At 45.5% G+C, this 72,089-nt stretch overlaps 1 protein-coding gene and 1 pseudogene across 1 annotated transcript; both read right to left on the bottom strand.

The window, feature by feature from the left end:
• Nucleotides 1–6,139: 6,139 nt before the first annotated feature.
• LOC103206040 lies at nt 6,140–12,861 on the bottom strand (annotated as a pseudogene).
• A 23,148-nt stretch (nt 12,862–36,009) lies between these two features.
• Nucleotides 36,010–64,716, bottom strand: GABBR1 (gamma-aminobutyric acid type B receptor subunit 1). The gene is made up of 22 exons (XM_007951432.2): nt 64,626–64,716; nt 63,703–63,906; nt 62,757–62,942; nt 61,346–61,366; nt 59,700–59,860; nt 56,090–56,224; nt 55,516–55,686; nt 54,167–54,268; nt 53,798–53,863; nt 53,178–53,369; nt 46,709–46,951; nt 46,004–46,067; nt 43,605–43,682; nt 41,911–42,061; nt 41,077–41,209; nt 39,800–39,916; nt 39,582–39,689; nt 39,079–39,172; nt 38,153–38,280; nt 37,289–37,417; nt 36,917–37,060; nt 36,010–36,183 (listed from the first exon to the last, which is right to left on the bottom strand). Exons 1-22 carry the CDS (start codon nt 64,714–64,716, stop codon nt 36,010–36,012), a joined length of 2,892 nt encoding a protein of 963 aa, XP_007949623.1.
• Between the last annotated feature and the right edge of the window lie 7,373 nt (nt 64,717–72,089).

The raw sequence follows: 72,089 nt of genomic DNA, 5'->3' as shown, positions 1-72,089 counted from the left end.
CACTATGCACTGTTAGAGAACAAGCATGAATCTGTGAAACATCTCATAACACGGATGAACTTAGAGCCCATTATGCTGAGTGAAATTAAAATATTGTATGAGACCACTATAATAAAAAGCCAAAAAAAGCATCTCATAAAAAAAAAAAAAAAAAGAACTATTCTTTGATGGTCACCAGAGTGGGGAAGGGAGGGTCAACACTAAAGGGTGGATCAACACTAACTAGAAAGTACACACATATTAACTTGGATGAAGGCAAAATAAAAAGGAGAAAAAAGAAAATTATAAAAGCTAAGGAAGCAGAAAAAAACAAATATTAAAATGACTAAAATTACTATTAAAATTAAAATTAAATGACTAAAAATTATTTAATTATTATTATTAAACAAAATATAATAAAGCTCTATAGCAACAAATTTGAAAACTCAAATAAACATTGGAAAAGACATAAAACTACCTCTGCGCAGATGATATGACTGTAAAAAAATTTTAAAAAAATAAAATTACAGCCAGAACGCTCTCTAGAACAAAGATGGCCTTCTTCATCTCACACTTTGGTCATATTATCAGGAAGAACCAGTCCCTGGAGAAGGACATTATGCTTAGTAAAGTAGAGGGTCAGTGAAAAAAAAAGAAGGCGCTCAATGAGAAAGATTGATAAAGTGGCTGTAATCTTTAAGGAACAGCAAACACAGCAACATTTGTGAGGATGGTGCAATGTTTCACTCTGTTGTACACAGGGGTCACTATGAGTCAGAATTGACTCAAAAGCACGTAACAACAAATGATCTTCGATTATCTGGGTGGCCTCAATGATGTAATCACAAGGATCTTTATAATAGGGAGCCAGGAAGGCCAAACTTAGAGAGAGAAGATGTAAGGATAGAATCAGTTGTCAGAAAGAGGATTCTAAGCTGATGGCTTTGAAGTTGGAAGAAGGAGCCAACAGCCAAGAAAAGTGGGCAGGTTCTGGAAGATGGAAAAAGAAAGAAAACAGATTCTCCTCTAGAGTCTCCAAATGAAACACAGCCCAGCAAGCCCAGTTAAATGGGATTGTAAAATGGTACAACCATTGTGGCAAACGGTATGGCGTTCCCTTAAAAAAACTGAAAATAGAAATACCCTTTGAGCCAGCAATTCCATTACTAGGAATATATCCTAAAGAGGTGAGAGGCAGCGCATGAACAGCATATGCACACCTATGTTCATCCCTGCCCAATTCACTATAGCAAAGAGGTGGAAACAACCTAAATGTCCTTCAACGGATGAATGGATAACCAAATTATGGTACATTCACACAATGGAATACTATGCTACATTAAAGAACAATGAGGGATACACGAACCATTTCACATCATGGATGACCCTGGAGGACATTATGCTGAGTGAAATAAGTCAATCACAGAAGGACAAATATTGTATGAGCCCATTACTATAAAAAGACAAAGAAGGGTTTGCTTGAGAAAGGGAACTCACTTTGTAGATTATCAGGGTGGCAGGGGAAGGGGAGGGATTAATTTCAGGCTAGTTCAGGGCCACACGCTGATGTGGGTAGGGGAAGGATGGTATAGAAAGAGTCTGTGACCACCATGATAGCATTATGAAAAGGGAGGACACTGAATTGTGCACATAAGATATAGACGACATATGCTAATACAAACCAGTGTGCCCACAATACTGCATTACCTTTAACACCAAATACCAGGCTATAGATAAACACATAAACATCTGAGAAGATCAGATGGGGATCAGTGAATAAGAGTATACTCTAGACCAAGGATAGATTCAGCGGAGGCTAATCTTGCACAGATACCAGTGATACCCACAATCCTTACAGAAACAACAGAAGACAGACATAGAGACACTGTGGGAGCCAGACAGCGAGACACTGTGAGAGAGAGATCCAGTGGATCTACCAACTCAGGCCCATAGTACTGGGGGACACCAGACTCAATTGGCACAAAAAAATACATAAAAGTCTTGTTCCTCATCCTACATTGGTGAGTAGTGTCTGGGGTCTTAAAAGCTTTCAAGCAGCCATCTAAGATGCAGCTAATGGTCTCCTATCATTAGAAGAGAAGAAGAGTGAAAAAAGAAAAAAGAAAAAAAGGCATTGGGAAGCAATCAGCCCTAGGACACGATGGCCCTCGAGACCAGAAGAACTAGACAGTGCCTGGCTACCAATGCTAACCACTCAGGAAAGAATCCAATCTGGAGATTCTGCTTGGAATGGAAGGACAAATGTGGAACAAAATCCAAAACCTCAATAAGGACCAGAATTACTGGTCAGATAGAGTCTGGTGAGACCCCCAATACTATGGCCCTGGGATACATTCTGGGCCTGGAATAAAACGCACTGCCAAGGGCTGGCTCTCAGTCCAATAGTAAACAAGACATAAATGCAGACCACTCAACCCAGGGTGATGCACCCACATACTCTATGGAGATACATCCTTTGGAGCAATTGACCACTGGGCCAGAGGGACAACATTCTTGCAGGGAGGAAATGCAGGACACACAGGAGTGCATAACCATGAGGGGCAGGAGGGGGGGCCTGGGTGGTTACTGGGCAGGGAGGGGAGGAGACTGGGTTATGGTTGGGGATGGTAAATGGGGAGTGAAACTAAATGTACAGGTAATGTTGAATGTAAAACAAACTCTGCTCTGTAAACTTGCACCTAAAGCACAATTTAAAAAAATAATAACAAAGTCAATAGTGATGGGAAATCTTCCTAATGAAAATACAAAAAAAAAAAACTTCTGACCTCCAGAACTATAAAAGAATAAATTTGTGTTATATTTAAGTCACTAAATTTGTGGTGATCTTTTACACCAGCAAGGAAATTAATACACTAGGCTTACAGTCTATAGTCTATCTCTGCTCAAACATATGCTTTGCAGGTCTGCAATTTTTATCTCTTTTTCATTTTTTCTGGTGTTTCACAGATGCAGAAATAGTATATCATACAGCCAGCACTCAACAATTGTTAATAGAATGAATGATCAGTGTAGTATAGACCACTTCTCAATTCTAGAAACAGTGTCTTTATTTAATGTATCCTCAGACCAGTTGCTGTTTTTGTGGTAGCTACAGCACAACATCCAGTCACATTGACATTAATGCTGCCTGGACTTTTCTCACAAGGGCTGTTGTCTCTTCCCTCCCTCTAGCCCATCCTCCTACATCCACCCTCTGGCACATTCCAGCACACAATGTCATTTCCATCTTCATGAGACAACTATTCTTGGCTGATGGGTACTATTTTACAACCAACTGTGAATTTAAAATAGTCTCTGCTTTACCAGTCCATGTGTTTGCATTAGAGCTACCACTAGGATTATAGAGCCAAGAGCTGGGACAGAGAGGGGGTGGGTGAGCTGAAAAGGATGGAAACATAACAGAAATGTGTCTAAGATCAATAACTATTTGATTCCTCCTCTCTAAACAAGATTAGAGAGAAGATGAAAAGACTTAATCCACTGAAAAGGCCTAGAAAGAGGGCAGGATCAGCGCAAGTCTGAAAATTCATCTCTCGTTACCACAGAGAATCCTGTGTGCAGGACCTGCACTGGGCCTTATGGGGACAATGACAGGCAAAATGATTCCTGCCGCTGTCAGAGATGGGTGACACCCAGAGCAATTAAGAACAGAATTCATACATAAAGAACAAGAACAGGCATAATCCTCTATAAAAACAAACTTACATAAAATAATCATACAAATGTGGGGACCAAGGGCCAAATTTAGGCCTGAGCCAAGGCTGATGCAGCCACATGAAGCCCTCACTTCCCACAGCTCTGGAGACAGGACAAGGCCCAGGCAATATCTGAGTCCCTGTGATCACAGGTCCTTGTAACACAAAGTTCTACTGAAGGAACAAGGACAATGGAGATGCAAGATGACCTAGCCAAGGAGTGATCGTATTAATGCCTACACAGAACTGTCCTGAGCACCAACTGGGTACAGGCCCTGTCCATGCTCAGATCCTCTATCACCTTCTCTTGTCGCTACTTGGGACAGACCCATCATAGTAAACACATGAATTCTGGAACATTCTCAGGTTTTCATTTATTTGCTCTCTTAAATTTTCAGAATTTTCCTATTTTAGTAAATCCATTGCCTTAGGCTGGGTTCTCTAGAGAAGCAAAACCAGTGAAGCATGTACACACACACACATATACACATATATATCTGCCCTTGAGAGAGAGAGAGAGAGAGAGAGAGAGATAGATAATATGAATGAATGAAATGGCTCACAGAGTTGTAGAGGCTGGCAAGTCCCAAATCCATGGGTCAGATGTTACACTGGAGGTTTCTGCTGACTCATGTAGCTGCAGGGGCTAAGATCGGCAGGCAGTACAGCAAGGTGCTGGCTTCAGAAGCTGACAAATCCCAAATTGGCAGGTAAGATGACAGGCTGTTGGCTCACAGGCTGAGAAGGCAACAATTCCAAACTCAGCAGGCAATACAGCAGACCACTGGTTCATCCAGGAACTGGGAGTCAGATTATGATGAGGCAGATGCAGGATCCAGGTGGAGCAAAAAGCTAGAGATCTTTGCCATGACATCCATATATATTGGAAGCAAACCACACCTCTGAGGAAACTCCCTTTCAATTGACCGACTGCTCATAGCAGACCTCATCACAGAAGTGATTGCATTATATCAGATCTCATTATGGGAAATGACTACATCATAACTGCTAAACCAATGAGAATCATGGTCTAGCCAAGTTGACATATAATCTTAACTATCACACTCATCAACTCCATCTCATGGCAAAAATTTAAATAATTAAATTCATTCTCAAGTTCTCATTTTCAATACTGAAGTGAGGAACTGCAGCTCAGAGCAACCAGAAGTCAGGGATGGAGACATTTCAGACCCACCTGTGCTGGACTGGACAACCTGGATCAAGGAAAGGACACAAGTCAGTGTGAGGAAGGCAGGGCTAGGATAGTCTCCCAATGCCTTCACATTATGCTGACAGGAACCCAGACACATTGAGACACCTGTTGCAGAAAGAGAAATTGTTCTTGAATCACCAAGTAGGGTGTGAACAAACTTTGTATCACTCAGTCCCACACAAGTCAGTTTCACACTACAGAAGAAAAGAATCATGAACAAATTCAGGTCAGTCACTGTAAATGGTGACACTATGAACAGTCCACCACAATCTCAGAATGCCCAAATCCACATAACTAGTTGTGCCCCTCTGCCTCAACCCCTCCTCCATGCCAGGTCTCCAGCTTCTCACCTTTAGAAGCCATGAAAGACACATCAGAGCCCTCTGCCTAGAGAAGAACAAAAACAGGATCTGGTTAGAGCCACAGGAGATGAGATTAGGAGAATGGGAATTTGGGGCTGACGGGGCTCTGCCGTGGCTCATGTCTACACTATCCCAAGGGTATCAGGATCAGCCTCTCTCCCTCCATTCTTACTTTCAGCTTGAGTGTAGCTCCCTTGTTTTCCACGTACAGGAACAAAGTATTCTGTGAGAGACTGAGGAGGAGGCAGGACCATGAAGTCATAGAAGAGCTGGCAAGTCTTGGAACCCAGGAAAGTGTCCAGAATTGTGTCTGCAAACCCAGGGCTAGATAAGGAAACACAAGGAAAGATGTGCAGAGATTGAATCAACCACACACCTTTAAGTTTGTCCTCAGTGGGAACCTTCCCCTGTGACCTGAGACTATTGGGAATCAGGTCTCTATTATCAACAGACCCTTAAAATGAAAGACTTTCCCTTCATTTTCACATGTGCTTTACAAAAGAGTAATTATCAGTACATGGGGCTGCAGACTGAGTCTGCACATGTGAGAACATGGCAGAAGGTGGCAAATCTCCTACCAGGGACTTGAAACCCCATGGTGGGACATGAAAACTTAGGCCCCACTCTCATATCTACCTGAGTTCTTTTTCCTCTGATCACAGCCACTACAGCTCAAATGACCACAGCTCCAAGGAGAACCAAGCCAGCATCAATTCTCTTGATGGAGGTGGTAGGCAGATCTGGAAAGACAAGAGAGGTGAAGAGCCCTGACTCCTTGGAGGTCTCCAGAAGGGCTTCTGCTTTCACTGAGAATAGGTTCTGCCTCCATCCCTAAGAAGCTCCACCATCAACCCTCTTCTTACCTCATCTCACAGCAGCGCCACCTGCTGCACAGGGCATGTATACCTCTGCTCCTCTCCAAAGGGCACCACAACAGCCACTCACTTCTGAAAGGTCCCATCTCTTGCAGGCCTAGTCTCCACAAGCCCCATGTCCTGGGTCTGGTCCTCCCTGGCCCGCTGCCAGTCAAGGTGATCTCCACTGGGTAGAAGCCCAGGGCCCAGCACCTCAACATGACATTTTATGGTCAGAGATGGGATGGTGTCTCCTTGAGGACTAAGGTGCCCTGACACAAGCCATGATATTTCCAATTGCCTCATATGCATGTGAGAGCTGGACAATGAATAAGGAAAACCAAAGAAGATTTGATGCAGGTGTGAGTCAATCTGAAGCCAGAATTCTAGCAGCCTCCAGGAAAATCTTTAACCAGAAACCTTTTAGTGTCAGTAGTGCTAACAGAACTTTTGTAATTCTAAACACTCCTTAGGGCCTTTATCTGCCCTCCAGTCTCAGCAGGTATCAAGGAACTTCCTCCGAACTCAGCACGCATCACAAAAGCCATCCGGATTCAGCACGTATCAGAGATTTGCGGGACTCCTAAAAGTCTCCCCCATATCTGAGCCGCATCCTCCCTAGATAATATTTTCCTGAGTGAACTTTGGAGCTGGGGGGAGTTTCTTTACGTCCCCCAACATCTTAGATCACTGCCCTGAATCCCTTAGCAACAACCAATCACCTGTACCCCCTCGCCCTGGTGCTGCCCCTCCCCATATTGTTCCATAAATTGGAGAAGGAAACGGGGTACGGGGTCTTTTGCTTAAGCCACTGACCTGGTAAGGGCAAAGACCCTGACTTAAGTTAGCTAATAAACTGTCCTATTGCATTTGCATTGGCGTGGGTTGGCGTCTTCTTCTCTTCCGAAATTCTCCTTTACAGCCTGGGCACAACACCGGCAAAGAATGCTGAAAGTACCATGGACTGCTAAAAGAACTAACAGATCTGTCCTGGAGGAAGTGCACCTGAAATGCTCCTTGGAAGAAAGAATGACCAGACTTCGTCTCACCTACTTTGGTCATGTTGTCAGAAGGGACCACTCCCTGGAGAAGGATATCATGCTTGGTAGGGTGGAAGGTCGATGAAAGAGGGGAGGCCTTCAACGAGATGGATTGACGCAGTGGCTGCGATGATGGGCTCAAGTATAGCAGGGATCATGGAACTGGCGTGGGATCGGGCAGTGTTTCGTTCTGCCGTGCATGGGGTCTCTATGAGTCGGAAACGACTCTACGGCACCTAACAACAACAATGGGATGGTGAGTCACATGTGTCTGTGGGGAGTATGAATGAATGAGCCAGAAAATTCAAGAACTGTCCATTACCTTCCATGGGCCACTTGAGCAGGGCTCATGTGACCATACTGAGAATGGACAGGTCAGTTGGGGTTGGGAGGAGGAGTGCAAAACTCAAACAACCTGGACCATGTGAAAGAATCTCCCATGCCTTGGAAATTTCTAACATCAAGGTGAGACATCTGAGGGTAGGTGGCTCCAGGCATCTAAAAGGGAAGAACAATGCTTTCTGGTCCTGATATGGGTAGGGACTGAAAAACACAGAAAAGCTGGAGTCAGACACTGCCCCACCCCCAAGACATTAGGTATGCAGCCAAGGCCAAAGCCCAGGAGACAAAGTTCCGGGTGGGTCCCAAGGTCTAAATGGATCAAAGGGAACTTCTGATCAGTCAGGAATCATCTCCCCCACTGTCCCCAGAGAGAGTGGATCCCTTAACGATCTCTGAGAGAAAGGAGGGTTCCTCTGGCAAGTCACTCTCTAGTACAGGATCTAGAAATCTGAGCTAACTCCTCACTCTCCACACTCATGGGAGGGGTATCCTGGCACTATCCATTTTTCTCCCCTCCTTTTAAAAGAGAGAGAGGCCAGCAGGGTGAACACTGTCCCAACTAAAGGGAGTTCTGGGAAGCACCCCATAACTCCTAGGACCTGCGCGCTGCAGAGTCTCCTGTGTGTTCTCCAGTTGTCGACAGAACCACTGCACCATGCCCTCCAGACAGACCCTCAGGTGGTGTGCCTCACCAGCTTCCTTCCACTTGGGCTGGGTAATCTGAATGGCGGTGTCCGCCACGTACCAGGAGCATAAACCCTTTTTCAGAGAGATGGAATCTGCACCCTCCTAGGTGTACTAAGGGTATCCGCGGAAGAGGCGCCAGTCGGGCCCCAAGTCGCAGCCATAAGGACTCTATATGGTGTGAGACTCTGCTCCCCGGTTCCTGGCGACCCTGCCGTCAGCCCCGAGCCCGCCCCCCCACCCGCCCTAACCTGACGGGCGGTGATTGGTCAGAGCCAATTTGGTTCCAAAGTAGAAACAAAACCAGAGCGAATCCCCGCGGCTCTGCCCGGATGGAAGGGCCGGGCGGGTCCTGCCTCCTCTGAGTAAGGTTCGAGCCCAAGACTGGGAGGGATCTGTTCACGTGGACGAGGGAGGGGATTCGTGACCTACCACCTGGCCCGGGCGTCACTCACCCGCCGGGCTCTGGTTATAGCAGCCGCGCAGGTTCCTCGGTAAATTGGCGGGTGTCCTTGAAGATCCATGTCTGCTCGTCCCTCAAAACTCCTGCCCCTCGCGCTCCATCCACGGCGCCGGCGGATCCATTCTCGGATTCGCTGTATCGCTGTGGAACCTCATGAACTGCGTGTAGTCCATGCAGATGACAGCGATGTACCAGGGCTCCCCGCAGCCGGGCGGGGAGTGGGAGCCTGGGGGCGAGGAGAAGCTAAGACTACCGACACCACATGCGCGGCGCCCGGGGTCCAAGGTCGAAGTGGCTGGTGGACACGGGCGGCGGAAGGAGCTGTGCTGGGACGCAGGGGTGTGTGGGGGGGTGAGAGATGGAGAAGGGTCAGGACCGAGAGGGCAGAGGTGGGGCTTGGCCTGGATCTGCTGGGACTAGAGGACTCAGCTTCGCTAGGAGTCCTACGCCCCCACAGGCGGTCCCCTGGCTCCTCCCTCCGCAGAGACGGTTTCCCTCGCAACCCCGCACTCACCCACCCGGGTCTGGGTCAGGGCCGGAGCCCCCGAGAGCAGCAGGAAGAGGCGCCGGGGTGTCGTGACCCGGGTACTGTTATTCTAAGGAGAATCTATGTCAGACTGGTCCAAGCATACCTTATAACCGGCAACGGTGGTGACCGTGATTGAATGGTCTAGAAATTGGAGACCCAATTGGAGTGAGAACTGAGGCCGTGTCATGTGTCTCCAGGCAGGAGCTGACACAGATGAGACAAACCGAAAACCAAACCCACTGCCGGGGAGTCGGATCCAACTCATAGCGACCCACTTGGGTTTCCGAAGCGGTATCACTATGGAAGTAGATTGCCCAACCTTCCTGCCGAGGAGTGGCTGGTGGATTTGAACCTCCAGCCTTCTGGTTAGCAGTCAAATGCCATAAAACTTGGGGAACAAGGAAAGCCCAGCGCTAGGCCTCTGCACCCCTGACACCGCCTTCGGGACCTGAGAGCCAAGCTCGAGTACTGGGACTTTGCCCTGACCCCTCTCCTCCTGCACCGAACCTTCTTGGCTACACTGTGTCTGTGAGTCCTGGGCCAGGGGCTGCTTCAGTCGGAGATTCTTGTTAGTTTCAGAACCTCTATGTTGTTGTATGCCTGGGAGTCAATTCATAGCAGCCCTTTGGACATAGTAGAACTGTCCCATAGAGTTTCCTAGGCAGCAATCTTTAAAGGAACAGATTGCCAGGTCTTTCCTCCTGCGGTGAGTTCAAACCGCTGACCTTTCACTACCGCTAACCTAACAGCTTAACCATTGTGCCACCAGGGCACCTTAAAATTTCAACTCACTCTTAAAAATTAATGAGGAACCCAAAGAGATTTTGTTTATATGAGTTATATGTGCCGATATTAATCATATGAGAAATTGAAACAATTAAAAATTTTAATTAATTTTAAATAATATTAATAACCCCTTAAATGTTAACAGATAATAGGTTTTCATGAAAAATATTTCCCAAAATACAACAATGTAATGAGAAGAGTGGATCATTTTACATTTTTGCACATCTCTTTCTTATCTGTGTCGATAAAAGACTTCTAGATTTTCTTATCTGCTTCTGCATTCAATTTGTTATTTTGGTTGAGGTTTTATTTAAAAAAAAAAAAAATCCAGTATCACACAAATTGTTGTTGTTGTTGTTGTTATGTGCCGTTGAGTCGGACCCAACTCATAGTGACCCCTCCTTGGGTTTCCGAGGCAGTATCACTACGGAAGTAGATTGCCCCATTTTCCTTCCGGGGAGTGGCTGGTGGGCTTGAACCGCCAGGCTTCTGGTTAGCAGTCAAGTGCCTTAGGCACTATGCTACCAGAGATCCATCACACACATCACACAAATATGAAGTTGGAAAATAACCTTTCCAAGTAATTGTGAATGTTCATCTTTGATATTTCACTAAAGTTACACAAGTGGTGGTTTCTTAAAGGTTAGTTGCAACCGGAAATCCTGTTATTGAATATTTCATTTCTGTTCATTAAAATCTATAGGTCCATCTTGCACATTGAATGACTCTTGTACTAATGCATGAGTTTTTTTTTTAATTGAAGCATTAGTTCACTGAGTATGCAGATCATCCAATGTTGACACATTTCATTCAAAATATCACAAAGTCCTATTTGTTAGTATAACCACTGATCCTAGCAGAAAAATGTAAATTTTGGAAAGCTGTCAAATTTGTGGTGCATACACATTTTCCAGTACTCTAATCTCTTGAGAGGTTACATTTCATCATTGGCAACAACACTGTCACTTGGTTACCTTGAAATGACAGGCTTACAAGTTGTTCGTTTTTTAAAATGCCAAATATCCAAGACAGTTTCTGTCAGTCCTTCTTTCAAGTGAAAATGACATTTCATAAATAAGCAGTTAGTTCGGCTAACACAAATTATTTTCCTTGGAACAAACATCATACTTTGGAATGAAAGTGAAATGCTTTTTAAATATTTCCAACTTCATCTCATAAGATACTAAAAGATGCAGATTCAAGGAGGCTGATTTAATAAAGTTAATAACTCTTAATACTTCAATCAGTTCATCTTTAAGTGAAGCTGGTTTTATTTTTCATTTTTCCTGCAAGTAGGTGATTGTGGGAAATACGATTACTATCGCACTTTGATGACACAGCCTTGATTCTTGCTAACTACCCAGCTGATTTACCTCAGTGCGAGAATCAACACAGTGAGAAAGACTAATACTTTCTTGGTAATGTTATGAAACTAGTTTTGACTTCATAGACCTTGTGAAAGGACCTAAGTGACTCCAGGAGTTGCACAGATCACACTTGGAGAACTGCTGCTTTGAGTAAACCAGGAGAGTCCCCTAACTGGCCCCAGCCTCTTTGCCTCCTCTTCACATCCCAGAATCCCTCTCCCTGAGCTGGACTCTGCCTCTCAAAGCTTAGCTTAGGTTTCTTCCATACGCTCTTCTAGAAGAGAACTTACCCCCTGGAAATTTAGTGCCAGAGAGTGTCCTCAGTCACAAAACTGAGGCAGAGAAGTTTCCCTTTTGGAACCGGGAACAGATAGAGATACACTCATGATATGTTTTGGTTTTGTCACATACCAGCTTAATGTATATACATATCCCAGGCAGCTGGAAATCTAATACAATCAGATTGTGTGAGAAACAATAAGGACCCTTTCATTATAAATAATAGCATAGTTGGTAAGGCATTTGGCTGCTAACCAGCAGGTCAGTGGTTCAAACCCACCAGCTGCTCCACAGAAGGAACATGGGGCAATCTACTTCCATAAAGATTTGCAGCTTTAGAAACCCAATGGGAGTCACTATAAGTCAGAATCAACTTGATGGCAGTGAGTATGTTTTTTTAGTCTTTATAAATGGATCTAAGGCACCTGACTTGAGGTCCATAAACCAGCAAGAACAGTGCTGTCAATAGAATTTTCTGTGATGTCAAAATTGTATATCTATGCTGTTCAATAAAGTAGCCACTAGCCCTGTGTGGCTATTGAGCACTTGAAATGTGGCCAATGCAACTGAACAGTTGAATTTTTTTTTTTTTTTTTTTTTTTTTTTTTTACTTTATTAATTCAACTAGCCAAACCTGGTTAGTAGCTACCATATTTGGCAATACATATCTAGCGTGTGTTGAATTTTCAATCTCTTCCCCCAAAGACACAGTGTCATATATGGATTGAGGTATATTAAAATTATCTTTATTTAAAAGCCATGGATTTGTCTATGTGGTTCTTAAACATATTCTTAAAATACAGTGTGCCCATGAAAGTTTAATTAATAGGTGTTTAACAACTAGAGTGTACAGACATTAACCAAGATGTGATTTATCACCTCAAGATTACAAATATTCAAAATGTCCATGACCAGTGCCAATCTTGTTTGCATTTCGTTGAGACTCTTGCTGTTACTGTTTTCTTTAATCTTAGGAAAAAATAAGTCTTCACTTATTCACAGGAAGGAAAGTTGGGCAATCTATTTCTGTAGTGATACCGCCTCAGAAACCCAAGGAGGGGTCGCTATGAGTCAGGTCTGACTCGATGGCACATAACAACAACAATAATATTCACAGGAAAGTGCTTATTGATACCAACATATCAAATGCCTACTAGGTCTTGCAGATATGTTTTTAAAATTATGAAATTAGAAATTCAAAGCTTAGAATTACAATACATTAGAATTATTTACCTGTCACCCTCCATTGTCCAAAATTCAAATAATTTTATTTTCCTTGAGTCTAAGATCCCTCTCTCTTCATCATCTGTACTTAGATGAAAATATCCATGAAAATTTTCTATTTCTGAAGAGAAGCGTTCTTGAAGCATGACCCAAGACAGAAAACCATAAAAATTGATGAATTGATGGAAATTTTATCTATATGTAAATTTGAAACTTCTTGCAGTACCTACAAACTCACAGATATAGAAATGCTTTACCACAATTATACCAAAGACACATTAGAATTATGAAATGAGAACAAACTTATATACAATTATATGCAATTAGAGAACAAGATATAGCTGTTGGAAATTAACATATGATCAGAAGGATGACCAATCAATACTGAACTGAACTGGGTGATAAAATACTGAACTGGGTCTTCTCCAATCTGCCACATTCTTCATATAGTCCAGCTTTTTGGATTATTTATAGCACACAAACTAAGTAAGTATGGTGAAAGGCTACAACTCTGACACATACCACTCCTGCTTTTATATCATGCAGTGGTGGCGTGTTGTTGTTGTTGTTGTTATGTGCCATAGATTCGGCCCCAACTCATAGCAACCCGTCCTTGGGTTGTCAAGGCAGTATCACTACGGAAGTAGATTGCCCAACCTTCCTTCTGAGGAGGGGCTGGTGAGTTTGAACCGCCAGCCTTCTGGTTAGCAGTCAAGTGCCTTGGGCACTATGCTACCAGAGCTCCTAGTGGTGGTGTAGTAAGGCATTTTACTGCTAACCAGAAGGCTGTTGTTCAAACTCACCAGCCACTCCTTGAAAGGAAGACTGGGCAATCTACTTCCATAGAAATACCTCCTAGGAAACCTAAGGAAAGGTCGCTATGAGTTAGAGCCAACTCGATGGCAATGAATTTGGTTTTGGTATCCCCTTGTTTTGTTCAAACAATTGCTCTTTGTTCTATGTACAGGTTCCTTATGAGCACAGTTATATGTTCTGGAATTCCCATTCTTTGCAATGTTATCCATAATTTGTTACAATCCACACAGTCAAATGTTTTTGTATAGTGTATGAGAGCTTAAATTCTAAAGCACTTGGAGTTGTGGAAGGCTATGGTCTGCAGTGGGAGCTCTAACTTCATTCTGAGGCTTGACATAAGTTTCAGACGCCATTTGGGTTCTTTCTGACCATAAACCAGCATTGTGGCATGCACAGACAAGTTCTAGGACAAACCTAGGGAAGGGTAGTTGGCCTTCCAGAGGAGTATGGTTGAAAGTATAATCATACTCTCACAAAGAATTAGGGAACTTGTCTGAGAGTGTCCTTTTCTAATTTAAATTAAGCTCGGGGTCTTGGTGTTGTTTAGGAGCCACCTTGTGGCTAAGACTCAGGCTGCAGGTCATGAGTCACAGCCTATCCAGACCACCACCTAGCCAGGTAGTCCACGCCCAGAACCAATCCTGTGACACTTTTCCCTCTTAAGTTATGCATGTATCCCAATCATGGTCTTTTCTCTGCTTCTGTAGTCCCGCTGACTACAGAATAGTGACAAATCTATCTACTACCAATCATGATTTTGTGATGATTTAAAATCATGCATAATTAGCCACATGGCCATGACTCAATGGACTCCATTCAGCTTTATCATGCTGATGGTTTCCCTCATCCTGGATAATTGTTTTTGTTTTGTCTTTGTCCTGTCCAAGGCTTAATAAAAGTGTCTCTATTGAACCTGTTTTAATTTGGGGTCTCTTTTCCCCTAATACAACAGTCAATAAAACACAGGTAAACATCTTTCTGGTATTCCTTACTTTTAGCCAAGATCCATCTGACATCAACAATGATATCGCTTATTCCATGTTTTCTTCTGAATCCAACTTGAATTTCTGTCAGTTCCCTGTCAATGTACTGCTGCAAAGATTTTTTAATTGTTTTCAGCAAAATTTTACTTGTGTGTGATATTCATGGTATTATTCAACAATTCCCACATTCTGTTGGATCAGAATGGGCACAAATATGGATCTCTTCTAGTCAGTAGGCCAGGTAGCTGTCTTCCAAATTCCTTGGCGTACATGAGTGACTTCTTCCAGCATTGCATCTGTTTCTTGAAACATCTCAATGGGTATTACATCAATTCCTGGAGGCTTTTTTTTTTTTTTTTCACCATTGCCTTCAGTGCAGCTTGGACTTCTTTCTTCAGTACCATCGGTTCTTGATCATATGCTACCTCCTGAAATGGTTGAACATCGACAAATTCTTTTTGGTACAAAATAAATGCTAGGTTAGCCTAAAGATATTATCAGATGGTTAGGACTTTAACATTTTACTTTCCATGTCCCCTTCCTTAGGATGCTACTAGAAGAAATAGGAACCAAAAAAGTGATAGGATCCAGGGAACAAGGACCCAGCACTATAGAGAGACAAAGGATGCCCAGGATGAGTTAAAGTTGATCCAGGGTGTCAACCTGTCTCAGGTGACAGGCAGTGATTCCACATGTGGCAGGACTAAAGGCTGTGAGGCAGGTGTCTTAAAAAGATGAATTTGGTAGAATATCTGATGTGCTGTGATATAGTCACAGGAGATTCAGATTCTTTGGGGGGAGGGGTTGGGGAATGATTTAGTGAAGTTTATAGCAGAAACTTTAATCCCTCCCTTGCTAAGTGATAGGTGGGTGGTTCAAATCCACCAAACACACCACAGAAGAAATAAGTGGCAATCTTTTTTCATAAAGATTTATAGCCTTGGAAACATACTGAGCAGTACTACTGTACTACTTGGTCTTATAGAGTCACTGTAAGTCAGAATCAATTCAATGGCAATGGGTTTGATTTTTTGGTTTATAACAGAAACTAAGCAAAGGAAGGAACAAGATGTTTAATTCCAAAGAAAAGAAAAAGTTGATTCAAGAAAGGAAAAGTAATGATAATCTACTAATGAATAGTATTTACATGGTCATAAACAGCAGCTCTGATGGCACAGTGGTTAAGTGCTCAACTACTGACCAAGAGGTCTACAATTTGAACCGACCAACAGATCTGCAGGAGAAGGATGTGGCAATATGCTTCTGTAATGATTCCAGCCTTGGAAACCTTATGGGGCAGTTCTATTTGGTTGGAATCAACCGAACAACAACAAAAACAACAACGTAAACACAGAACACAGATATTATATAACATAACTATGTTTGTAGGACAGGGGTGTATGAAAGAGCACACAATGACAACAATGTAAACACTGAAGAACAAGCTAACAAAAAGTATAACATAAGTATGTTGTGAGGATGAGGTTGTGAGGAGAGATAATCCACAATAGATGATACATAAAACTGAAAAACAAAGAATGATTAGTGTTATTTACAAAACCAAACCAAACACACTCCCATCGAGGCAAACCTGACTCATAGGGACCCCTGCTTGCATTTCCAAGGTGGTACCACTATGGAAGTAGATTGTCCAACCCTCCTTCTGAGGAGTGGCGGGTGAGTTTGAACCACCACCCTTCTGGTTAGCAGTCAAATGCCTTAGGCACTAAGACATAGAACTAACACTAAGAGAATCAACTAAAAGAGTTAAAAATGGTTCCCTCTGGAGTTCAGGAAATGGAAGCATGGAAGGTCGAGGACAGCAATCTTCAAAACAAGCCTTGTAGAAGTATTTGGCTTTTTAAACTATGTGTGTATATTCATATGATAAAAATAAAAACTCAACAGTTTTAGAAGACAATGTGGTAGGTGAAAGAATAGACTCAGAACTGTTCTATAAAGAGTATAATAGAAATGGGGCAGTAACTGGAAGGAGACATGAGATCAGGTAATGAATTTTTATAGGAGTTTGCTTTATTTAGTTTACTTTTGTTTGTTTTAATGGCAGAGTTTACAGCATGGGTGTATGCAGGAATGAATGAGGCAGTAAAGTGGGAAATTGATGATGCATGGGAAGGATATGACCAGGTCTGTGTGATTCCAAAGCTCAGGCCATTTAACATCAGAACATTTTGTCTTCAGAAGGAAAGGAACAGTCACTGTACATCTGCCATATTCCAAACCCAGCACTCAGAGCTTCACACTCATGATCTCATATCACCCTTCCACAGCCCAGCCCACACCCACAGTGGAAGATCATACATACAGCATCAGTGCCTTCCCATTCTGGACCACCCAAGTGAATGAACGTGGGCTGCAAACCCTTGTGAGACCCCGTTTTCATCAGGTTCATCCATACCTAGAGAGTGCATGTTAGGGGGAGAATAGCATAATGTTGGGAAGAACTCTGATTAGATTCTTCATTTAGAGCTGGGGACTCTTGGCTGGTCAGGAACACACTCACATTCCAGACGGTGGTTTAGACATCCCTGTACTATTATTCCCTGCCTTTAACTGACAGGAGTGTTGAATGCACCTCTTATGGGCATCCAGGTGTCCTCTCTCCCTTAGTCTCCATCCTTTTTTCCTCACTGACCTCTAACCCCAAATTTATTCTGCTACTCAACACAGTACTTCCACAAAAAAAAAAAAAAAAAACTCATTGCCATTGAGTCTATTTGACTCATAGCAATCCCTCCTTGGGTTTCCGAGGTGGTATCTCTACGGAAGCATATTGCCCAATCTTCCTTCTGAGGAGTGGCTGGTGGGTTTGAATGACCAGCCTTCTGGTTAGCAGTCAAATGCCTTAAGGGGATGGCAAATCCCATCTGCCCACATCTTCATGTTCCTCAGAGCCACTCGCTTCAGGACAAAGAGTCCTCTCAGGGGCTGATATGGATGGTTACTCACAGCACAAAACAGACTGATTTTGTACAGAAAGCCCCATCGCTACTGAGTGATTGGCAGGGGTTAAAAGGGGCAATGAACACCACCCTGTCACAACCTAACAATCTCATAAATTGGAGATTATTATCCTCAGTTTATAGATCAAAACAACAAGTCTTGTTAGGCACCATTGAGCTGATTCTGACTCACAGTGACTTTATGTACAACAGAACGAAATGTTCCCTGGTCCCGTGCCATTCTCACACATAATGCTATGTTTGAGCCCATTGTCGCAGCCACCATGTCAATCCATCTCTGTCTCAATGTGGATCAGTAATTCTAAATTTGCCTCCAAATACAGAGGGGGCCGAGAGACCAAAGAATGAAGATGGCAGCTCCAGGCTTCAGATATGGGAGCTTATTAAGGGGACTTAATTAAAGTTTGGTCTCTGAGAAGCAGCAGAAACGGTTCATTTCTCCATGCCCTCCCGGAAGGAGACAGGAACTTTTATGGCCTTGGTGAGCAAAGGAAGCTCCACCTAGACTCCAAACCTCCAAGGCCATCTTAGCAGTGTTACATAAGAGTGATTTAGCAAGCAAGCAGCAGTGCTAGTGGAAAGCAAGAGTGTGACCAGATACAGCCTAGCAAAGCCTGTCTCCTCTACAGTCTACTCCTCAAGGCCAGCTCTTACAATGTGATATGCCTCCCTCTTTGCAAGGTCCCTGAGAGCCCCAAGGTGAGGTGTTATAACTATGTAGATAAGGACAGGCAGCGTTGCTGTAGCTGGAGGCACAGACCACAACAGTAATACAACCAAACACAGCAAAACAACTCTATATCCAGCAAAAGACCAAAACCCAGCAAGAACCTTCAACAGCTAGAGGGAAAGGAGAAAAACCAGGCAGCCACAGCAGACCAGCCACCAGGTGTATCCAAGGCCTCTATCTGCTTCTTCATGTGGCCTAATCAGTGATGTTCTGGTGGTAGTCTGGTATATAGGTACAACATTTTGTCTTCACTACAGCACATGTCCTGCCTTGAGCAGCTGTTAGAATGTAGAACCAGTCTGTTCAGGAGGACTACCTTCTTCATCTAGGTAGTTTTGACAGCTAATAGCTTCAGGTTTTTCTCCTGTCACTCAGTCTGTTTCATAAAATTTTTCAGAGCTTCAATTTCTCCCATCACTTCAAGGAGCCAAAGGGAGAAACAATAACATTTAAAACGTAATCATGCTACAAAAAGGGCATGAGGGTATCAGCATCTGACTTCTAATTTTGCAAGGGGGAAGGAAGATCCAAAACAATCCCAACAGCCCAAGACTGATTCCTATGAGGCAGAGGTCAGACATACCACCAAGCTCCAACTCAACCTTTTTGCCAATTCTGACACAAACCATCCTTCCTGGAGCACTCTTTACTTCTCTGCTGTGTTCAATAATTCGTTGTGATGGCCACAGAGAATGTACAATACTCACGATTAAAAGGTTTATTAGGAAAGTCCAAGCCAAAAAACCAAACTCACTGCTGTGGAGTTGGATCCAACTCACAGCGACCCCTTCTTGGTTTCCGAGGCAGTATCACTACAGAGGTAGATTGCCCAATCTTCCTTCCGAGGAGTGGCTGGTGGGTTTGAACCGCCAGCCTTCTGGTTTGCAGACAAGTGCCTTAGGCACTATGCCACCAGAGCTCCTATTAGGGAAGTAACAGGTTACAATTCAGGATGAGAAATAACTCAGGATACAGTTCTTTGATAGGACAGCTTCTTCTTAGCCATGCACACTTCTCTCAGGCCTCAGCCTCTGCCCTACTCAGGCCAGTGTTACAAAACCAGGAAGCCTCCTGCCCTAAGGCACTTAGCCTTCTTGCTCCACAGGCTGGAATCCCAGCACTCCATCTCAGTCCTTTGGTTCTGCTGGCTCTGCTACCACAGTGTCTCTGCCATCTCAGTGCAGGAAACTTGGGTCCAAGGATGTGTTCCACTCCCAGGTTTTCTCTCTTGATGGCAGTGACAGCCCCCTTTCTGCCTCTGGGATGGCTCATTTTAAGTTTAGGAAGATGCTAAAACTGACTAATCCCCACATTAGGGTTCCATTCACCTTATTTGCACTGTGTCACTCCCACAAGGGTGCTATGTACTTTAGTTACATAATCAGCAAGCTACACAATCCCTTTGGTGGGCCACAGGCACCTCACATTTACATAGTTCTACCCAGTCACCTGATGAGAGTCACAAAGACTATGGTTAGAAGGGCCATATCGAGTAATTCACTGTACCACACATACCAAAACATTATATTTGGTCCACCTGGCTTTAACCATGGGGTAATTCAGAGGTTTTTGGTATAAACTCCCTGTGGTCTCTGCAACATAGGGCAACCCTAAGGTGCCTATCCAATTATATGGCAACCAGGGCCACAAGTAAAAGCCCCACACTCATCAGGTGCCAGTAGGGACAAGGTATGATCCTACAGTTACATAGGATTTATGCTGCAACCAATCAGTGGCATTTGGCACTACCACCCATTGGCAGTGGGACACAGGAGTTCAGGGGGACTTGGAGGAAGACAAGAGAACCCACAAGTGTTTACTTGGTTCAAAACAGACAGTAGAGGGTTTCTCCAGCACCTCCTTTTTGGGTACCAACCAACCTAAAGCATCCCAAAACTGAAAAAACAAACCCACTGCCATTGAGTCTATTCCGACTCTTAGCAACCTCCAATGGTTTAAAGTAGATTATCTTTCTCCCACGGAGTGGCTGGTGGGTATCCCAGAGTGGTAAACACCTTCCTGTGGCCACAACCTGGAGGTACTGTGTTCTCTTACTAGGACACAACAGTCTGGGCCTCTAAAAAGGTGAAGTTGTGAAGAAGAAAGTCCAAATAAATAAATAAAAATGAAAAGGTGAAGTTGTACTAGCCCTTTCCTATTATCCCCTATTTAGTCACAGAGGCTCAGACAGGCTCCTGTATGTCTCCCACAGCTACCCAATCATTTCTGGCCAGAAGCTCCAAATTTCAAGTCATGCTTTAGAGCCTGAGAAGAGGAATTATCCACAGACCCAAGAGTTGGTTTGCAGTAGACTACAGTGAAGCTGTGAACCCACTCTACAAAGACATTAGAAGCCCTGAAGGGAAGAAAGCCAAGTAGGACATACCTATGATCAGAAAGACAGGTATTTAATAGGTACCAGGAGGGGTAACTCCTCCTTCTATTAGGATCACACTCATAGTTTTCTTTCCCTCAGGTGGTGAGAACAACGGCTACCTTAGGCATTTTCCCTGGCTGAGTGTACCATACATGCTGCCCCAGGGAGGTCACCTGAAGGGCTGTAAGTAAAGTCACCCATTTTGCTGTACGCCAGAAAAGGAGACGCACTTCTGTCCCTCATGCTATTGCCATCATCCCAGTCCACATGAAGCATGACCATTGAGGCACTCAGTCCAGCAGGATGGTGGGTTCCCACATTAGGCTGGTTAGTTCCTCCAGCTTCAGAAGAGTGAAGTAACCAATCCAGCCCAGTGGGATAACCCACGACAAATGACAATAGATGGTGCCACTTTCCAGTACCAGGTCCTGAGGCATTCAGGGGACCATGCTACTTCGGTCTGGCAACAACCGGGACAGATATGCTTCCAGGGTCTGTGACATCACTTATATCATGGCTAGTGGGTCACTCGGGGCTCCCAGTCTGGTATATGGGGCTAAAGCCCTAGTGTTGACCAAATTTATCAACCTCAAAGCCTCAGGCAGCACTCTGCTCTGCCCTGCCAGAGAAGCCTTGCCTGGAAGGGTGTCTATCTGTTGTTTTAGGACATCATTCTTTCTTTCCACGAGGCCCACAGTCTGGGGGTTATAAGGCAGATGGTAGTTCCATTGTACCTCATTCTCAGACACTCATTTGTGCACATAATGACCTGTAAAGAGTGTACCTTGGTCACTATCAATCCTTTGGAGTATTCCATATATAACACTTGATTTTTGTAATCCCTTCATTGTAGCAGTCTAGTTTGCTCATTGGGAGCTCTGGTGGTGTAGTGCCTAAGGCATCTGACTGCTAATCAGAAGGCTGTCGATTCAAACCCACCAGCCACTCCTTGGAAAGAACACTGGGCAATCTACTTTGGTAGTGATACCGCCTCGGAAACCCAAGAGGGGGTCACATGAGTCACATCCGACTCAACGGCAGTGTTTGGTTTTTGGTTTTGGGGCAGAGGTCTTATATAATCTACCTGTGAGTCTATTGCTAGCTGTGTTCCCTTATGTATGTGTCCAGGATCATGGGGCAGACATCTTGAGCATTGGGGTAACCACAGGGTGCAATTTTGTACTGTTGCTGTTAAGTGCCGTCGGTTCGTTTCCAACTCATAGCGACCCCATGCACAGCAGAACGAAACACTGCCCGATCCCGTGCCAGCCCCACAATCACTGCTATACTTGAGCCCATCATCGCAGCCACCATATCAATCCATCTCCTTGAAGGCCTCCCCCTCTTTCGTCGACCCTCCACCCTACCAAGCATGACATCCTTCTCCAGGGAATGGTCCCTTCTTACAACATGACCAAAATAGGTGAGACGAAGTCTGGCCATTCTTGCTTCCAAGGAGCATTCTGGCTGCACTTCCTCCAGGACAGATCTGTTAGTTCTTTTAGCAGTCCACGGTACTTTCAGCATTCTTCGCCAGCACCACAACTCAAAAGCATCAACTCTTCTTCGGTCTTCCTTATTCATTGTCCAGCTCTCACATGCATAAATCACTATACTTTACTGCTATGTCTGCCTCATTGGCTATTTTCTAACTAACACAGGCACTGTGATGTCTGCTCTTCTGGTAAATTCAGTGGGCAGCTTCCCCTTCTGGATGTACTGTTCTAACTCATGCTATAGCATCTTGCTTCTTGGATCCCTGGTAGAGAGAAAAATGAATATGCTGCGACATGAAAAACAGGTTAGGTTCCAAGGTTTGGAGCTGGACCAGATGTACTGCCACAGGACTTTCCCACACAGAACCATGCCCATTACTGTCCAATGCTCCTTGTGCCATTGGCTGATCCACACAGTTAATTCACAGGCTCAACTGTCTGTACAAAGGGTTAAGGACCAGGGCTCATGGGTGATGACCACACATGCAGCTCTTAATTTGGCCCATTGACTGCTTTGTCCAGAGCCAATTTCAAACCAGATGGTATCAGTGGAGCTTGCACAGCAATCACTATCCACAGTGATGCCTCAGCTACAGCCATTCATGTACCAGGTGGCTACTGCAATGGGCCTTCTCTGCTAAAGTAGGTCCAGAGATGTGCTAGCCTGTGCTGAGGGGTCATCTTGATACATCACTGGACCAAGAACAGCTTGTATCTCTTGGGACTATAGGTTGGTAGAAAGGGTGCTATGCTGTCACATGTATGCATGCCATTAGCTGTCTGGGAAATAGCTGGTGATGGCTTGGAAAACAGCACACTGATACATCTATTAATGGGCAAAGCTGTGCAAAGGGTTACCATTCCCTCCTCTGTTAGTGGTTCCACTTGGTGGAGAGTGTTATAGGACTCCAATAATTGTTTCTCTATGAGATTGTACCAATTTTCTGTCCCTTTCCACAACTGTGATTTTTTAAAAAATTAAAAATGTAAAAAAACATGGGGGACTTTAGTTCCATCTTGATTTTGCCACAAAGCCCAACCAAAGCTATCCTCAGTGCTGCCTATGTCTAACCTGAAGGGCAAACCAAACCCACTGCCATTGAGTCGATTCCAACTCATAGTGGCCCCCATTACATTTCCAAGGCTGTAAATCTTTACAAAAGTAGATTACCCCCTTTCCTTCTGTGGACCAGCTGGTGGTTTGAACTACTGACCTTCTGTTAGCAGCCAAGTGCCTTATGCACTTAGCCACCAGAGCCCCTCTGAAGGGCAAGCCTTCCCATATCATACCCAGTGCTTTCACTTGCACAACCAACACTTTTGCTCTCTCAAAAGCTTGTTGCTATTCTTTGCCCCTTTTTTTTACCTGTCCATAGACTGATCTCAAGCACTGGGTCAAGTTGGGTTTAAATACCCTCCAATAACCCCAAAAGACCCATAAAGGCCTGCATTTCTTTTGGTGTCCTAAGGGTGGGATAAGTTTGCATCTTATTGATTATGGCTTCAGGCAACACATAGGTTTTACCTGACCAGAAAACCCCTAGGAATTTTACAAATGTCCCTGGCCTCTGCACCTTTTAGGGGTTCACAGTCCATACTCTGTAGGTGGGTGATTAGGGCATCTAGACAATCCTGTAACAGAGAAACATCTTCAGTAGTTAACATGATGTCATCAATGCAATGAAACCAATACATAGTGACAGGGAAAGAAAAAGGCAGGTTCTTAGCAACCATATCATGGCAAATGAGATTGTATAGATATCTCTGAGGCAGCACTGCTGCCCCTCCCAGGTGAAGACAAACTGGTTCTGAATACACAGAGCTAGAGGGATGCTAAAGAACCCATTAGCCAGGCCTAACACACCATGATATGTTGCCCAGGTCTTTACTAAGGGTTGCTAACAGGGATGTTAGGTTCGGGACTGCAGCATGGATGGGGGAATCACCTTATTCAGTTCCCTAAAACCAAACCAAAAAACCAAATTCACTGTCATCGAGTTGATTCTGACTCATAGCGACCCCTCCTTGGGTTTCCGAGGAACTATCACTACGGAAGTAGATTACCCAACCTTCCTTCGAAGAAGTGGCTGGTGGGTTTGAACCACCAGCCTTCTGGTTAGCAGTCAAATGCCTTAGGCACTATACCACCAGAGCTCCCATATGTTGTTGTTATGTGGCGTGGCGACCCCTCCTTGGGTTGCCGAGGCAGTATCACTACGGAAGTAGATTGCCCAACCTTCCTTCCGAGGAGTGGCTGGTGGGTTTGAACCACCAGCCTCCTGGTTAGCAGTCAAGTGCCTTAGGCACTATGCTACCAGAGCTCCTGAGCTCCCATATAGTCCACGGTTATACGCCAGGACCCATCTGGTTTCTTCATTGGTCACACAGGGCTATTAAAAGCACTAGGAGCTTCCTGGAGGATCCCAACCTTTTCAGTTTTAAAACGGTATCACTGATTTTCTTATGTCCTCTGGGCAATTTGTATTGCCTGGTGTTTTATCACTCTTCACGGTGGGGATAGGGTCACTGCATTCCCCCTCAGGATTGCTTTCATCACCTGTACCCGCAGGCAGAATTCTCCAACAGATGTGGTCAATATCAGTCTCATTAGGGTATCCACCCCTAGAATGTCAATTGCCAAGGACAGGCCTTGAAACTGCTCAGTTTCCAAAGATAAGAGTACATTCTGATCCTGTATTAACCAGACACAGTACTTGTCTGTCTTTGACTAATGTATTGTGACCTCTACGTGTAGCCTCTGGTCCCCCTACAAGGCTCTGACCTGCAGGTGACCTTGGACCCACTCTTAGTTCCTAGGGACTGGCAGGGTCCACATGGAGGCAAGGGGTACTCTCTCTTTTGGCAGTAGGACCCACAGGGCAATACTGTTGCTCCAGGTTCAGATTTTTCCACAGGTTGACTAAAACAACAGCCCATTGTTTGTCTGTCTTTTCTTCTGTTGTCCCTGCCATCACTAAATCCATCTGCATTTACTTTCAGGTTACTTTTAAGGTGCCTCTGGACAGTCATCCAGCAGGGCACAGTCATGCACATGGCTCCCAGTCCTTTCTCGCTAGCCCTCTCAGTTTCACCTAACTCAGCTATAATCTGTCCCACTACTGGTCCGCGACTGGGCTGATTATTACCACAGCATGCCACACAAAGAGGAGAGGGCCGCTTGTAAGATCTTTGCTTTGCTCCCTGAAGTAAAGAATTCATTGTCTGGCCCCCCAAAATACTCAGCATAAATGGTGTGGCACAGGCCTAGCTCCTCTATTAGTTCCTGTAACTCCTCTATGGAAGACCACTTCCCAGCCTTGCCAGGAAGGTCCCCTTCATTTGGCCACACATTTCTGCAACAATAGATGATCCAATCCGTGAGGGTGTGTATACCTGTGTTTTAAGCAACATGGAGACACTGCCACAGAGTGGGGTGGGTAGTAACACTGCTTATTTTCTCTGCCTTAGCCCCTTTCAAAGAGACATCATCACCTCCAATGCCCTGAGCCTTAGCAGCCAAATGCAATGGTCTCCTTTTCTTTCTGCTCAGTGGGGGCGCATTCCCACATTATCATAGAACTGGCAGGTCAAATCTCCTGCCTGAGGTCATCTGGATTGTGGGTCGCTTTCATCTTATGGGTAATAAGCAGTAGCACCCTAGGGGGTTGCTCCACAAAGCCAGGCTCTTCTACAATTACTTCAGCCTCTGAGTCACTTTTGAACTCGCTTTCCCAAGGATTCCATGTTTTTGCATTCCAATCACATCTTATTGGCACTCCCCTAACCTTTGCCTTTGGTACTTTCCTCCCCCCAAGTTTTTGCCAACCTGCAGGCAGGCATCTCTTGCTGCTCATCCTGCTCTCTGAAGTGGCTATTTTAAACATCAGCTGTAGCTACACACGACTGCTGCATGTCCCTTCCTAATTACAATTCCTCTTGCAGTGCTGTCACATGCCCTTCTGTGGCTAATTGGGCATCGGTGGCCAGCCAAACTGCCCACAGCAGCAGCCATCCCATGGCTGCTACCACTCTTCTAGCCTTTTTGCCACACATATGAAGGTGTACACTGTGGTATGCTTCTTGGTGTTTTCAGGGTGACCCTATACTCACACGGCAGTCTGCTCACATCAAGCATACTAGCCAGACATCCCCACGTAGAGGTTGCTGACCAACCCAAAATTTCCCCCGTGGATGCCTCTTCACCACTAGCCATGTCTTCAGTCTGGCTTGTCAACTGTCTGAACATGGACCAGTAACTCTAAATTTGTCTCCAAATATAGAGGGGGACAAGAGACCAATGAATAAGACTTGCATCTCCAGGATTACAACATAGGAGTTTATTAAGCAGACTTACTGACAAGGCTCATCTCTGGGTGGTGGCAGGATCAGTTCATCTTTCCACACCCTCCAGAGAGTGAAGCAGGGGCTTCTATGGCTTTGGTGAACAAAGGTAGCTCCATGCCACAGCTCCAGACCCCTAAGGTCACCCCAGCAGGTGTTACATTAAGGGTGCTTTAGCAAGAAGTGAGCTAGCAGAAAGTAAGAGTGTAGCCATATTCATCTTCATAAAGCCTGTTTCCCCTACAATCTCACTAAGAGTCTCCCTCTTCTTCACTGACCATCTACTTTACCAAGTATTTACCAAGTCTTTCTCATGACCAGTCCCTCCTGGTGATGTGTCCAAAGTAAGTCACCAAAATCTCTCCATTCTCACTTCTAACGAGCATTCTTGCTATACTTCCTCAGAGACTGATTTGTTTGTTCTTTTGGCAGTCCGTGGTACATTCAATATTCTTTGCCAACATCACAATTCAAATGTGTCGATTCTTCCTTGGTCTCCCTGTCACATTGTCCAGCTTTTGCATGCATATGAGGCAACTGAACATACCATAGCTTGAGTCATGGACACCTCAGAAATCAAAATGATAGCTTTGCTTTTTAAGAAATTTTAAAATATCTCATTTCGTTTTTGTTGTTGAGAATTGTAAAGAGGTCTTTTCCCACAAATTTCACCAGTGCAACATGACATTTGATTTCTTGATTGTTGCTTCCATGGTCCCTGATTGTTCATTCAAATAGAGTGAACTCCTTGGCAAATTCAGTGTCTTCACCATTTATCATGATGCTGTTTATGTTGTGAAGATTTAAATTTCCTTCGTGTTCAGATGTAATCCATGCTGAAAGCTGTTAGTCTTTTACCTTCATTAGTAAGCACTTTGAGTCATTTTCAACAAGCAAAATTGTGTCATCTACATATCACAGGTGGTTAATGAGTCTTCCTCCAACTCTGATGTTGCATTTTTCTTCATGTAGTCCAGCATAGTGCCTAAGGCACTTGACTGCTAACCAGAAGGCTGGCAGTTCAAACCCACCAGCCACTCTTCGGAAGGAAGGTTGGGCAATCTACTTCCATAGTGATATTTGCTTTGGAAACCCAAGGAGGGGTTGCTATGAGTCAGGTCTGACTCGAAGGCACATAACAACAATAGTCCAGCTTCCCAGATTGTTTGTTCCATATAGAGATTGAATAAGTAAGGTAAAAGGATATAACACTGCTATAAACCATGTAGTATCCCTTGTTCAGGAGCTCTGGTGGCATAGTGCCTAAGGCATTTGACTGCTAACCAGAAGGCTGGCAGTTCAAACCCAGCAGCCACTCCTCGGAAGGAAGGTTGGGCAATATACTTCCATAGAGATACTGCCTCAGAAACCCAAGGAGGGGTCTCTATGAGTTGGACACGACTCGATGGCAGTGAGTTTGGTTTTTTTTTTTCATCCCTTGTTCTGTTCCAACAAGTCTGTTGATCCATCTATGTTTTTTTTTTTTTTTTAAATTTTTGGCGGCAATCTATACAACCATACATCCATTCATGATTTCTACACATACAGTTCAGTGACATTGGCTACATACGTTAGTTTGTTACTATTCTATCTTTACTCATGCTGTTACATCACCATGTAGACTCTGCACCTTAGAGTTCTCATGTGTGCTTTAGATTTAACTGTTCAGTGTGAAGTCATATAGGTAATTCTTTATAAGGTCACAATGCTCAAGGAAAACAATTTTTATTGAGCTAAATGTGTCAATGCTGATTAAACTGGGAGAAAGATTAAAAGCATAAATTTTTGGTAGTGTAGTGAGATCCTTCCCCAAGGGGACCTGTCATCTCCTTCATTCAAGGGGTTGTGGTTCAGGTCTGGGAATTGATTGAGGGGCTGTGACTCTCTATTCTATTCTGGTGATTCAAGATAAGACTGCCATTCACTTAACCTAGGATTCTTCCACTTGTACAGATCAAGTAAATATTTAGTAGATTTCTCATCTGTTTCACTCCTAGGGACATCATCACTAAGTAGCCAACACCTTAAATCCATACAAGTCACACTATTCTGAATCCTGCTTTGACTTTTTTGTCTATTCAGGTAACAATGGCCACCTTGTCTTCGGCAAATAAGTGTCACCACTTGGCCCCTACACCCAAGATCCAGTCAGCTCCATTATAGTTAGGTGAACTCAGGGCAGTTCTCCTCGTCAAATATGACCTACATAAAATAGCAATCATAGTTGTCTGCAAGGATGCTGGGGCTCCTTTGTTACTCACCATTGTAAAAGGTGTGTCTTCTGACACTCCATGGGTGGGCCTGTCGGCCCATCTCGACAAATCCACTCTAACATGCCAATTTCCCAAAGCCTTTGGACACCTTCTTTTATAGTATACTAAGACAGTCCTGGCATTTCGACTTGATTTAGTGTAGGTCACTACTTAATCCATGCTTCAGTGAACCAAGTGAATAGACTATTAGACCTTTACCTAACCTTTCTAGCTGAAACACTGAATGAACAATCTGTGCTTAGTGGGCCCATGACAATAAACTGACACTGATCTAACTTCATGTTCCTTGCACCATTATCTCATACCTTTAATAGTCATTTCCACACATATTCCCCAAACTTTTGTTTGTATATATATTAGAAAAATCAAACAGTTCTTTTGGAGTGTAGTGCGCCTCATACTTTGTACATTACCTCTTGGGGCTTGCTGAGACTTAGGTCTTGTTATAGCTTTAGAAGCAAAAATAGGTGGGGATGAGTCCTGGGGACATTAAGAAATGTCTTATAAGGTATCTGCTTCAGATAATAATGCAGACAAAGACACTAGCTTAGACACAGCTGAGTTAGTATCAGATAGGGGTGGAAGGGATAATGGTTTTACTGGGGAAGGTGGCTTAGCAGATAAAGATGGAATAACCTCTTCAGATGGGAGTAAGAGGGCTGATTCTGTTGGAAAGAGTGATTCAATGGAATTTAGGGACTCATAGTCACTTATATGCCCATGTCACATCCCAAGTTTCAGGATCCCATTTCTTCCCAATCAATGCCCTCACTTTAATTTCTGAAACCATTTGAGGTTGGAAATTCAATTGGCATTGTAATTCAGCCACTCTTAAGTAAGACTCTGAGTTTAGTTTTTAGCAATATCAGCTCTGTTATTACAAGAAATAAGGCTTTCTTTCAGGGCACAAGTAGCAACTTTCAGATCTTGTATGTGGGACAACTGTGACTCTGAAGCTCTGAGCTCACCCCTTTCACCACTTTTTCTAGTGAAAATAGGACAAACCAAGCATCTTCCTTATACTTCTCATTCTGACAAAATTGTAGAGAAGTATCAAATACACAATCAGAGCTTTGCTTCTCACAAATACGTGATCCACTGGTGGTGATATTTTACAATTTCCATTGCCACCTCATGCCACAGAGTAGCAGCATGCTCTTTTCTATTGGAGACGGAGTCAGCAGCAGCAGCACTTTAAGACTAGCCAGACTTGAGAACCAATTCAGAAAACCCATCCTTATGATTTTTGTTCCTCCAGAGCCACACTTAGTACCAAATGCCTAAGCTGGGTTCTCTAGAGAAGCAAAACCAGTGGAGTGAATATAAAAATATATTTCAAGGAAATAATTCATGCACTTGTGAAGGCTAGCAAGTTCCAAATCTATGGGTCAGACATCAGGCTGGGGGCTTCCCCTGACTCATATGGTTGGAGGAGCTGGTGAATCCCAAAATTTGCAGGTAAGGCAGCAGGTTACTGGCTCATGTCCCAAAAAACAGAAGTCAGAGGATGATGATTTGGATGCAAGATTAAGAAAGAACTTTGCCAGACCATCCATATATACTGGATACGGGCCACACACCCAAGGAAACTCTCCTTTCATCTGATTTGTAACTCGGTCAGATCACAAAATGGAAGATGATTACATAGTATCTGCCAAGTCACTAAGTAATCTATGGCCTAACCATAACCATCACAGTTGTCTTCAACAGTTCAGGCAGAAAGGGCAGGTGTGGAACTACAAGTGGCCTTGAAACACCCAGAAGAAACCAAAAGCCTCCTAAGAGGCTGAACGCCAATGAATAGACCGGGGTGATCTCCGAGGATTTGGAACAGACATATGAGACCTGGCAGACTGTTTTTTCCCAAAAAGGCTGCAAACAGCATATTCATCTCATCTCATTCATCCCATCAAAAGGTGGGGTCTATGTTCCCACCCTTTGAAAGTAGGCAGGGCTCTGTGACCACTCCAACAAATGGAGCATGGCAGATGTGATGCTAGGTGACTTGCAAAGCTGTCAGAAAAAAACATACAGCTTCTTTCTTGCTGGCTCTCTCCCCTCAATCTCTGGGGACCCTCATCTTTGGAACTCAATCACCCTGTCATGAGTAATCCCAAACCATGTGTATGTATTCCAGCAGATAGCCCCAAATGAAGTCTCAACTGCCAGCCAGTATCCACCTTTAGACATGAGTGAAGGACCTTAAACTCCGTAAGTAGAATGCTGACTCCAGCTCTGACTTCAAATCTTCCAGATATTGTGGAGGAGGGATAAACTGTTCTCCAAAAAAACAAAACTCACTGCCATCAAGCCAGTTCCAACTAATAATGACTCCCACTGGGTTTCCAAGGCAGTAAATCTTTACAGAAGCAGATTGTCCCATCTTTCCTTCATGGAGCAGCTAGTGGGTTTGAACAGCCAACCTTCTGGTTAACAGTCAAATGCCTTAGGCACTGCACCACCAGAGCTCCTTAAACTGTTCTCACAGCACCCTATATGAATTCCTGACCTACAAAAACCATGAGATAATGATTACTGTCATTTTAAGCCAGTAAGTGTTAGAGTAATAGATTATACAACAGATGACTAATAACACCCAGTTTGAATGCTGGCTATATTCCTTATTAGCTGTGTGACACTGGACAAGATTAATCCTCTCCCTAAGCCACAATCTCTTTGCCAGATAATGAGCATGCAACACCTTTTCCTTGCAGGGCTGTCTTGAGCATCACAGCTAATGACTGTAAGATGCTGTGATGGTTAATCTTATGTGTCAATGTGGCTAAGCTATAGTGCCTATTTAATCAAGCATGAATCTAGATGTTATGGATGTGGTTAACATCTACAATCAGCTGACTTTAAATAGATAACCCTCCACAATGTGGGTGGGCCTCATCAAATCAGCTGAAGGCTTTAATAGCAAAAACTGAGGTTTCCCAGAGAAGAAATTCTGAGTTTCCAGTCTGGCAGCCTGTCCTAATCAATCTTTCTGTATCTATCTATCATCTGTCTATCTAGAGTGTGCATACACACACACACACACACACAATTGGTTCTCTACCTCTGGAGAACCTTAATACACAACTCTCCTGATTGCTCTCTAAAGCTATCTTATTTATCTCTTTACTGATCCATCTTCCTATCTTGAGAACACACGTCTTATGAAAGCCTACCTTGCTCACTGCTGTAACCCTAGTGTCTAGAAGAGTTAACTGCCATATACCAAGTGCTTAATCAACATTTTGTTGATTGATTGAAGATGTAACAAAACCAACATGGAGCCAAGTACTCACTAAATGCTCTGTATTGGCAAGTGAGACTAGGACAGGGAGGCAAGAGGCCAAGCTAGAGGTGAGTGGGAACATCAAGGTCTGGCAGGCAGTCTGAAGTCCACAATGTGAGTAAGGACAGCCATTTCCTCAGAACAGATCACCTCTGATGCGCCCTGTTTTAAGATGCCTACTGGGCAGTAAGCAATCAGTCAGAAAGACATCTGAAGCCTAAAGTTGGATCACCCTGGCAGGAATGGAGAGAGCAAAGTCAGCCTCACAGGTGGTAAGGGAAGCAACTCCTTCCAGCCCTCTGGGGTGGTCTCCCACCTGGCAACATATCCTGTGGCATCAGAGGTCTCTCCATCCCTGCCATCTGACTTGGTTCCTGCATTCCCTAACAGCAGACTGTCTGGATCACTCTCAGTCACAGTAGAAATTCTGACCCTCTGCTTATCATTTAAGGCATAGTGCCTAAGGCACTGACTGCTAACCAGAAGGCTGGTGGTTCAAACCCACCATCTACTCCTCGGAAGGAAGGGTGGGCAATCTACTTCCATAGTGATACTGCCTCGGAAACCCAAGGAGGGGTTGCCGAGTTGGACTTGGTTCAATGGCAGTTGATTGTTTTTGTTTTAGTGGCAAAGAAAGTTTGAGGTTATTATTTTGGTCTTTAAAGTTCTATCCAGGAGCTCTGGTAGCATAGTGCCTAAGGCACTTGACAGCTAACCAGAAGGCTGGTGGTTCAAACCCACCAGCCACTCCTTGGAAGGAAGGTTGGGCTATCCTACTTCTGTAGTGATACTTCCTCGGAAACCCAAGGAGGGGTCATTATGAGTCGGGGCCGACTTGACGGCACATAACAACAAAGTTCTATCCAGGGTGGTTCTATAGCTCCTGCTGCTGCTTCTGAAGTCAACTACTCACTTTCCACACTGCAGGTTTATCTACTTCATAGGCCTCTTGCCCCTTCTTTGAGGATATTCCACTGTGGAAAGAGGGGAAACTCAAATTCAATTGGTCCAAGGTGGATAATCACAATGGAATGTTTTTCAAGTACTGGTCTAATAGAACTTCAGAAATTGGCTTTTAAACAAGATGATGAAATGATAAGGCCCATCCAACCCTTACAGCTAGCTCTCTTGCAAAAAAAAAAAAAAAAAGGTGAGTCACTTAAAAATCAGTGCCAAAGGAAAAAAGTTTTTTTTTTTTTTTTTTAAAAAAAAACACTTCTTCAAGAAGATAAAGAATTATAAAATACCTCAGTGTTTTCTCCTTTGGTCATTCAATACTTACTTTCATTCTGCTAGACAATTCTTTCCAAGATGCCCAAAGCATGTAGGCAAAGACTTTAAAGGTTGGAATGACTCTTATTTTTTTTTCAGTTCCTAGAAAGGAGAATCCTCACATCTGCTCAGCCTCATGCTCTTGGCTCCCAACATGTACCTATCCTTATCAGTGAATTCTTATTAAAATAGTAGTGACAGCAGACAATATTCACCCAACGTATATTACAGGCTAAGCACTGGTCTAAACATCTGAATGTATGTTTAATCTAATCCTTACATGCATTCTATAGAAGGTGCTGCTGCTCTTATTATTATTAGCATTATTACCACATCTGTACAGATGTTATTGTTGTGTGCCGTCGAGTCGAACCCGATTCACAGCGACCCCTCCTTGTGTTTCTGAGGCGGTATCAATACAGAAGTAGATTGCCCAACCTTCCTTCCGAGAAGTGGCTAGAGGGTTTGAACCGCCAGCTTTCTGGTTAGCAGTCAAGTGCCTTAGACTTGCTATCTCTTATGCTACCAGAGCTCCTACAGATGTTATTAGCTGCCATTAATTCTGACTCATAATGAACCAATGTGTGCAGAGTAGAACTGCTCCACAATTTTCAAGGCTGTGACCTTTCAAAAGTAGATCACCAGCAGGCATATGAGCTGAACATTTACATTAGGTAAATACACTCCTTTCAGAGATCAATCATGGGAGATTAAAAGGGCTGTGTACGCACAAGGAGACAGCTCAGGCGCAGAAGTACATAAAAGGGAAGGACACAGGGAAGAGGTAACTGTGGGGAGGAAGTGGGAGGGTAGCTGTTTGATTGTGGGAAACTTCAGTCAATGTCATGAGTCGAAGTATATGTGAGCTGCTATATGGAAAGTGAATTTGCTCTGTAAACTTTCACCCAAAACACAATAAAAAATTAAAAAAAAAAAAAAATCACCAGGCCTGTCTTCCAAGGTGCCTCTGTGTAAGTTTGAACCATCAACCTTTCAGCCAGTAGTCGAGAGCTTGTTTCTACCACCCAGGGACCACCACACAGATGAGGACAAGAGATACAGAGATTTGGGAACTTTTTGTATCTGATGGAGTCTGACACCCTGTCAGTCTGACTCCAGAGTCCACACTTTTAACCACTAATGTCCCACTCCCTATTCATAGTCCTAATTGTGTCATACTTTGCCTCGCTATACCCTCAATGGATCAATAAAACACCTGCTTCCACCCCTCCACTTCAATGCCTTTTCATTAACTTGGAGCCCTCCATTCCTCCCTCCTTGGATTGAAGCCTGCTCTGTTTGCAGTGAGGGAAGACAAGGTGCTGAGTCACACTGTTCACCGGTTTATTGAGGATTTTGGGAAATCCTTTGCCAAAAAAACACCACAGTGTGAAAGAGACACTACCCCCTTCTCCACAGGTCTGTCCATCCCAGCAGTCAGGGGTGCCTTCCTTTGGTCAGAATTCTCATCAACTATCCACTGGAAGCAGTTCCTCAAATCTGCCCCCATACCTTCCTCAATGCCCCCAAAAACCACACAACCAAAGGGAGCAATTTTAGGAGAGAATGACTGTGAGTATGGACTAAGAGTGGTACACGGGTTCAAAAAAGTGAGAAAAGTTTGAGCAGAAGCTGAATGTGATGAGAAGAGGGTGTGGACAGCCTCACCAAACAACAATTGGGGAAAAGTGCATAACAAGGTGCAGAGCAGGTGCCTAGGGCTCTGTTGGAAAGACACAATGATTTTAAGGTGCTGAGGAAGTAAGGTACATAAGTACCATGAGGGTACATAGGGAAATACATAGATACACATGGATGAGTGCAGGTAGGGAAGATATGACTAAGCATGTTAGAGAAATTGCACACGTCTACCCAAATACACACGAAGGAATACCTGTGACCACACAAGAAGCACACATAGCTATGACTGGAAGGTTTGCAGGGAGTTCATGTGACTGCAGGCAGCATATGTGAAAAGCACATGTGCACGTGAGTATGTCTGGTGGGAACAAAGAGGAGAAGAATGCATGTGTGTTGGGAGTGCAAGCATGCAAAGAGCAGAGGGAAGGAGCATGTGAGCCTTGGCACAAAGAATGAATCCCCAGAAGATACAAAAGTCAGGGGGACAAACTTAGGGAATGTGCAGAGGGGCAAGTAGGATGGAAGGTGATGGTGATGGTGATAGACAGGTGAGGGCCCTGTTGGGGTGAAAGAGCACTTGTGGGAAGACCCCTGCTGGATGGAAGCAGAGCACAAAGGCAAAGGTTGCTTTGGGAGATGCCATGGTAACTAGACAGGAGTGCTATATGAGAAGAGAACGATGTAGTGAGGTTGCTGAGAAGTCAGTGAGTGAGCAGCTTTAGCAAGGTACAAAGTAAATTATGAAGCAGTGATAGAAAATTACATTAATGACTAAGGGAGAAAAGGTCTGTTTCCCAGAGTACTGGAGACATAGGTAACCCCAGGGCTCACACAGGATTATGTATTTACAAGTGATGAGATTGGATAGCATGTCTTTCCTCACTGGGGATAAGGATCCCCTGCTCCTCCTGAGTCCCTCACCCCTCCCCTCATCCCTCGCCCACCCCCACTGGCCTGTCCTCCTTCACACCTCCCTCACTTGTAAAGCAAATGAACCCGACTCCCATCACAGCTAAGCCGGTCAGGGGGCTCAGAAGGGCCCCTGGGAAGGCTCCCAGAGGGGTCCGGAGGTGTTGGCGGGTGGCGTCGGGAGCGGAGCTGCTGCCGAGACTGGAGCTGATGGCGCAGTTCAGAGACTCGCTCCTCTTTCTGGAGGAAGAAAAACAATTGAGAGAGTGGGAGGATGGGAGTGATAAGGGGGCAGGGAGGAGGGAGAGTGGAAATGGCATGGGAGAATGTGTGAGCAAGATACAGGAGTAGATGGACAGAAAAAATTAAAAGGAGGAATTAGGAAAGGTTCAAGGAAAGCCAAAAGAACAGAATGGGGGAACCAGTAGAAAAAATGAGATTGGAAAAATATGATGGAAGAAAACAAGAGGAGAAAATGAGAGAAGGGAGAAAAGTTCTAATAAATCATACACTTCTTTGCAAAGCCAACTGACCCCTAACTACAGTCTTTGTGCTGTGGACATGGGGATGCTCACCCAGATTCCCTTTGCAGGGCAATGGACTCACCATCCACCTCCAGGGAGTGTTGGCTGCTTTGCTAATGGCTCACAACTGCCCCCCAAGCCTGTTTAAGGCTGGCGTCCTTCCTCAAAGGGTCGTCAGCAGTTGAGTCATGCTCTAGAGCTCCTACCCAGGCACGAGGTCAGGCTAACACTAGATTTTACCTGAGACTGAATCCTCATTGGACCCCTCCCCTTCCCTATCCTGGTCCACTCCCCTACTTGCAGGTTTGCTCTTGAGTTCCTAAAACCTTCCCTGCACAATAAGTCATGAGCAATCTCAAGCTATCTCAAGCTCTGCTTCAGAAAACCCCAACATACAAGATGGGCCCTCCTGGGCCCTCCACCACTTCACCCTCCCGGCACACGCATACCTCAGCAATGATCTTTTCCAGTTCACGGTTCTCCTTCTCCAAGAGCCGGGACTTCTCCTCCTCATTGTTGTTAGTTGATGATCCTGTCTTCATGGTGTCCTGTGCTTCAGACTGCCATTCCCCTCGAGTGATCAATCTGCGCATCTGGGGCAATTGTTTGGGGCATGGGGCGGCCAAACAGTGATGGAGTCAAAAATTAGCAGGCAATGGGTTAGAATTTGAGGGGATGAAAATTAGGAGGGGTAAATCAGGTCTACAACAAAGGAAGATATGGAAAGAAGGGGCAGGGAAGGGCAGAGGAACAGAAACTAGGGAAGAAGGGACAGAGCAGATAAGGAACCGGAGAGGGTGAGAGCTAACCCAGAGCCTCACCTTGGGCACAAAGAGCACAACCAGAGTAATATAGGAAGAGAAGACGATGGCAAGAGAGGCGAAGGCAAAGGCTGCATCCTGCTGGCTGGAGAGAATCATGGTGACGGGGGCGGTGATGAGGCACAGGACCTGGAGGGACAGAGTGTTTGTGGAGGCTCAGGTCTACAGGTTTAGACAAGATCCCGGGATCTCTTTACCCAATAGAGGGGCTCTGAGGACAGTTTTCTGGTGGTCAATTCATTTGAAAAGGAAACAAGTTCAAGATCATCCTCAATTCAGATTGTCCCAAATCAATTTCTAGCTCTAGGTCAATCCCTCCCTCAAGGCAAGAACTCTAAGGCTCTCTATATACACAGTCACTAGAGATACCTGAGCAGAATGGAATAAATAGGCCAAAAACCTCCATTCAGACTCCAGATCTCAGCGTGTGGACCATGGACAAGCAATCTAACTTCAGTGTTTGTTTCCTCATCTACAAAACGGGTATACTAATATCAACCTCATTAGGTGGCACTTGACTGCTAACCAGAAAGCTAGCAGTTCAAACCCACCAGCAGCTCCTCAGAAGGAAGGTTGGGCAATCTAATTCTGTAGTGATACCATGTTGGAAACCCCAGGAGGGGTTGCTGTGAGTCAGGTTCTACTCAACGGCACATAACAACAACAACAGGTGGTTACATGAAGATTAATGAAACATTGCTTGTAATGTGCTTTATGAACCATAAAGTGCTTTACAAATCTGAGGCATTAACAACTTTTTAATGCATGCAGCTGATCCCAGACCTCCTGATTCTCCCCAGCTTAGCACATGTGGCTGCTACAGTCAGTCAATGAGGTCAAAAGCCAGGTGTTTGGGCAGCTCACCGCCACATTGTAGATGGCCATGCCCACTGCCCGGTGGTCATTGATCTTCTCGGTGGACACACTCTTGGTCTCATAAGCAAGGAAGATTCCCAGCAGCAGCAGCAGCCCCTTGTAACCATAGAAAATACCTAAGAAGGCAAGAAAGGGGCACATGGGCAATAGGATCTCATCAGCTCCTTCACTCAGTCCCTATCCTCTCTTTGCTCTTTATCTTTGCAGGTTTGCTGTTGAGTTCCTAAAACTCTCCCTGCACAATAAGTCATGAGCAATCTCAAGCCACTGACACTCCTTGTTATAGCTCCACCATGGAAAAGGGGACTTCCTCTCCAATCTAACCCCTCTGACCTAGCATACCCCTCTCTGCATTCCTTGTGCCCTGCCTCCAACCTAACATTCACTCAACCTACCCAGCCCTCACCACTTCCTCCACAGATAAGGAGCCAACTTTCACAGAGGAAGATGATGGCCATGAGCAGCTATAAGCCAGGCAAAGACCTGTTGAACAGCTGGGAATGGGTCACCCTGAGCCACACACAATGTCTCACCCATTTACCCTCCAGGTGGAAAGATGGCTGAGCATAGGGTTGCTATGGATGAAAACAAAGAGGGCCCAAATCCTAGTCTTTCTCTAAGGAGCTGACCAGATAGATGGTCAGGTCAAGGGACAGGGGTGGGGATCATTCCCATAGTCCCTCTGATGAATGCAGGTTCTGCTTCATCCCTGATTTGGACCTCACAGCAAACAACCAACTCTCCCCTATTCTCATAAAAGACTCATGCTATGGCAAAGAGGACGACTTCAAACCGGGTTGGCATGAGCTCTCTTCCTGCTTTCCCAAAGACCCCTCTCCCTCCAAACCTACTGTCCTTGCCCACCCTCATGCGTTTGCTGCATTGTTCCCTTCCATCCGCCACATCTCACACACCAAGCCAAGTGTTCATCTTCTTGGAGCTGCAGTGCTCAAGTTGGGGCAGGATAGAAACATCAATGTCTTCCTTTGGCTCTTCCTTAGCGAAAGTCTAAGGGAGAAATAGGGCCACAGGAAAGATAGCTGTCATCCTCTCCCACTCTCCCCAACTCTCTCTCTCCTTCCTATTAGACCCTCAGTACTGATGGCAAGTCTCACCCTAGGCCTGGAGCATTTTATGAAACACACTAAAGTGCTTGTTCTCCACTTTCCAGGATGCCTAGGAATTCTACACAGCTTTACCAGAATTCTACCACATCTTCCCTTTCTTCACATGAATCCAGAGGCCTCTAGGCCCCTTCTAGAAGGAAAGAGGGGAAGAGCTGCTGATATACAGAAGGTTAGGAAGCACTCTCTCATGGAGCAGCTTTATTCCTCAAGACCACATGCAGTTCCCACACCCTGACTACCAGTGAGCTCTGCTCAGCCTCTGGACCCCAGCACCTCTGTTCAAGTAGTACCTCAATGGTTCGGTGCAAAGGATCCACAATCTGCCAGATGGCAAGAGTGAGGACGTCCATGCCCACCAGCAGGCCAACTGTGGCGTACAACTTCCAGGGTTCCAGGGTCTTGGCAAACACATGGAGTACAGACAGGCATGTCAGAAGAAAACCCTCTGAGCACAGAAAACCTAAGTTATTCCCCAGAGGTGGGGACTGAGGAATGAGAAGAAGCTCACCTTCCTCCACTCCTTCTTTTCCTCCTTCTTTGTAAAGACCGTGTGGACCCACCAGATCTTGGTGAACATGGAGCCATAGCCCAGACTGAAGCCCAGGCCCAGGAGCCAGAGGCGTGCCTAGAAAAGGAGAGAGGGCATGGGCAGAACAGGGCAGGGCTATAGTGGGAAGTGTGAGCAGGGAACAGATGACATACCCTACAGGGGGAAATTAGGAGGCTAGTCTCTCTACTGTCAACAATTCCTCCCACCCATCTTCTATCATATGATCTTGTTAAAATCTCCTGGTTCTACTGGTCAAACACCTCTGATTGCTCCTCAGTGCCTACATGGTCCCAACTACCTTTCCAGGTTCCTCTCCCAGTCACCCCCACCTGCCCCCGTGCTCCAGCCATGCTCAAGTCTCTTGTGTTTCTGTTTCTCCAGCTGACAAAATCCCATGCACCCTCTGAGATTCTAATGCCACCTCCTTTGTGAGGGCTGCCCAACCACTGACTGGGAGCTGTTTTCTCTTCTTTGCTCCCCCAGCACTTAGTGCAGGTCCTATGCTGGGATCTCTCAGAGTGAACTGTAGATCTGCCTCTCCCACTACATTCAGATTTGTGTCTGTTTGGGAACAGGTAACTCCTGCTGATATGCATGTGTGTGCAAAGGCCATGTGCATGATGAGGACAAGCACAGGTCAGAGGAAAGAGAGGCAGTGAGGAAGGGTACAAATAGGGGAGAGGGTACGTGTTTCCCACAAGCATAATAGAGAACCACACAAATATCACACTGCTGTGCAAAACGCCAGCCTTTTCCCACACCCCAGAACCTTCCATGTCCTAAGCATCCCAGAGGCCCTCTTCCCTGTGTGTCAGTGGTCCCTTCTGTGCAACTCCCACAGCTGTCGGTTTAGTTCTCTGCCTCCATCCTTCCAAACCCCAGCTCCCACAGGAAGTCTGCAGTGCTGGTTCTGTGCCCCCACACCACAGACAAGCCACCATTGTTCAGAAGTTCTTTGATCACACCCCCTTCCTTCATCTTCAATACCTCCCTCCTCTTCTCTGGAAGGCATGTCATGGCAACCCTGGAACAGACAACTGAACCACAGAATGAACAAGGTTTGGAGGCACAGAAAAAAGGGACAGAGCCAGACAGAGACCAGCTAGAAGGAAGGAATGGGGACAATAGTGAGGAAATGTAAAGAAGGAAGGGAAGGGAACCATAAATCATGAAAGATGTTCCTGAGGGGGGACTGAAGAGCCACATTTTGCAAAGCTTGCCCACCTCTTTCTCACCTGGCAGACAAAGGGGAAATGGTTTCTCCCGATGTGGTAACCATCCAGCCCAAGGGGGAAGACAGCAGCTAACGCCAGTGAGCAGCCCACAGCAGTCAGATTGTTCAGGTTGGGCTGTGAGTTCTGGATATAACTAAGGTAGAGGTGGGAGGGTGGGAGAGGGGGAAAGAGCAAAGTTATCTCTCTTCTCCTGGAAAGCTCAGCTCTCCAAATGCTGTACAATGGCCTAACCCCAACCTCAGGGCTACAGGACTAAAGGAAGACAGGCTTGGAGCAGGAGCAGAGTCTTGAGATCAGCTCTGGGAGGAGGTTAGAGGTAGAGCTCCAAAAGGCTTGCCAGCAACACAGGAACCCCTCTGGCATGCACTCTACTCAGAGCCCATGACTTCCATGTTGTTGTCAGGTGCCACTGAGTTGATCTCAATGCATGACAACCCCATGTGTGCAGAATAAAACTACACTCCATACAATTTTCAAGGCTGTGACCATTTGGAAGCAGATTGCCAGGTCTTACTTCCAAGGCCCCTCTGGATGGGTTTGAACCAACAACCTTTCAGTGATGGTTAGCCACTGGTTAGTCCAGTGCTTAACCCCAAAGGAATTTTTTTTCCAGTTAGCTATTTGGTGGCAGGGACAGGAGTAATATCTCATTTCCCCCTACCCCTCTATCCTCAGTGGTCACAGGAAAAGCACTAAGTCAGAATGAAAAACTTCATGAGACATAGCCTTAGGAGGGACTCTAGTGTTCGCTCACTTCTTTCTCTACTTCTGAAGGGAACTTCAAGGGGCATGGTCATTATCTCAGGGAGGCAGACAGGACAGAAGAAAACTTACCGGACATGGGAGTTGTAGATGTTAAAGGACAGACAGACAACAGCTAGGACAATGCCCAGGCTGGAGAGAACTGAGACGGAGATAAAGAGTTTCTGTGACAGGAAGCGGAATGTCTTGATGACCAAGGTCTGGTCAGCTGGGGGGGACCCTCCTGCATGACACAGAGGAGAGTAGGGGAAGGGAAGGAGAAAAGGAGGAGGAAAAACGAATGAAGGCGGGGTAGGAGAAAAGGATGAAGTACAAGGGAGCTAACAGACATTCTCATCCTTGCCTCTGAGGACATGAGATCTAGTGCCACTGAACAGGGGCTGTTGTAGATGGAATGCTTACTGACATGGAGGCTTTTATGAAGCAATCAGAAATGAGATAGCGAAACACAGCAAATGTTCTACCCAGAGGGTGGGAAATGCTGAAGTGTATCACCAAAGTTGTAGAGGCTTTTTTTTTTTTATTATTCTGTGTCCTTTTTATTATTCTGTCTTTATTTTAGCAAAGGGAGGGAGAAGAAGGAGATAGCTGAGGGACTAATTTTATGTAGTCTCTTATATCCCAAATCAAAAGCTGCAGAATACAGTTATAGAATCATAAAGCTAAAGGATCTTAAAGTAGTTCAAGTATCGAGTCTGGCCTCCTAACCTTGGGCCAAAAAAAATTTAAAAATCTAATCTGTGATTTGAACCCTGAAAGGGTGACAGTTGCAAAGGTGTTTTCAATTGTATGAAGAGAAAGCACAAATTTGCTGTAGAGTTTAAAAAAAATTTTTTATAATTTGCTTCGCTAAAAAAAAAAAAAAAATGTAATTTAGGCCATGCAGCATTTATAGCAGTGCAGAACACTGTCCTAAATTCAAATTATTAACAATAACAAAAAAAAAAAGATTCAAACTCAAGCAGTGCTGGAAGATGGCATCTATCTTCAATGACTGAGCCTCCCCTCCATCCTTCCAATCCCTCTATTTATCATATTGATCAGTAAACAAACAAACAAAACCCAGTTACCATGGAGTTGATCCAACTCACAACAACCCCATGTGTCCCACAGCAGAACTCTGCTCCATAGGGTTATCAATGGCTGATTTTTGGGGCGTAGACTGCCAGGCTTTTCTTTCAAGGTGCCCTTGAAGAAACTCAAATTGCCAACCATAACCATTTGTGCCACCCAGGGGACTGAGTACATTTTATCCTTAGGTCCTGTCTTTTATCCACCTTCATTACCTTTCCTATTTCCTGTTATTTAATCCATCTAAGTATACACGGAACAATTGCTTCCTTTCCCTCATTAAAAAGCACATTTAGCAGAAGATTCTGCCCTCCCATAGCTTAAGCAACTGTTTTCCTGACAAAAACAAAGAGGCAGCTCTAGGCTTGAAGTAGCTGGTTCAGATATATCAAGGCACCAGGACATCTGGGAAACCCAAATGGAGTTTCCATTTCCCACCCCCTACCTCTAATTCCCAGTTACCCCAGCAATATACTACTTTTAATAGCACATTGCTACCCACCACCTATTCCCTCTCTGAATACACCAGCTTCCCCTACCCACGTCTTGGAGGTTGTAGTCAGTGTCTTTTAACCCAGCCCATGCCATATTCCAATCTAATGATAGGCCCCATTCTACCCTTATTCAAATGGATGACCCTTTTTTCCTGGGTTATTCAAAGGAGTTGAAAGAAAATATGAACAGAATCCACTTACCAATCCATTTGTCCATTTTGGACCAGGAGAGATCATCCTTGGTGCTGTCATAGTAGCCAATCTTCTTATAGCTGCCACCTGGGTAGAGGACAGTAGAAGGAGGGACCATGGGCAGAGGAAGAGTTGTTCCCAGGCGTTCTATACTTCCTATTCCCCTAAAGCCACTTTTCCTGGCTCCATCTGATTTTACCTTTACCTGAACCCTAAAGGATGCAAACCAGGACCTCAGAGGGGATGCCTAAATTGGCAACCTGACTTAAAAGCAATGTAAGGTAGTTCCCTAGGCAACTCAGATTACAAAAAGTATCTTATGTATTTAAAATCCTTCAGAAAGGAAAGCTCTACTGTATGTCTGCCACCCATTTCTCTGCCTCACACCTCTCCCTACAAGATGTCTCTCACATTGGTTCATGTTGTTAAAGCTTTAAACATATTTCTGTTTATTCTCCCTCTCATGATAGACAGAATCACAGGATGTATTTTCCCAGTGGCTTTCATCTTAATTTTAGAAATCTCTCTTCCCTCTCTTTCATTGGCTTGAGTTTTAATTCCTTGGATAACTTAAATCTGCCTCTTAAAGAACCACTAAATAAAATTCAGTCATTCCTAACATTTCTGTTCCAGAATGGAACTAACCTAGTTATTATAACTTTTCCTTAAAGAGCCAACTCACACCCTTTCCACCATGGCTGAAGTCCATTTCCTCTTGTTCTGGATACAAAGAAGATCTGAGAGGATGTGGGAGGTGTGGAGAAGGGAAGAAAGAAACCTTTCACAGGAGGCCAAGAACTGGCTTTCTTGGCAGTGCTATAAGAGGCCACAAGTGGGGGTGGAACTGAAAAGTTGACTCATAGAAGTTTTTCAAATACATAAGACTGCCAACTTTTAAGAAAATACAAACTAGAAAAGACAAACTATCCTACTATAAATAAATTAGGAGTTATTGTTTATATAGCAAGGAAATTAAATGGATTCCCTTTAAAAAATAACAGGTTTCCTAGATTCAACTTTCCTTGAGTCTATAAGTATGCATTGACAGGTCATTAACCTTTCCACTCAACCCAACCAAGGGGAATTGCTTAAGTTAAAATCCAAGGGGTTATGGATTGAATTGGTCCCCTAAAATATGTGTTAGAAATCTAACCCTGATACCTGTGGAGGGACCTCTGGTGGCATAGCATCTAAGGCATTTGACTGCTAACCAAAAGGCTAGTGGTTCAAATCCACCAGCCACTCCTTGAAAAAATGGGCAATCTATTTCCATAGAGATACCGTCTTGGAAACCCAAGGAGGGGTCATTATGAGTCGGAAAGTTGGAAATGACTTGACAGCAGTGAAGTTTTTTTTTTTTTTTTTTTGGTTTTATACCTGTGGATATAATCCTATTTGGGAATAGGGTTTTCTTTGCTATGTGAATGAAGCCTAATCACTTCTGCTAGATTAGATGCAAGGGCAATTACATATTGGGAAGACAGACACCATGTGAAGATCTCCAAGAATCAAGGAATGTCCCAGAATAACAACAAGGAAGGAAATAGACACGGCCAAGACTCTAATTTGGACTTTTAGCCACCAGGATTGTGAGAAAATAAATTTCTGCTCTTTAAAGACATCTACTTGTGGTATTTCTGTTATAGCAGCAATAGGAAACTAAGACATAATTCATTGGGAAACAGAAAACAGTTGTTTTCAATTTGCATCCTCCTATTCAAGAACACAACCATTGAACTCAAGGAGACATAACCCTACCTAAGTTTTTTTTTTTGTACAGGTATGCATCATTTAATGTCCATTTGGATAATGTCCAACTGCACCTATGTCCTACATGTATGACTGTGGGGTCCCATAAGATTTTTTTTTTAATAGAAAGGGAAAACAGCTGTCCTGCAGTTTATTATTTCCCTCTAATGGTTTTACAGACCTCAAATGCAGACTCTTGCAGCACTGGGCCACAGGTGGGATACAGACAGAGGACATGGGTCTGGGCACAGGCTCTCAGGCTCTGTCTGGAGGGCAGGCATCTGCAATGGCTGTGGGGCCCCATTGCTTCTGCTGCTCAGGAGGGGGAACAGCAAGCCTGATGCTCTAGCCTCTGCCAGCAGCTCCAGCAGCAGTGATGAGGAGAACCAGAATCGGGCTTCCTTAAGGTTTTAATATAGTGTTTTGTTTACACATCCAAATTATATAATATCCTATTTCACAGAACATATCATGGATGTTAAGTGACACATAACTGTATTATTATTTAGAAGTTTGATGAACACAGTTGCAAGAGAAGGGGAGAAGGTACCAAAGCAATCTTATGATGTCTCTGGGTGTTCTCCTGTCAGACGTGGGTCCTATGCCAGTCCCAGACAGGCCCCCCTACCATACCCACCCCTTCATGCCCCCACACTCACCTTGTAGCTGTTCAATAAGTGTCCATGCCATCCGAGAGCCGCTGGCATCAAACACCACATGGCCCTGAGGGAGGTAAACATTTGGTGGAAAGCAAAGAGTTTGAAAGCAAGAGAGAAAAGGGAACATTAGGGACTCTTTCGATCTTTATGTTTTTGATGTAATTGAGCTTCTGAATGAGTGCTATTTATGGCACTTGCCTGCATATAGGACATACCCCAGATGCCCATACCCTAGATTTCAGAAACATTATTCTTTTGAGAAGAAACCTTGTCAGTGAGATTTGAATAGGAAAAGTCCCCAGACAGAGTGCCAGGAGACCTGGCTTCTGGCTATGTGACCTAAGCAAGTCACTAAATCTCTCATGGCACTAATTTTCCCACTTTGCAAGGAATAAAGAGATGATCTTTCAGAATATCTCTTTTAAAATTCTGTGATTCTCATCTGACTCACAAATATCCAGACTGGTTTGAAAAGAAATGAGGGAAGAGGTTGAAAGAAACAGAATATACCAGTTTTGTTTTTTTTTCTTTCTAGACTTTTGTGGAGTTTCCTGGCTTGGGGGTCCCTACTCCCTTGGCCTGAAACTGATTACTGCAGAAGGCAGCTGAGAGAAACAGAATGCATGTCTCCAGGAGAAAGAGCCTCTAAGGCAATTTCTCTCTATGGAAGGACAGGTGAGTGTAAAAGAAGTTGCTGTAACTCACAGAGACACCCTCGAAGGATGAGGAGTTCATTGCCCGGTAGATTTGGTCGGTAATGGTCTGGTTGTTATAGTTGAAGTCCTCCAAGCGCACACCCGAGCGGCCACCACCTCCGGATGTCTTGTTCAAGGCCAATGCCAAGGCCCAGATGGCATCATAAGCCAGCGGTGCCTCCTGGAAGCCTCCTGTCTCCTCCGGATGTCTTTTTAGTCGCTTAGTCAGTTTCTCCACAAACTCCTGGGATGTCTAGGAAGGGATTATGGGAGGACTGGGTTGGAGCATATATCTATGAGTGAGGTGGGAAAGGAGGTCACCATCTGATTCTCGCTTCCCTCTCCACCCAGCTCCAACAGTTTGACTTGAATGGACAGTTTGTGTTTGATATTGTCAAGCTGAGTACATATACATTCAAAATCTTGACTATATTCTTGTGTCTGTCTTAAATTGGCAGCTATGAAACTACAGCAGGGATTAGGTGAGTGCAATGGTCTTAGTATATACAGCTTCTAGCTCAGAGCTACTAACATAGAGAAGCTTAATTCATAAATATTTTGGATAGAGAACAGCAAAGGATGGAAAGTAGAGACAGAACAAAAGAAAAGAAGTGGATATTCTCATAAAGAGTTGATGTTCTGTGATGATGTTCTCTCATCCTTCAGATTTTCTCAATGGAGTTAACTCACAACCTAACAGTTCCTCTAATTCTAAAAGATCCCAGAAAAGATAAAGCCACAGCCTTCTCACATTCTCCCTCTAGTCTCACACCCCCCTGTCAACAAGGAAGTTTTTTTCTTTAATGTGTCATCCTGGTATGCTTTCAGCCTACTGCATCTTACAGGGTTTTCAGTGGAGACTGAGGACTGTAGAAATACCCTTCACAGATAAGAAGTCTATCATTTAATCCCTACTCCCATACCCTTACCCCTCAACCTTCTTTTCCCAAGAAAGCTAAAAAGAATGGTAGCTCTTTTTGTCGTAAAATGGGTCAAGAGACCTGAATTTCTGCACTTGGCAGAACAAGTTACCATTTGGCCAAATAACCATAGGTACACTGCTTAACCATTTAGACATGTCTTTTTTTTTATAATGGGGGAAATCACAACTGCCCAGAACCCAACAAAGGCTCAGTGGAAGTGTACTTCTTGGCAAGGTAAAAGTAATACAGAGACATTACATAAATAACACTATTTGGATTTGGAATATTTTAACACATATACTTTAATGAAGGAATGAACAGATGAATAAAAAACAAAAATCTTTGTTCCCCATGGTTTACCCACTTTTCTTTCCATTCAAACTTTCTGGAGACGTGGGGAATAAGATATGCAAAAAACACATGCAGTGTGGTGTAGGAGAACAGCCTGAACTTTGACAACAGACCTGTGTTCTACTGCCCTTGAGGATCAGACCAGGCTTCATTCCTTTCTCAACCTTTAGTATCTAGTACTATGCCCAGCCCATATGCACAAACAATCAATTTCCACTGGCTGGATAAATGAATAGATGAATCCAAATTCTAACTAATCTACTACCTGCTATATAATCTCAAACAAGTTATTAAACCTCACTAGTTCATTATTCAGCTTTAAAATGAGAGTAAATAGTAACTACCTTAAAGAGTTATAGAATGAAATAAGAACACGTATAAAATATTGGGTATAAATTAAGTTACATTTTCTCTTAGTGAACTTCCCTACCTCTCAACTTCACCTTTCTTAGTGATGCTCAGGTCCCTAATTCCAGTCCATTATCTCAAGTCCTATATCTCTGACACTATATGATCAATCCTCTCAAATTCAAATTATCCGAATCTAAGCTTGCTTTTTCCTCAACTCTAATACTCCCCAGTACATGAGCTTGAAACCTTGGAATCACCTTAGACTTTTCCACATCACCAAGACTTCTTAATTCCTTTTTCACAAACATTTTATTAATATTCTCTCTCCCTATACAGAATAATAACAGGCAATGTTTATATGCGCTCTGGTGGTGAAGTGCCTACGGTATCTGACTGCTAATCCGAAGGCTGACAATTCAAAACCCCCAGCTGCTCAGCAGAAGGAAGATGGGGCAATCTGCTTCTGTAAAGATTTACTGCCTTGGAAACTCAATGGGGGTCACTATGAGTCAGAATTGACATTTACATTGTTCTTACTATGTGCCTGACACTTTTCCAAATGATATACATCAACATACTTAATCCTTAGACAACCCAATGAGGTAGATGCTATTATTATCGCCATTTTAGAGATTAGGGAACTGAGGCACAGAAAAGTTAAGGAACTTATATAAAGTCACTGCTAGTGAGTAGCAGAGCTGAGATTCAGATCTAGACAGCTTGGCACCAAAGCCTATACTGTTTCCAACCACTCTACACAGCCTCTGTACACAGAATTACCTCTCTCCAACAGTACCTGCTCAGCAGCCAGCAGCTTGGTCAAGATGTTCTGAAAGGTCCTTTGCCCACCACGTCTGTCCAATCTTCAGTTCAGAGTAAACACTCCATAAGAAAATCACCCAGATGGGAGAGGATTACCCTGCTCAGCATGATGCCCTCTGCCACCCAGATCCTCACTCTGTGCTTGCTCCAGGTCACAACCATTAACTGGCCACTACTCTCCTCCCTCTTGAGACTGAAGGTATTCAAAAGAAATCTCCCTCTTGGTTCAGCAAAGACATAGATATCAATTTTCAAGGGAAAATTTCCCTGCACAGCTTAAGGAAAAGTAGACAATAACAGAAAAATATCATATTGCACAGAAATTAGTGAATTAACAGAGTACAAGTTTATGATTTTAATTTTTAGCAGCCCTGTCTGGCTATCTCTATACCTAAGAATGGATGCCCAGCAATGATCTAAAATGTGCATCCATCCTGTGGTAGCTCTGTATACCCAGATCTGATGGGACCTCTACTCCAATTCAGAATTTATTCACAATCTCATCCCCAGGTATGCATCCCCCACCTTATTTAGCTCTAGTCCAGAGCTACATTCTCTCTGTGAAATCACCCTAATCCATTCCCCTGTCTAGCCCCTAAAGACTTTTCCTCTGAACCAGAGTTTCTCAACCTTGGCACTGTATTAACATTTTGATTTGTATATTTCTTGGTTGTGGATGCTGTCCTATCCATTATAGAACATTTAGTAGCATTCCTGGCCTCTACCCATTAGGCCTTTACCTACTCATTCCCAACCAAAAACATCCTTACTGCAAAATAGTCTTGGGGAATAGGAGGATGGCAAAATCCTCTGCAGCTGAAAACCACTGCTCTAAATTAATAGTTCTCTTAAGTGTGGTCCCCTAATCAGCAGCAGCAGCATCCCTGAGGACTTATTAGAAATGAAAATTCCAAGGTTCCACCCCAGACCCACTGAGTCAGAGCTTCTAGGGGAGGGGCCTAGAAATCTGTGTATCCACAGACCCTCAAAAAGTGGTTCTGACAGAAACTAAAGTTGAGAACCACTGATCTAAACGTAAGGCCATCCTTGAGGAATTCATTCAAAAGAAGTAACTCTGCTTCTTTCCTAAGGCTCTACGGCTCTGGACCCTCTAGGTCTAACCCTAGCCCATGATCCATACCTCTTGGATCCTTTTTGATTCTTCCATTACCTCTTTCCTAGTCCAAGCAAGGCTGCTTCTTCCCCCTGGAAAATCTTGGCTTCTCCACCTGGCATTCTAGGCTGCCAAGCAGGCCTGGTGTCACTCAAAGTCCTGTGGCCTTGAAAGTAGCACCATCTTTCTCTAACAGCCAAAAACAGACGCTCCAACTTAGCCACTTCCCTCCAAGTCATCCACCTTCTTTGCACCTGCAACCAAGTCCCTACTTCTTATCAGAGGCTCCTTTACTTCCCTGCTATGGTGCAGGAGCCATGATTGGCAGGTCTGGGCTCAGAGCACCAACCAGAGTTTCTGGCTTTGGTTACCAGCTTCACTACTTCACCAGCTCCTCAAGGATGCTCTGCAAGGAAGTGACCTTCCAGAATTTTTTCACTGTGTTTTGTTTTTCAATGCCAAGATACCTTAAATATAGAGTATCTTTAGAATGTCCTAAGACAATATACACAATCAGAGTCAGTGTGGCAACTGGCCCTTTTCCCAAAATCCACTGCCACAACAAGCTTTCTCAATTTTATTTCTCCCTTGCTCAAAAATTGTGATTTGCTAAACAACGTGAGCAAATAAAAATCCAAGCTCTTTAATCAGTATTCACAATTTCCATGGGAGGTGATGGGGCAATGATTTGGAGTTAGGTTCAACTAGGATTAAAGTCCAGCCTAGCCATTTAGTAGTTGCATGACCCAAGTCAAGTCACTTAAGGTTTCTAAGTCTCAATGTCCTAGTCTATGAAATGAAAATGATAAATCTATACCACAGCATTGCTGTGGGAATCACCAAAACCATGTATATAAGTTCCTGGTCATTACATAAAACAATTACCATTGTTGTTAGTTATAGCTGAATCCATTCCAACTCATGGCAACCCCATGTGTACAGAGTAGAACTTCTCCATAGATTTTCCAAAGCACCTCTAAACCAAAAAAAACCAAACTCACTGCTGTCAAGTAGATTTGACTCACAGCAACCCTTCCTTGGGTTTCCAAGGTTGTATATCTACGGAAGTAGACGTCCGATCTAACTTCTGAGGAGTGACTAGTGGGTTTGAACCACCAGCCTTCTGGTTAGCAGTCAAATGCCTTAGGCACTACACCACCAGAGCTCTAAGTGAGTTCAAACTGCTAAGCTTTCAGATAGTAGTGGAACACTTAACCATTTGTGCCACCTAGGGACTCAAAAGCGATTATAAATTTTTATTAAAAAGATATTCAGGAACATTACAATCATTAATCTGCAATCCCCATCCCCCAACATACTCTCCGAAGTAGGTATTATAGACCTGGGAAATAGAGTTGGTTTAATAAGTAGATATCCTACCAACCTTACACAAGACTCTTTAAATCTTTAAGATCTGGTGCTGAGCAAGGGAAGAGCCACTTCCGCCCACCCCCATGCTCCCCACCTCACTTGTGCACCTCACCTGCAGGGCTGCCCCAGTTCTCCCAAGTCAGAAGATGTATCTTCTAACACCAGGTCTATCACTAACCAGTTCTCTGGGGCAAAATGATTTAAAAAGCTCCTTTCACATCTAAATTCAGTGCAGGCTAATCTTGCACAGATACCAGTGATACAAAATACCTGTAATCCTTACAGAAACAGTAGAAGACAGACACAGAGCAATCCCTTACAGACACCCAGACACTATAGGAGAGAGATCTAATAGATCTACTGGCTCAGGACCTAGTATTGGAGGACACCAGACTCAATTGGCACAACAAAATACATAAAAGCCTTGTTCCTCATCCTACATTGTTGAGTAGTGACTGGGGTCTTAAAAGCTTTCAACCGGCCATCTAAGATGCACCTAATGGTCTCCTAGTGCTGGAAGTGAAGAAGAGTTAAAAAAAACAAGGGCATTTGGAAGCAATCAGCCCTAGGACACAATGGCCCTCGAGACCAGAAGAACTAGATGGTGCCCAGCTACCAATGCCAACCACTCAGGAAAGGATCAAATCTGGAGATCCTGGATAGAGTGGGAGGAAAAATGTGGAACAAAATCCAATAACACAATAATGACCAGAATTACTAGTCGGATGGAGTCTGGTGAGACTCCTAATACTATGGCCCTGGAATACATTCTACACCTGGAATAAAACTCACTCCCAGGGGCTGGCTCTCAGCCCAATAGTTAACAAGATGTACCTGTAGATCACTCAACCCAGGGGGATGCACCCACAAACTCTATGGAAATACATCCCTTGGAGCAATAGACCACGGGGCACCAGAGGGGCAATATTCACACGGTAGGAAGGCAGCACAAACAGGAGTGCATAACTATGAGAGGCACAGGGGGAGGAGAGGAGACTGGGTTAGGGTTAGATATGGTAAATGGAAAGTGAAACTAAATGTACACGTAACGTTGAATATCAAACAAACTCTTAAAATAAAAAATAAATTCTAAAAAGAATCATCAAAAAAGCATCAGGATCCTAGCAAACTGAGTACCAATCAGGAATGATTATAAACAACTCTGAAGTATTAAAATGCGTCACTGAGAAAATAAAATGTATCTGTGCCCAGGAACAGCACTCCTGTAAAGGTGTGCTTGCGTAGACAAGTGTCTATATTATCATTAACGCCTCTCCCTCATATGACTTTCTCACCAACTGTTCCTTGTTCCCATGGCAACAGCCCTTCCATTTATCAGGGGCCTACTGAACAAACCACTCTCGTTTCTTTCTCCTGCCCATAGGAATCCATAGTAGAGTGGAAATCCATTTGAAACATGAGGAAAACAAGTTTAAAGGCTCCTTCCCCTCTTATACCTCCAAACTTCATACCTGCACCATCCCCCTGCTCACCCCCACTATTTCAGGCGCCTCTGACAGCCCATCCCTGAGTCCCCATTGTCTCACCATATTGGAAATGCTTCGGGTGTTAGCAGGGTTCAGCATGACGATCTCAGTGGTGATATGGCCCTCCACTGCCTCAGTCATCTCGTCCACTGTGCAGTTGATGGACGGGTCATAGGTCTTAAACCAATTGTCAGCATACCACCCAATGAGGAACCAGACATACTTCTTTCCAAAGAGACGTTCCTTGTACACCTGAATACAGAGAAAGAGGGTGGATTCTTGTTTTGCTATATTTTGTTTAGCCTCTACTTTATACTATTCAGCCTCTTGAGAATCAAAGAAGACCAGCAGGGTTAAAAAGAAAAATCTACAAGTTTTAGGGACCATAGGGGAAGGTGGGCAATTCTTCCCAGCCTGTGAGCAGCCTTTCCAGCCAGTCAGGAAAGTTGATATTTACAGGCTCCTCAAGAAACAAAATAAGTAGGAAAATGAGATTTGGAGCACGTTCCAATAAGAAAAGTTGATGTATGGAGTCAGAGCCAATAGATAGGGATATCATACTAACCACTCACATGATCATTTGTTATCACCTTTAAGCATGGATGCAGAGAGGAGACCCATGAGAAACCCAAGGCTGTGATCCCACCCAGTCCCACTCCCTCTTCAGATTCCAATTCTACCTCACAAAAAACTTTCCGGGCTTCAGTCTCATAGAAAAGTCCCACGATGATTCGGGCATCCTGACGCTACAGAGTGGAGAGAAAAACAGAGCTCCTGCGAGAGGCCTGGAAATGCCTGAGGGGCTAAGGTAAGCACTGTCACATCTTCGATTTCCCATCCCAGAGCGCTTAGGGTAGGGTTCTATTCAATGGGTAGTGGATAAATGTCAACTGAAAGATGGAATTAAACTTCCCCAGGAGATTCTGCTGCCTCCCAGAATCAAAGCCTAACCCCACCCCTTGCTTATCTTCAACCAGCTGCAGCTCTTTCCCCCTTCCCCCTACCCTCCACCCATCCCCAAGCTGAGCCCACCCTCCTGGCCATCCCACCTTAAGGTTTTTCACAGGCACAGCTGGATCTGAGAAGAAACTCTGCCGGAAAGTAATCTCAATTCCAGCCTCTTTCACTCGTTCCTCTAGGTCATCCAGAGTCTTGGGGAGAAATGATAAACAAGTAGGAGAAATGTGAGGTGCACAAATGGGTTAAGGGCCAGAGATGCTAACTGGGATTGAACACTCAAGGCAAAGAAGCAGCCATTCGGAACCTCCCTCCAAAGCTTCTCTCCTCAAAGAAGAAAGTTTGGGAGGAAGCATTTAGAGTCATAGGATGTGGCATTTCAGCGGGAAGGTGCACGGTGAGCCCCTCCACAGGATCTGTGTTCGGAAGGTCACTCCATCCACCCCATTCTCAACACTGATAGCAACAATGGGGGAAGGGAAATTATATCTGAACCAAGAAAAGGAGACATTGTCTGGTAGAGACAAGAAGGTATAGACTTCAGGAGGCAAGTGGTAGATAGACAAAATGATGAGAGAAGAGCGGCCTGAATCAGAGAGAGAAGTTAGATTAAGGATGAAAGTGTCACTGAACATTACACAGAGGACCCAAAGAAAAGAACAAAAGGAGGGAGTGAAGCCTTTTTCAAGTGTTGGGGAAAAAAAACAAAGAGATGCCATCAATTCTGACTCATCTTGACCTCACCTGTGTCAGAACAGAGCTATGCTACATAGTATTTTTCAATGGCTGCAACCTTCAGAAGTAGACTGCCAGACCCTTCTTCTGAGGTGCCTCTGGGTAGGTTCAAATCACCAACCTTCCCATTAGTAGCTGAGTGCTTAACCACTGCACCACCCATCAACTCCTTCGAGTGTAGAGCCAAGTATTTCCTCTCTTTAGCTGCGCAAATCTCCCCCTCCCTCTCAAGCCATCAACCTCTCCTTGTCAGTCAACATCTTGGATTATCAGACCGTGTATATGTACTTGTCTGTCCCCAGCATCCATTTCAATAGCTCCATTCCCTCTGTTCCCATCTACATTCTCCCATTCTCCCACCCTCCCTCTTAAGTGTCTCTACAATCTGCCATCTTCCTGAGTTCCCTATTTCATAGCCCCTCCCTTCTCTTGCCTCAACTCTGGAGTGAACCTGCTTTAACAGAAGTGAGTCATGTGGGGTGTATCTGTCTGGAAGACAGAGAATCAAAAGGAAAAAAAAAAAAGATAGACCAAAAAAGCTAAAGCAGATCACGAAAACGCAACTTTTTCATTCCTCTGGCTACAGAAAGAAAGTGCACTTAACCCATTTTCATATGGAATCAAGATCTTCCCCAGAAAACGAATCCTGTGTCACGTCTCTCTCCACCAGTTTGAGTGGAAGCCCCTTTACCCCGTCCCTCCTCACCGAAGTGAAGACCTCAGTGGTCTGCTGGATGGTGGCGATCTTCTTCCAACCCCACTTTTCAAAGAGTTTCACACGGGTCGGGTTGTGGAGTGTGGCTGATGGATGAGTTCGAAAGAATGTGGGAAAACGCTGTCGGTTTGACAGGGCTGGTGAGCTTGAGCCATAGGAAAGCTAAGAGAGGCAGGAATAATGTAATATGTATTCTTCATGGATTCCATGTTACTAAGAGTTCCCTTAACCCTCTCCTGCTTCTAGGCTTCTATGCCCCACTCTCTCCAAACCTCCCCACTTCGGCCCTAGGAAAAATGCTTCTCAAAGGCCCATTCCCTCGTAATCAGAATGCTCTTCCACTGATCTGACATCAAACCCTTCTGATGAAGAATGAGGTCATCAGCAACATTATTAGGCCACTGTTGCTAAGATGCCAACTGGCTTGAGTCTGCAAAGGGCTCTGAATCTTGGGAGCAGTGGGTCCTTCAACAGTCCTCAATACACACCCACAATCCCCACCCCTTCCTTCAGTACAGCCCAAAAGGGACTAGCTCCACTTTCTGACTCCCTCAGCCCTGCTTACCACAATGAGGTTCCACATCCTGGCAGCCTCGGCCACCAGCGTGGAGACAGAGCTGCAGCCAGGCATGAGAATGATCTTGATAGGGTCGTTGTAAAGCAGCTCGTACAGGTACTTGGTGGCTTGGCCTGGGTCACACTGAATGAGGAGGGAGGAGGAGAGCAGGCTTTCCCAGGACCCCTCCCTTCCCCGCTGCTTCTACTCTTTTATCTTTGACAGCTGAGTTCCTCACTCCATTACCCATCCCTCTGCTGAATCCCTTTCATCATTATTACCATTTTCTTCTCCTTCCTGACATCTCTTCCTGTGAAGTTTCTGGCTTCTCCTCATTTGTTAAACAACCTTTTCTTTCTTCCATCTGGCACCTAATCCATCTCCTCTCCTGCACACCCCTCCTTCATATTAATGCATATGCAGCCCCCCCTCCCCCATCAGCTCATCCTCAGATATCCCCAAGCCTATCTCTCCTCCATCACCCCTGCCCATTATCACAGTTCCATGATTCAAACATCTGTGGCTGGGGAAGAGTCCACAAGAATAGGAATAAATTCTCCCCGTGTCCCCAGGCAGCATCCTCAAAGCCATATTATGAAAATTCCTCCATTGCCCATGCAAATTCCCTCTCCCCACCTTCCTTTCCCCTCTTCCTCTTCTCTTTTCAGGGCTAGTGATATGTAAACAAGAGAGAAGAGGAACAAGACACTAGGGGGTCCCGCTCAGCCATCCTTCCTCTCCTGCTGGGCCCTGACATTTGAAGGGTCCATTAGGGAAAAGAAAAAAAAAGGTACTCTAAGGGGTGGGGGTGGGGAAGAATCAAGAATGAGGAAAGAACCTTGGGAGAATAAATAGAATGTTTAAGAGTGCATGAAAGAAAGACAAGGAAATGGGGAAAGTAAATAATTCAGAAAGCTAGAGAGGAAAGGAAGGATGGCAGGAGGGAAGACAGGGGAAGAGCCAGCCATGGGTCTCCCACTGCAGAGTCCCCTCCTGCTGAAATCTGACATTTCAGAAGCTGCTGGAACTCCAAAGGAAAAGGAGAAGAAATGGAAGCCAGTGGGGAGTGAGGGCAGGGAGGACACAGACAGGAGCCACAGGCAACTGGGGAGGGTGTAATGGGGGAACAAGTAGAAAAGAAATAAAGAAGCCCCCTAGAGCCTGCTCACCTACCACTGAGGCCTGACATTTGGGACACTGTGGGAAGTTGTAGAGGAGGGAGCCAGAGGAGGCTGGCAGAGTCTGCAAAAACAAACCCTCCCCGAAAATTCCCTGTGTCCAGCCCCACCCCCTGTAAAGGGCAGGTCCCACCTTCCTGTACTCTCCCAGCACCTATTACTCCAGATCCTGCCCCCAGCTTCTCCCAAGTCCCTTCAATGCCGCTCTATGTGTTACCTCATGAAAAAGTTGATAAGAACAAGAACATATAATATATATCCAATGGGACAATGTATATGCTGCCCCAATGTCTCTTCAGTTTCTTCATGACTTAGCTACCTTTTCTTACACCCCTCTCCCCACTTCCACATGCTATTCTTCCACCTGTCCAGGGCACATAGGAGACCATGAAGTTCTTATTCCTCCCCAACAGACTTTCCCTGTTCTCCCCCTCCCTTTTGGTCTAGCAAGGATCTGGATTTGCAGGCAGGAAACGACACATCCCAGTTCCTCTGCCTTCCCATCCTCCCCCATTGCTGCCTCTGCTATTTTCTCCTCCAGCTCCTTTCTCCCAGGTCCCCCATCTGCTCCCCCAACACCTCCAGGGAATCACCTGTCATGGTGGATGAGTTTGAACTGTCAGGGCTCCCCTATCGCTCTGTGATCCCCTATCACAGAGCTTGCACCCATCTCTCCCTCTCTCTCTTCCCACACACTCCCTCACCCCTCAGAGCCAGTTAGGTCTCTTGCTCTCCTAAGCTTGACCTTTCCATCATCTCTGACCCTCTATTTCTCCATCTACCTCCCCTCCCCTTGTACTTAATTCCTTTCTCATACCCCACTGCTCTTCCCATAGACATTCTGGGGCATCCACCAGGGCAGGACTGCTCTTGGTAAAAATGCAAATACCCAGGACCCATTTCTGATTGAGAATCTGTATTAAAAACTCCTCTGGTTATTCTTATGAATACTGATGTTGAAGAACCACTGTGGAGCTAACAGGGGGAGGGGTTTGGAGTTCTCTCTCCAAGTCCCTAATATGTGTTATACGCTTCTCCTCAAGCACCCTACCTTCACGTCTACTTCTGCCCCCTCCCCACTCACACACCTATTTCTATGTCTATACTGTTGTTCTGGGAGCTCTGGTAACATAGTGCCTAAAGCACTTGACTGCTAACCAGGAGGAGGCTGGTGGTTCAAACCCACCAGCCACTCCTCAGAAGGAAGGTTGGGCAATCTACTCCATAGTGATACTGCCTCTGAAACCCAAGGAGGGGTCGCTATGAGTCCAGTTCAACTCGAAGGCACATAACAACATCTGTTGTTCTGAAGAATGGATGTAAAACCTCAGTCCATTCCATGTGTGAAATCACCAAACCCTCACCTCTATACTCTATTTCACCCTCCCCCAATCCCTTAAGTCTCTGGGATCACCTGTCAAAAAGGATTAGTATGATTTCTTTCCTTTCCTCTCCCACATCCTTCCCACAGTTATTCATGTAGAGGACAGGAAAGGGGAAGAAATCTTATTATAAGATCGTTCCCCTAGACCCAAATTTTCTTACCTTTCCCCTCTCTCCTTCCTCTTCTAACTCTATACAGTATCTCATTTCCCTTCTCACATCCTAGAAGCCATAATGCTATAAGGGAAAATAAGTTCAGGGCTCAAGTTGCATATGATGCCCCTGGATCTTTCACTATTCCCACTCTCTCCTTTGCCTCCCACCCACATTCTTTCTGGTTCCCTCTTTCTTCTCCTGCATTCTGACCTGAATCCTCCCTGTCCCCAGGCTACTGTGAGGGCTCCCATTGGGACCCCTAATGTAATCTATTTTCTCAGTGCCTCTGCTCATCTCCTGACCATTAACCTTCCCAACCACCATATGCCATATATTCATTCCTACAGTCCAGGAATCCTCAACAGGGTTATATAGGAATGAAAAGGAATCAGGTAGGGTTCACTGCTACCTTGCTGTTTGTTGTGATAAATAAACTAGAGCACTCACGCCCCTCACAATTCTCCTCATTCTGTCTCTATTCCTTCAAGCCCCAACCTACGCCAAGACTTACCTTGTTACCATGGTAAACATAAACCTCTGATCCAGCTTCCCACCTCTGACAGTCCATCCATCCCCCAACCCACTCCAGGATTAGTTTACTCCCCCAAGCTGGATTAGCTGGAACCCTAAATCCATCACCAGTTCCCCAAACCCCAGCACTTCCATTCACTCCGGGGTCTTGGCAGCGAATGAAGGGTCTGCCCTGCAACGTGATTAACCACCTTGAACCACTAGCCCCTGCGACTCTCACTGAGCTCCCACACCCCCAGCCCATGCTCCTTCTAGTCACACATCCGAGGGGTCTGCCTCGAAAGCCCAGAGGCGACTCAACCGAGACGCGCGCAGCAGGCCTCCTGTCCCCCAAGCCCCCCTCTCCCACCCACTCCTCAGTCCAGAGCTACCTTGCTGTCGTGGTGGATGAGCTTGAGCTCATAGTCCGGCAGGATGTCCCTGCGGCTATTCACGTCCTCCAGCGCCATCTCCACCGCGGGCTGGCAGGCCTGGCCCCCGGGCCAGCCCCCGCTCATGGGAAACAGCGCCCCGATGTACACTGCGCGCCGTTCTGAGGAGGGGTGCGGGGGGACCCGCGGGTGAGGCCGCGGGAGATGAGGGGAGTGGGAGGCCCACACCGGGGCCACCCCCGCCGCCATCACCACCAGGAGCGGCACCGGCCACCCCACCCGGGGGGAGGGGGCCCCCGGACCCATGGTGGCGGGGCGGGGGTAGCCGCTTGAGGAGGAGGAGGAGCTCAGGGGGGACACTTTTCCCGGGGAGGGCTGCTGAATGGGTGTCGACGAGGCGCCTCCATCCCTGGTTTTGTGGGGAGCAGGGGGCTAGGGCCCCGGGGAAGCAGGGAGGGTTAGCCTCCTACTGCCCCCGAAGCTCCCGCTCACCCCACCGCCACCGCGGACTCTCCTCGCGGACTGACTGACCGACGGAGGGGAGGAGGAGGAGGAGGAGGGAGATGTGGGGCTGGGAGGGGGCTCTGACGTCACGGGCGGCGCGCGACAGCGGGGGGGTGGACACGAGAAGGGAGGCGGAGGGAGGAAGGGGGCGGGAGGGAAGCGAGCTCCGAGGGGCGATGCCACTCAAAGGGGAGGGGAGGGGAGGGGATGCGAGCGCAGCGACCGCGTCGGGGGGAAGGAACGCACTCGCAAGGGAGGGGTCTCACCTAAGGAGACAGAACTCGAGTAGAGCTGGGAAGGGGCGTGCCAGGAGGGCGGGGTGGACAGAGGGAGCCGCGGGAGACTGAAGACTCCAGGAGAGAGGGATGGGGAAAGGAAGGACCACAGTGGGACTCGAGGGAAAGGAGGCTGCCGCGGAATGTCTGAAGTGGAGTGTGCATAGAGGGGGTGAAGGACTGAGGGTTGTGAAAGAAAGGGATTGGACGGTTTGGGGAGAGATAGTTGGGTGGGGAAAGAGAGTTAGGTGGGGAAAGGGGGGAACTGGTGTGGAGAGGGGAGTGATAGCAACAGAGGATAGGAACTTGGGGCTGGGTAGAAAGAGACTGAGAAAGGGTGTTGGCAGAAGAAATTGAAAAAAGAAAAGGTGGGGGGGACGGGATCGGGAAGGAAAGGATCCGGGGAGGCAAGGAAGGAGGGAGCGTGAGAGGCCTGGCCAAGGTTGAGATGAGTGGGATGGGCTGATGGAATAGCTAGGTGAAATCCTTGGGAGAGGGCAAGGCAGGAAAATGTTCCAGAGAAGGTCGGAGGAGAAAGAAACTCCATGGGGTTTAAGCTCAGGGTCTCCCAGCACCCTGCTGCCCCCTGCTGGGGCTCTGCCATTTGGCAGCGAAGCTGAATCTGGGAGGAGGCGGAGCCGAGGGAAGTGCAGCCAAGCAGGGAGAAGGGAGGGACCGCAGCCCCGCGGAAAACCGAGACTGGAGGCAGGAAACAGGTAGGGAGAAGGGAACGGCCGCGACTTGGGACGGGGGTAAGGTGGGAGATGGACAGGACCCTACAGCCTAGGCCCAGAATGCCTGAGGGTGGAGGGTGAAGAGTGAGGGGTAAGGGGTTGCAGTGCACGCGATAAGGGTTTCTCATCTCACCTGAGTGTGGCGTTCGATTCACTGGCAGCAGGAAAGACGGGATCAGAGAAGAGTTACCACTTGCGCCCAGCTTCCCAGGCCTGATCCCCAGCCCCCTCCCACACCAGTCCACGCCGAACAGGAGAGTGCAGAAGCCTGCGTTTCTGAGGGGAGGGTGCCTGGGGATAAGAGCAAGGTGGGGCTGGGGGTCAGGAATTGTTGATTTTCTGCTTTTAGTTTTCATGGGACAACGGAATTTGGGATAGGGCTGACAAGGGCTAAGGCAGGAGTGGTCCTACTTTTGTGGAGTCTGAAGATTATAAAATTTGGAGTCTCTCTTTAAGACAAATATATTACAAATACAATTGGTTTTAACCAGTGGCTGTTAGAATATCTTATTTTAGCAAATTTTACTGCAGTTTATTGAGCACATTACTAGATTCCTCTCCATTATTAGAACACTGGAAGAGACCCTTGTAAGTGAGAGACCCTGAAGCTTAAGTTTCATTAGCTTCACAGTAAAACCCCCCCTGCGTAGGATTCCCAATTTCCAGAATTAAACTAAAAGTAGAATAACTGAGTTAAGTAAGGAAACCCACAAGGATAAAGACAAAGAAGTTTGTTGAACAAGATAGCAAAAAAGTAGGGAGACACAACACCCTGTGGGAATGAAGGAGGTTGTCTGGGAGTTAACTGAGGTATACAAAATAACTGTCCCCTACCCTCACCCTAGACTATCTTTGACACTCTGGAAATCCTGCCTCCAATTTTAGTACTTTTTAAACCAACCAAAACCAAACTCACTGCCGTGGAGTCAGATCTGACTCATAGCGACCCCTCCTTGGGTTTCCGAGGCAGTATCTCCATGGAAGTAGATTGCCCAATCATCCTTCTGAGGAGTGGCTGGTTGATTTGAACTGCCAGCCTTCTAGTTAGAAGTCAAGTGCCTTAGGCACTACACCACCAGAGCCTCCTTTTTCCATCTCCAGATCTCCTTTCTAATCTTATCAGATTTTCTAAATATGACATAAAATTTGTAATAATATAATGAAAGGGTAGAAATATATTATTGAATATGGAGGGATCAATTCTAAAAGAAGGTGGTACATATTAAGTTGTAAGTATAAAGAAAGGGTCTGAAGTTAGGGAAAATCTTAAGGATGAGGGAGGGTGAGATTCATAAAGGAAGAGAAGATGACTTGGCATGTAGAGAGAAGACATAATTAAAGTCAAAGAAACCCCCACTATACAAGTGGAAACCAGTACTGTAGAAGGAAGTTAGAGGCAGGTGGATGGAGGAAAGAGTGAGGCCTTCACTTCTGCTTCCCCAAGCCCCCCCCCCATTTTGTACAATGCTCTAGCCCTTCCCACCATCCCATCCCACCCACTCCCACCCTTGCACAAGCTGCATACAGGCAGCTGTTCCCCTCACCCTGGCAGTGGGGCTTGGGGGTGCTCCACTGGCCCTGACTACAGATGCTCCGGGAGCTGCCCACCAGATGAAAGTCGGAGTCACATCGGAAATCCACCCGGGCTCCGTCCAGAGCTGGGAGGTCCCCACCCATCAGAAAAACCTTCCCATTTTCCAGGGTCAAATAAGACTTGGAGCAGATTCGGACTGTGGAGAGATAAGGAAATAAAAGAGGCGAGTTGGAGGAAGCTCCTTCCCCTTAGGGAGGAGGGGGTTCTGGTTGGGGTGTGGGTCCACAAGCAGTCTACTGATTCCTACTCTGCAGGAAATCAGGTATAAAAAGGACTCACCTCCCTAGCTTCCACACTTCCCTTAACCCTACACATTCCCAAAAGAAAAAAAGGTGAAGGCACTTCCACTGTAGGAACTCAAGATGGAGCTATAAGCACACAAAATGGGGTCCTTTCGAAGTTGGCTACAGTGGGCGTTTCTCTGGCTTTGAAACGTGTGGATGTAGATGACTTTGGATGCACAATTAGATCTGCCTTTCTAATTATAGTTAGCTTATATCAACATTAAAGTGACTTTTGTTTCCAAGGCATACAGTGTCTGGATGAGAGACAGACGTATGTAAAAATGTCATAAAATCCTTTTAGAATTGTTTTGCCCAATCTGTCACTAATGATTCTCAAAGAGAAATCACTCACAAGATGAATAATCAGAAGTTATTTGATCAAATTCCCAGTAGCCTAATAAAGGGAGAATGAAATTAAGTGTGCAGGCTGCTAACCCTACTAACTCCAACCGCACACAACAAAGTCCTTTTACATAGTAATTGTTCAATAAATGCATTTGTGAATTTGGTTACACGTGTTTTAAAGAGCTGACTTTGCACGTGGCCAATGCTAAGTCTGAGGACCGAGAGGAATGGTCTGGAAGAGGGGAGGGGCTTTGCAAGGTTACTCACCACAGCGGCTGGGTGTGTCCATGTCTGTCCAGGAGCCGTTGGCCAGGCACTTTCGCACCTTGGGCCCCACCACCTCGCGCTCCCCCCGGCACACATACTCAATCTCATAGTCCACAGGCAGGAAGTTGATAGCCTTCACCTGATCCCGAGTCAGGCCCCGGTACCTGATGCCCCCTTCCCAGGGCGGGTGTATGATTTGGCAGCCTGAGGGACGAGTCCGGGAGGGGAGGGGCGTAAAGAAGAATGGTGGGAAAGAGGAAAAGGGCAGAGTCAGCTGCCGAAGGCCAAGGCCAGGAGTATCAAGCGTGGTCAGTGGGCAGGCTAAGGACAGAGGTAGAGGGGTGGGATGCTAGGGGGAGAGACTGGAGTCAGGTTCAGAGGCCTGGACTGAAGTACTGCGAGTTAAGGCCAGGGTTCAGGCTACGGAGAGAGACCACAAGTAGGGACAGGAGGGTGCTGGTTGGGGCTAATGGAGAAAAGTAAGAAGTGAAGGTATTGATAGGAAGTGGAGCTTAGTAAGAAGGATTAAACGACGGTATTTTTTTTTGTTGAATAGGATGAGAAGAGAGGGGGTACTTTATGAGGCTACCTGGGCAGCAATGGGGGACCAAGGAAAAGGAGCAACTGAGCTAGACATATGGCGCCAGGAAAGGGGGGAGGGGCCAAGACAATAACGTGGGGTCACGGAAAGGTGGCCTAGTGTAGTAATATGGGGCAGAGGAAAAGGGGATGCTGAGTAGTAACGTGGGGTGATGGAAAGGAGGTCAGAAGTAGTAACGTGGAGCGGAACAGAAAGGGTTGTCAGGTAATGTGGGCTAGGATGCTATGTGGGGCTGACAGGACAGTAATGAGGACCAGGAAAGAGGGGTTCAGGGAACGGAGGAGTGGGGAGGAGGACCCGAGTTCGCCGGAGGAGGGTGCACCTTCGGAGGTGGTGTTGGGGGTCTGCGCCCCGCCCGCGCCCAGGGGGCGGAGGAAGAGCCGCGCCAGCAGCAGCAGCAGCAGCAGCAGCATCTGAGTAAGAGGCAGCGGTGAGGACCAGACCGAGCCCCGCCGGCGCGTCCCGATCCGCGAGGCAGCCCAGCCTCCCTTCCCGGTTCCTACCGGGCGCGGACCCGGCTCAGCCCCGGGGCGAGTGGAGGACCCCGCGGAGGAGGCGGGGGCGGAGCCCGGCACGGGGTGGGGGGAGAGGAGGAGAGACGCCTGTCCCCACCCTCCTCCTGCCTCCCTCGGCCCCCCACCCTCCCGGGACTCCACCTCTCACCACCTCCTCTCCCGGCCCCCGCGGCTAGGCAGAGCCGGCTTACCCACGCTCCCCGCATCGGCCGCCTCACGGCTCCCAGATCCCTTCCCCGCCGCTCCTCCTTGCCCCCAGCCCTGCATGACCCTGGCTGTGGCCAGGCGGTTCGCCGGCCTCCCCCGCGCGCCCTCACCAAGCCCTGCTTCCCGGGCCCAGTGCTTACCTCGGCGCGCCGCCCGGCTCCGGCTCTCCCCGGGCCTCAAGGCCCCAGGCCCGGCCGCTCCTCCCAGCTCCCGCCTTCCCCCTCTTCCACCTTCCCCTCCTCTTGGCCCTCCTCCCCTCGAATCCGGCCTCCAGCCTGGCCGGGGTCTCTCCCCTCCTCTCTCCTTTCCCTCAGACCCCACCCCCGTTTCTGCTTTCCCCGGGCGGCGGCGGGAGCCGGGAGCCAGGAGGGAAGGAGGCGGCGCCGGGCACCGGGGAAAGCTCCCGGGCGGAGGGAAGAAGGAGGGTGCAGGGGAAGACAGGGCGGGGGGAAGAAAGGGGGAGACCGGCGAGAGGGCGCCTCCCACAACCCGAGCCCCGGGAGCCGCCCCGGATCCCGGCCCCGCCCTGGACCGCCCACAGCGCCGGGGGGGGGCGGCAGGAGGGAGGGGACACCGGGGTGCTCGCACCGTGGGCCGGCACCCAGCACCACGAAGGACCGACTGGGGAAACCGGGTTGGGGGCGAGAGAACCTGAGCCAAAGGCAGAGGAGCTGGCGCTGAGACAGGGAGTCTGCAATGGATGCAGGTGAAACAAAGACGGTTACACAAAGAGAAGGCAGACCTGGATGGGGTGAGAGAAGAGAGGCCGAGGCCTAGGGACAAGAGAAGAACTGAGGCGGATGGGAGAGCAAGGAGAAGCCAGGGTCAGACAGGAAAACTGGGGGTTGGGATGGAGCGGCCCAAGTCCCCTAGGCAGAGGAAGAGTTGGGTGGGGAAGAGAGCTGAGAGACCAAAGCGTCTCCAAGGGTCCAGCAGCTTTGCCGCTCGCCTACTCCATGTAGGAAATAGAAAAGAGAGTTGATAGCAAAAGAAGGAGGAAGGGCATCAGGGAGAGAAACTGAGGCAGAAGGAGGGGGAGGAAAAAAGCGAGAGAAGAAAACCTCCAGGAGCCAAAATTATCTTCTATAGTCCCACAGGGTCTAGTAACCATTATCTCTTGACTAACCAACGGAATAGAAGCTCTAGAGATAGGGTGGGGAAGTGCAGGCCTTTTGACAGCTACAGGCTGTGTGTGTGTGTGTGTGTGTGTTTCTGGGTGTGAATTTGGGCAGGGAAAGGAGGCAACTGAGATTCTCTACCTTCCGCCCTTTTTTATACAAATATTTTTGAATGACCCCTTTACTATTCTCAATTGAAATTCATGGATGATACAACCTACCCACACACAGAACTTTTGAAAAGTCAAAATGCTTCCTTATCTGTACTATAAAGGTGGAAAGAAAAGACATTTGTAGTAAAGTAACATAAACAGTCTTTGAATGTGTGAGTCCTGAGGCCCAACTACAGGAGAAGTCATAATGAGGTAGGCAGATGCTTATACCTATCCATAGAATCACAGAAAAGAAGTTGCTACACACGCAGAGTGATACAGGTGCTGAGTTGGTGAGTCAACCACTTCCAGCATATTGCCATCAATGAAATGATTTAATGAAATGTTGAACAACTCTTGGTAGCAAATTCAGTCTTCCCTAAATATACCCAGAACTGTAATTGCATTCCTAGAAAGTTCACTGTATATTAAAACCATTTAAAAAAAAAATTGTATTAAATTTTAGACTCAGATAATTAAACACAAGTTTTCACCTACATGAAATGTCCTGGGGGACATTTGAGAATCTGGATGAGGGACAATTCTTCATTGTGCAGGCTGTGCGTTGAAGAATATCTTACACTCCTGCCCTGCCCATACATGTCAATAGCACCCACTTCATCATTTGTAATTACAAAATACACACAATGTTCAAATGTTCCCTTGAGAGCTGTTGGACTAGAAAATGGGCAGTAGAGAGGGAGAAGATAGTAGGGCAGGATTCCTAATACTCAAACAATAGCCACCCTCCTCTGAGTGGTCTGTCGTTTCAGCAGAGCAGAAACAAAGAAATGTGGGTATCAACTAAAATTAAATTACTGACCTGGAAGAAGGTCAGGAGGAGAGAAGATCTCCTGGCTGCTTTGGAAAGAAAAGTTCCTGGCTGTGGCACCTCCACAGGCTGGTTCAGCTGTCTCAGTAGTCAAGCACCCTCCCTTAGAACTCCTCCTCACAAGGCTGTGTGCTCCCAGGACACTTCCCATACCCCAAACCAAATCAAACTAAAGGCGGTGTCATCAAATCAATTCAGACTCATGACAACCCCATAGGGTTTTCAAGGTTGTGGAAGCAGATCACCGGGCTTGTCTTCTGAGGAGCCTTTGGGTTCAAACCACCAACCTCTCGCCTAGTAGTCAAGCACTTAACTGTTCATAGCACACAGAGACCCTTCTGAAGGAGAATATCTGAGCAAACTCTTAAGGTGCTTCTTTACTCTTTCATTCTGGCAATTTCTCTCTGGCTTCCCTGCCGTCCTGCCTGAGATCAGAAACAGTAGGGATGTCCCCTTCAATCCCCCCTGGGAAAAAAGAGTCCATGATTCTATGAAACTGAAAGCTATTTTGACTATTACATTCATTCTATGCTGTCTATGCTAGAATCAGAAAAGAAAATAACCTGAATGTTCAAACCACAAAGTATTGGTTCAGGAAATTGTATCCATTCAAAGGACTAATGATGCAAGGATGTTTTGAAGAATGTTTCAAGACATTGACATGGGAAAAAATAAGAGTCTGAGTAAAAAATAAAAACGATACAAAATTTGTACAACTGTGGTAAATATATATGTTTAAAAACTGGAAGAAAAGACATCAAAATGTTAACAGTGCTTGCCCTTAGGCCATGAATTAATGGGTAACATTTTCTGTCATATTTGTCCAATTTCTGTTCACATTTTCTACAACTATTACCTTTATAATCACTTTTAAGTTTTTCTTGAAAATTCCCAAAGCCAGTTGAATCAGCATAGACAAAATCTGTTACTCATTTGAGCAAAGGCATTTGAGAGTGCTGGCAGGGCGTCCAATCATATTCCGTATGCTAGCACCTCACCTTTTTCCACCAGGAGCTTCAACTTCGTCCTTTCATGCCTTTTCATCCTCCATTCTACCAGCCGCTCCTCGGAAGGAAGATGGGGCAATCTACTTCCGTAGTGATACTGCCTTAGAAACCCAAGGAGGGGTCACTCTGAGTCAGTTCAACTTGATGGCACATAACAACAACAACAGTTGTCACCTGGAGGATTCCTACCCCTTATTCCTCATGGCATCTATTGAGGTCCCTCCTCCCCCACTGCTTGACTGCCCTAGCCCCACCTGCTCCATCCCCATTCCAATTCCTTTCCTTCCAACACTGAGCACAGAACTCCTCCCTTTGGAAAGGTCTCATCTTTCTTCTCTCACTTCTGTGCATTTATACCTTTGGCAACACCACCTCTTTTTGTAATTTTTGACTATTTTTGATGGAAATGGTTGAGTTCCTACTCAGATTACATGAGAATCGCCCAATCTTCTTCTAGTTCATTTTACTTCCCATACTTTCATTCCACACCAACCCTGAGAGCATAAAGCCCAGAACTTAACACCCATGAAGCCTGAAAACATATCAACCAAAAAGCTCAGTTTGTTGAGGATCTACTAGGTGCTTTGTTGCTGTTGTGTGCCGTCAAGTTGGACCCGACTCATAGTGACCCCTCCTTGGGTTTCCGAGGAGGTATCACTACAGAAGTAGATTGCCCACCCTTCCTTCCGAGGAGTGGCTGGTGGGTTTGAACTGCCAGCCTTCTGGTTAGCAGTCAAGTGCCTTAGGCACTAAGCTACCAGAACTCCTAGGTGCTTTTTAAAACCAAACCCACTGCCATCGAGTTGATTCCGACTCACAGCAACCCACTTTGGGTTTCCCGAGGTAGTAAATCTTTATGGAAGTAGATTGCCCAGTATTCCTTTCACGGAGTGGCTGGTGGGTTTGAACTGCTAACCTTCTGGCACTACGCCACCAAAGCTCCTTAGGGGCTCTTTAACCAAACCAAAACCAAATGCACTGCCGTTGAGTGGGATCTGACTCAGCGACCTCTCCTTGCGTTTCCGAAGTGGTATCACTATGGAAGTAGATTGCCTAACCTTCCTTCCAGAGGAGTGGCTGGTGGGTTTGAACCACCAGCCTTATGGTTAGCAGTCAAATACCTTAGGCACTACACCACCAGAGCTCCCTAGGTGCTCTTTAGAGGTATCTAATTTAATTCTCACACAACCATTCAAAGTACATATTCTTACTTGAGGACGCGTAAACTGAGATTTAGAGAAATAAGAAACAGGAAAAAAGTCAAAAGAGGCAATATTTGAACTTGAGTCCATTTGTCCATTTCCAAATACTTTTCACTAAGTTCAGAGACTTGGTTTCAGAGCAGTCTTCTCACCCAACTCCCATCCCAATGCATTGTCTACCTAAAGGTCAGACTGCATTTCTGCTCAATTTTCTCACCTCAGGTGGTCAGTGTGTGAAGGGCAGATATCCATGTACTCTTTGGTTAGGGTGAAAAATTTGTTTTCAGGTAACGTTTTCTGTTCTACTCAGAGTAGTTCTTACTGTTTAAGGCAAAGGCTCTATATTGTTTTAAAAATATATGGAGCAAAGGTTTAAAATTCAATGTGAAGTTATTTATACTCTGGATTTCAGAGCATAAATAACTTCTTTTGAATGAGGGTCCGAAACGTTTCCAGCATGCTTTAATATCCTTAAAAGACTCCTGTTTGAACCTTGCCTTCACTTTCCATTTGTGTATTCTAGCTCTTCCTTCCTTGATAAGAATCAGTGGAGCAGAAGAAGGCAGGGGACAAGGGAAAAGCTTCTTTTACAAATCCTCTCAATTGTTCCTCCCACACAACTCTAGTTTGAACATCACATTCTTCTTCTTCTTCTTCTTTTAAATGTCACATTTATTGACATAAAATTTTTCAAAATATCCTCTTATTATTTCTGGCCTTGGTTCATTGTGACAGTAAAAGGAAAGAGGAAAATTACAAAGCTATATTTCTACTGTGTCATTACAGGCACATACAGGTAAGCCCAGTCTGAAATTCACAAAACTTCAAGGATATAAAAAAGTCAGATCGTGAGTATCTGCTCTAGTGCTTACCTGCCGATCTAAAAGTCACCCTGAGTTGGTGGGGAGCTCTTTCTCTCATAGACAATAATTAAATTACTAAGTCAACAATTGGGTGTTAACTCTATACAGAATTTTTCCATATGTTAGTCCTTATATAATAAACGAATGAACACAGTGTGATTAAACACTATATACCTAAGCAACCAAAAGGAAAAGACTAAATTTGTACCTTTTTCCAAAGGGTATATGAGGTCAGGTATAGAGACTTAAAAAAGGCTTAGCTCTTAAATCAAATTTAGTGAGCATTTCTATTATTTATGTATAAGCTTCTGGGATTGCCAGAGAATTTAATTTTTAAAGACTTCAAAGTAAACAAATACTATGTTTAATTACCACAAACTGTCTGTTAGTCTTACTGTGGAGGCTTACATATTGCTATGATGCTGGAAGCTATGCCACTGGTATCTCAAATACCAAAAGGGTCACCCATGGTGGACAGGTTTCAACAGAGCGTCCAGATTAAGACAGACTAGGAGGAAAGACCTGGCAAGCTGCTTCCAAAAATTAGACAATGAAAACCTTATGAGCATAACAGAACATCATGCAACTCACTTGTTTTGAACACATCGTAAGAAAGGATCGATCATGTTTGGTGAAGTAGAGGTCCAACGAAGGCAAGGGAGATCTTCAGTGAGGTAGACTGGCACTGTAGCCACAAGGGTAGACTTGAACATGCTGGTGATCATGAGGATGACACAGGACCAAGGCAATGTTTTGTTCTGTTGTGTGTAAGATTGCCATGAGTTGGAACCAACCGACAGCAGATATCTGTGTTTAAATAACTGTATATGATTAAGTATGTATCTTACTTAAGGAACTCTGGTGGTGTAAGGCATTTGACTGCTAACCAGAAGGTTGGTGGTTCAAACCCACCAGCCATTCCATGGAAGGAAGACTGGACAATTGACTTCTGTAAAGATTTACCACCTCGGAAACCCAAAGGGGGTCTCTGTGAGTCGGAGTCAATTCAATGGCAGTGAGGTGTTTTTTTTTTTTAATGTATCTTAATTATGTAATGAGTAACTATATAGTTATTCATGCCAATCTGAAAAGCCATACATCATAATGTCTGCAGTTAGGTGGTAGAGTTTTTGTTTGTTCTTTGCCTCCACAGATTTGTCTCTCCCGATATGTTCAGGTACTTATAATGATTGTTCATTTATTCAAAGCACATTAACCAAATCATATTCAGAGCAAAAAGATGCATGACCCAGATTTTTCTATTAGAAGCCACAGAATGCTGATAAGCCATTATTTAATATGCATGTGCTGATCTAAAGGCTTAAATAAACACAATACTAAAGTTTTGCTGTCAAATGAGTTAGAAATAAAACTTTGGTTTTCAGAGACTTGTGAATTTTGAAATTGCAGAAAAAAGGCTATAGTTCTGAGTTTATAAATATAAGAAAATGTTTACAATAGATGCTTTCAGAGTCCAATGACCAAATCTGAAGTGACAGACAAAGTTCTCTTTGAGGAAGTGCCATACAAACACCAGCCAGAGTCCCTACAAAGGCCCTATATGGGCATAATGTTCTATTACGCTTATAAGGTTTTCATTGGCTAATTTTTGGAAGCAGATTGCCAGGTCTTTCCTCCTAGTCTGTCTTAATCTGGACGCTCCGTTGAAATCTGTCCACCGTGGGTGACCCTTTTGGTATTTGAGATACCAGCGGCATTGCTTCCAGCATCATAGCAACATGTAAGCTCCACAGTAAGACTAACTGACAGACGGTTTGTGGTAATTAAACATAGTATTTGTTTATTTTGAAGTCTTTAAAAATTCAATTCTCTGGCAATCCCAGAAGCTTATACATAAATAGAAATACTCACTAAATTTGTATGACCGCA

The sequence above is a fragment of the Orycteropus afer genome, unplaced genomic scaffold (assembly GCF_000298275.1).
Source record: "Orycteropus afer afer isolate SDZICR_OR568_19922 unplaced genomic scaffold, OryAfe1.0 scaffold00294, whole genome shotgun sequence".
Classification (NCBI taxonomy): Eukaryota; Metazoa; Chordata; class Mammalia; order Tubulidentata; family Orycteropodidae; genus Orycteropus; species Orycteropus afer.
Note: the sequence above shows the minus strand (reverse complement) of the source record. Positions and strands in the feature narration are given on the sequence as shown.

What these genes read in the sequence shown, in the direction of transcription:
- GABBR1 (XM_007951432.2), bottom strand. Translation starts at nt 64,716, where the DNA reads ATGCTGCTGCTGCTGCTGCTGCTGCTGGCGCGGCTCTTCCTCCGCCCC. An exon ending in GAATCGAACGCCACACTCAG is followed by an intron (nt 59,861 to 61,345) that starts GTGAGATGAGAA and finishes ACCCCTCCTCAG; the next exon opens with AACGGCGCGCAGTGTACATC. An exon ending in CCCGAAGCATTTCCAATATG is followed by an intron (nt 46,952 to 53,177) that starts GTGAGACAATGG and finishes ATCCCTTCCTAG; the next exon opens with ACATCCCAGGAGTTTGTGGA.